Genomic DNA, 72,089 nt, shown 5'->3' with positions numbered 1-72,089 from the left:
TGTGGAGACAGAAGGCTATAAAGAAAAGAAACGGTAAGTAGCCAACAGACATTCTCAAATTCTTGTCATTGGTTATTGAGTAGCCAAAGAATAAACTATGATGGTAAATGGGTGATTGAATTCCCAAAATGTATCACCGTTCTGGAGAAAAGATGGAAAATAATTTGATCAACCATAAATGAACAAGAAACCCATCATCATGGATTAATACATGCCCTAAATCCTGGTCATCCATATTTCATCACATTACCATGTGCATTGAATGTGCGTTACACTAGACATCAGATTTGCATGGTTCTATGGCCTTCCTTTGCTGGCATGTCAATTTAAACAGTCTTAGGTTCAATAACTACAAATGGATTCTCTTATTGCATCTATACCCAAATATCTGCCAGACTCTGTGGATGCACAACGTTGTCAGACCAATAAGGGAAACCTGGGCAGCAACCCCTTTAAGGTCCTTCGTGGTATACCAAGGACATAGGTCTGTTATTGGCGTTAAATTACACAATGATTCACTAAATTTGTATGAAATGTAGTAACTCTCACATACAGATAAATTTTATGATAATGATTATATTATTTAATTTTTTCAAAAATCATAAAAAACATTTAGATAGTAGTACAAGGTAGTGCAACCTTAAATATCCATCTTAGGTGCACCTTCAAGAACTAGATAGTGGTTATGTGCAAATACCCAGGTAGGTGCTTGGATGGCCGCACTAGCTAGCATCCATGTATGCAACAAGTGCCAAAGGTACCTAGGTGCTCAGGTGGCCACCTAAACAATGGGGACCATGCTAGGTTTCATGTAATGATCAAACAAGATAACTGGTTGTTTATTATTTATTTATTTAGTAAAATAATACTTTGAAAAACCAATGTAGTCTATGTAAGTGAGGAATAAATCACCTATAAAACATGCTATATTTATCAGCAACATTGTTGGGCAATGATATTCATATCCAGAATGCCCTGTGAATTCTTCTACTATTTCCTTCACATTCTTTCATTAAATATTTCTTTGTGCACACTGCAGAGGTTTTTTCATCTTGCTTATTCTTTTGCTAATAGGGGAAAACATCAATGATATTACAAGGAAAAGTTCTCTGCTATTTGATTTGCCTACAATCAAAGAAGCCACTAATAATTTCTCCAGTGCAAATAAGCTTGGAGAGGGTGGTTTTGGCACAGTTTATAAGGTAGTAATGGATTAGTATAAGCTACTGGCTGTTTAGACAAAGATTCATTAATTTCAATAATAAACAGCGTATGGTGCTATCTTCTAATTTTCTGTTACAAATTGATAAAATACCTAGTTCTCTTATGCTTTCTAACAGGGAACATTATCAGATGGACAGGACATAGCTGTAAAGAGGCTTTCAAAAAGTTCAGGGCAAGGACTAGAACAATTAAGAAATGAAGTGGACTTTGTTGCTCAGCTTCACCATAAGAATCTTGTAAGAGTGTTGGGTTATTGCTTGGAAATGCAAGAGCAGTTGCTTGTCTATGAATACATCCAGAATAAGAGCCTTGACACATTTATATTTGGTACTTTTTCCATTGCTTAGATATCTCCAAGTCCCTAACAAACCTTGCTTGCAAAGTCTGCTGAAACATACTTAGTAATTTAAGGTTTAATTTTTCATATGAGAAATGACTTCATCATTTCAGACTGCTTGGCTTGGATATGGACCAATGACATTATAAGATTCCTAAATACGTGACCCAAACTAGATGGGATAAGTCTTCTTGTTTATGCTTACAAATGGTTACAATTGTTAACTTTATAATGAACCATATACCAAAATTAGACCCAAAATATAGTACAGAACATGACAAAAACTGAAACTTTGAACAGTGAGGGAAGAAGAATAGATGGAGGAAGACTTCCTTTATTTCTTCACAGAAAAAATTCTTTGATTACATCATGAACACATCTATTTATAAGTAAGTCTGAAACTAACTTAACTAGTACAACTGGAATCAACTGAATTCAGTTATCAGTTGAACTGATCAACTGAATATGGTTAGTGGTTAAGCTTCCTCCTCAGCTCCAGCTCAGCTCCATCTCTTCACACCAATCCTCATCAGCATGTGAGTCAGCGTATCAGTGGCGTATCAGGCAGCATATCAGTGAAGCTTTGGTGGAGCCCAGGTTGAGTTCAGCAGCTGTAACAGAGGCGTATCAGCAGCATATCAGGAGCTTTGTTTCAAGACTCCCCCTCAAGATGAGCAGTAAATATTGTGAATACTCATCTTGGACAAAAGGAGAATAAACTGAGAAGAGTTGAGTGCTTTAGTGAGAATGTCTGCTAATTGATATTGAGAGCGGACATGCAATATGTGAATGATCCCCAACTGAACTTTCTCTCGAATCAAATGACAATCCAATTCAATATGCTTAGTTCTTCCATGATAAACCGGATTAGTGGCTAAGGATAAGGCTGCTTTATTGTCACAAAATAGTAAAGCAGGCTTGGAGTGTGGAACCATAAGATCAGTCAGAATGTACTTAATCCACGTTATCTCACAAGCGGTATCAGCCATTGCTCGATATTCTGCCTCAGCCGAGGATCGTGACACAGTCAACTGTTTTTTTTGATTTCCATGAAATCAAGGAGTCATCGAGGAATACACAGTAACCTGTAAGAGACCTCTGTGTTTCTGGGCAACCAGCCCAATCTGAATCAGAGTAAGCCTTGATACTTAATTCAGAGGAAGATGGGAAGAATAGACCCTGTCCAGGAGTAGCCTTAAGATATCGCAGCACACGATGGGCTGCAGTGAGATGAGAATGATGAGGCTTGTCCATGAATTGGCTTAGAACTTGCAAACAGTATGATAGATCATGTCTAGTGATGGTGAGATATAGAAGTTTCCCAATGAGTCGCCTATATTCAGTAGGATTAGCAAGAGGCAAGCCTTCATCCTTAGTCAGTTTTAAATTCTGCTCAATGGGGGTTTTAGATGGTTTAGCACCAAGAAAACCCGTGTCTGAAAGTAGATCAAGGGTGAATTTGCGCTGACAGACTGAAATTCCATCTGTAGACCTTGCAACTTCAAGTCCCAAAAAATATTTGAGCTCACCCAAATCTTTGATTTTGAATTTCTGATCAATTGCAACCTTAAAACCAGTAGCTAAGAGAAATTCAGAAAGTTTGAAGAACCATTGCCTAGAAGCTTGTTTCAAACCATAAAGGGATTTATTTAGTTTGCAAACTTTATGCTCGCCCTCTCTAGTAAAACCAGGAGGTATTTTTATATAGATTTCTTCATGCAGATCACCATGTAGGAAAGCATTATTGATATCAAGCTGATGAAGATACCAATTGTTCACAGCTGCAACAGCTAAAAGAATTCGGATGGTAGTTAGCTTTGCCACTGGGGAGAAGGTTTCAAAATAATCAAATCCCTCTCGTTGAGTGAATCCTTTGGCCACTAATCGAGCCTTTTTGCGCTCCACAGTTCCATCTGATTTGAACTTAGTTTTGTAACACCATTTGCAGTCAATCGCTTCTTTACCCTGTGGCAGATCTGTGATGGTCCAAGTATTGTTTTGTTCTAGAGCATCAATTTCTTTGGCCATGGCTTCCCTCCATTCAGGACATTGAACAGCTTGCTTGTATGAGGTGGGTTCAATCTCTTTGCTAATGGTAAGAACAAATGACTTATAGGTGGGAGAGAGTTTATTATAGCCAAGGAAGGAGAATATGTCATACTGTTTACCTAAAGAAGTAGTAGAACCTGCCATCATGGATGGAAAAGCAGAAGAACAAGTGGCTGATTGACAATGATACTGCTGCAGATAGGAAGGTGGTCTTCTATTTCGAGTAGATCTCCTCACAGGTTGAACTCTTAGTTCAGCGTTGGACTGTGGTTGTGAGGACTGGTTCAGTTTGATTCAAGGAAGGTTCGAATGAAGTATGTCGAAGGTAAGGCTCTGAAGGAACAGGTGAAGGAAGATTATGCAATAGAGGGTTGTCGGGTATGGAATTTGGTATAATACAGTGTGAATCAGCATACTCTGAAAGTAAAGAAGGAAATTGTTTAAATGGGAAGACGTGTTCATGAAAAACTACATTCCGAGTGATGGAAAAAGACTTGGTTTGTAAATTGTAAACCTTATAGCCTTTTATTCCATATGGATAGCCAAGGAAAACTGAAGGCTCAGCCCGAGAATCAAATTTGGTTCTGTTCCGAGTGAGTGTTGACATATAACACAAACAGCCAAATGTTCTAAGATGATCATAAGTTGGCTTTGAAGAGAATAACATTTCATAGGGAGACCTATTGGCAAGCAAATGGGATGATGTTCTGTTAATAAGGTATGCCGCTGTCAATATACAGTCATTCCAAAATTTGAGAGGGATATTAGATTGAAATCTAAGTGCTCTGGCTATGTTTAGAAGATGCTGATGCTTCCTCTCTACGATACCGTTTTGTTGAGGAGTTTCAACACATGAATGTTGATGAATGACTCCTTTCGAACTGAAAAACTCATGAAGACTGAATTCAGAGCCGTTATCAGTACGTACTGATTTGATCTTGGCACGAAATTGAGTCTCCACCAACTCAAAAAATGACTGTATGAGGGATTGTGTCTGTGACTTTGAGTTCATTAAGAAAACCCAAGTGCAACGACTGTAATCATCAACTATGGTTAAAAAATAACAAGAACCATCATATGCCTGAACACTAAAAGGTCCCCATACATCACAATGAACAAGCTCAAAAAGGAATTGGGTTTTATTCAATGAAACAGGGAAAGGTAGTTTGTGCTGTTTTGCTAAAGGACAAATGGTGCAGTATTGTAGCTTTGTGTTTGCAATATTAGGAATACAATTGTGTAGAGAATGCATTCTAGATGAAGAGGGGTGACCTAATCTAAAATGCCACAAGTCTGCAGTGACAGTATTAGCAGATGGTTTACAAACATTGTTAACCTCAGCAATATGATCTTGGATCATATAGTATAAGCCACCTTGTTCTTTAGCCAAACCAATCGTTGTCCAAGTGCACAGGTCCTGGATGAATAGGCAGTTAGACAAGAGGATTAGGCAGCATGACATTTGCTTTAATAGAGAGCTGACAGAAATCAAATTGAAAGAGAATGAAGGGACCACCAAAACGTTTGTGAGGGTGATATGTTTTGAAATCTTGACAGTGCCAATATGTGTAACCGGCACAGAAATTCCATTTGGGAGTTTGACTGATGTAAAAATCTCAGAAGTAATGGTTGTCAGCATGGAAAGAGAGTGCACCATATGGTCAGTTGCACCCGTGTCAAGTATCCAGTGTCTTGGGGATGAAGAAAAAGCAGAGGCCAAGAAATGTGAAGGGGGTATACCTGCCATGTTTACTGCTAGATTCTCACTTTTAGAACCTGATGAAGATGCCCCAGGAGTCAAGAAGACAGAGGATTGAGTGACTTTAGAATCACCATTTGCAGTAGGATTGATCAATGCAAGTAATTGTTGACATTGTTCTGCTGTAAATGGTAACTTCTGGGAAGTTGCTTGATTCACAGAAACTTGAGATTCAGTATTTTGGGTCCTCTAGTTTTGGGCTTGTATCCTTGAGGATATCCATGCAACTTATAGCATTTGTCCTTTGTATGCCCCATCATACCACAGTAACTGCACATGGGGCGATCCTTTTTTTGAAAATGGCTAACTCCTGATTTAGTAGCAGATCTGCTCAAGAATGCTATATTATTCACATTCGGATTAGCATCAGAAGTGACCTCCCTCTGTTTCTCTTCTTGTAATACTAATGAAAAAACTTTATTTATTGAGGGAAGAGGATCGATCAAGAGGATCTGACCTCGTATGTGTGAGTAAGTGTCATTTAACCCCATCAAAAATTGCATGGTACACTCCTGATTTTGATATTCTATTAACTGTTTCATTGCACCACAAGAACAGATAGGATTTGGCCTATAATTCCATAATTCCTCCCATAGACCCTTGAGTTTAGTGAAGTAGGAACTAACACTGGATTGATTCTGTGACAAAGAAGCAATGGACTTTTGAATTTGAAATATTCTAGGTCCATTACCTTGTGAAAATCTTTCTCGTAGATCATTCCAAACATCTCTAGCTGAGTTGATATAAAGAACACTCTCAGCTAGCTCTTTTGACAGTGAATTTAGAATCCAAGAAGTCACCATATCATTACATCTAATCCATACTGAAAGCAATGGGTTGGATGGTTCTGGTTTGGGAAGTGATCCATCAACAAAAGCTATCTTGTTCTTTGCACTTAGTGCCATTTCCATTGATCTACACCAACTTGGATAGTTTTCCCCACTAAGCATTTGTGAAACTAGAGTAGTACCTGGATTGTCTCCATGATGCAGGAAATATGGGCTTGATTGATCATCGGCAGAAGAAGAAAAGGAAGAAGAATGCTGTGAATGAGACGCTGCCATGGAGACTTGCTCTGATACCATGACAAAAACTGAAACTTTGAACAGTGAGGGAAGAAGAATAGATGGAGGAAGACTTCCTTTATTTCTTCACAGAAAAAATTCTTTGATTACATCATGAACACATCTATTTATAAGTAAGTCTGAAACTAACTTAACTAGTACAACTGGAATCAACTGAATTCAGTTATCAGTTGAACTGATCAACTGAATATGGTTAGTGGTTAAGCTTCCTCCTCAGCTCCAGCTCAGCTCCATCTCTTCACACCAATCCTCATCAGCATGTGAGTCAGCGTATCAGTGGCGTATCAGGCAGCATATCAGTGAAGCTTTGGTGGAGCCCAGGTTGAGTTCAGCAGCTGTAACAGAGGCGTATCAGCAGCATATCAGGAGCTATGTTTCAAGAGAACATCTATGACTTAAAGAGTACACACATGTAAGTTTGACATTTGAGGTCAAAACTGGTCTGCTAAAATCCCTGCCAATTAATCTAAAGATTAATAGGCTTAGTAAGAAAACTATGAAGCTAACAAAGCAAAAAGAAAATTTCATAATATAAACACATAGCATAAGATTGTGAAGGCACACAATAATGTTTGCTAGATATGAAAACATGACTATATTCTTAACATATGCCAAAATGAGTATATAAAATGAACATGCTCACAAAAGATGCATACAGGTACTCCAAAATACATAGAAAAGACACTCATATTTACAAAACAAGAGGGCCAAAAAAACTTCAAAAATAATAGGAAGTTCTGAACAAAATTCACTCAAAAGAAGTTCCGTAGTAGGTGATACATAATCCCAGAGTTTTGTTTGTTATGGTTTCTCAGGAAGGCTGAGCATGTAGAACTACTCAAGGTCAAATTGGATAGTCAAAAGAAACTGAGGAAGAAGTGAGAAGTAACTGGTACCGTATAAGCATACATTACATACGTTAATAGGTTTGTGCTAACCAACTAAACCAGCAATGCTCTTTCGGTTAGCATACAATTTGATCTCTATAAATTAATAAATTAACCATTTTTGGCAGTGGTACATAACATTAAACATGTTCTATCTGGATTAACTAGATGCAGCCAAAAGTGAACAACTAAACTGGGAACAACGGCACAACATCATTCAAGGGATTGCTAGGGGACTATTGTATCTTCATGAAGATTCTAGAGTACGAATTATTCATCGAGATCTGAAAGCTAGCAACATTTTGTTAGATGCAAGCATGAATCCCAAGATTGCAGACTTTGGATTGGCAAGACTTTTTGGTGGAGACCATACTGAAAGCAAGACAACTAAAGTTGTAGGAACATAGTAAGTTTTTGAAGCCTAAATTTCACTGTGCTTTAAGCCTTAATGGTTCATATTATTCGATTGTTAATGGTTTGCAGTGGATATATGGCACCAGAGTATGCTATACATGGGAGTATTTCCCTTAAGTCAGATGTTTTTAGTTTTGGTGTATTAGTTTTGGAAATTGTCAGCGGAAGAAGGAACAATAGTTTCTATGACCCTGGAAATGTGATGAATCTTCTAAGCTATGTAAGTACTACAAAATTCACATTTACATTTTCTACTATGATATATGTCTAGAGATGACTACGCCATATTCTAACAGACTTTTACCAGGCATGGCAATGTTGGACCAATGAGACAGCACTGAAATTAGTTGATCCAAGCATGGCTGAAAATTATTCAATCCACGAAATCTTGAGATGCATCAACATTGGGTTGTTATCTGTACAGGAAAATCCAAGTGACAGGCCAAACATGTTATCAGTTTTTTTGATGCTCAACCGGTACAAAATGAAACTCCAAACTCCCTCACAGCCTGCATTTTTTTATGCAAATGCCATGACAGAGTCATATGGACTTGTTGAAGATGCCGGTCCATGTAGAGGTAAACATGAGCAGTCTACAAGTACATCGACTCTATTCTCTTCAAATGAGGCATCAATTACCGAACTAAACCCTCGTTAGGGGGAGAAACAACTGTACTAGTAAATGTTTGTATTCCATCAGCCTGCCTTTCAAATCTAGATGGCTGGTTGCTTTTGTAGTTTTGGAATTATATATGGACTTCACAAATTACATATAGATAGTTTGATATGTTTGATGTGTAAGCAAGGTAATCAAAAATACCTTATTATACATGATGAGACAATAATTGTACAATATATTCTTTTCCTTTCCCTATGTTAACTAGATATTTACATCAGAAAGAAAAAGTTTAACCAGATATTGGCCTTCATTATTCCTAAAGAGTTCTATATACATTTCAAATCATAAGTTCCAAGGGACATCTTTCAAAGTTATGATTATTACATATTTTGCTATTTTTTGGGGGCCAAGGCATGAAAGCTAACTCAGAAACTTAGAATTATTATTATGCTACTTCAGAAGGAAGTTATTGAAATGGCCTAGCTGCCAAATAGATATCCACTTGCTATGAAATAATTGCATTTTAATTTCTGCATGACAGCAATATGTTACATTAATCTCATCATATAAGCTTGTCTGTCAAAGTCTAGGAAAGGAAGCATCAGTGATTCGGCATAAAGTTTTAACTTCTTTGACTTTTTAAAATAAGCCACAAGACAACTCATGAAAGTTTTACTTGATAGCTAGCTTTTAAAGGCAGACTCAATGTTTGTACATTATTTATAGTAAAAATTTAAATGCCACAAAAAATACTTGGTAAAATGCGCTGCCAATTGGCAATAAGGCATTGGGTGAAATTACTGGTCAGTGTGACCAAGCATGTTCTTTTACTTTTCAATACTTGTGACGAGATTTTCATGTCTTTAGCTATATGTGATCACTAAATACTTGTGAACTTTGTTTACATCTTTCTATTTTCACATAATAGTTATGATTTAATCAATTAAGAGCTGATCCATGGCATTCAAAATTCCTTCGACCTAAGGCAACCAAAAGCTCATCTGCCTGCCCCTCACCCCCTCCCGAAAAAAAATACAATGTTTTTAGGTCTAAACCTAGCAGGAATGGCCAAACACTAGGGCTTGCAATTTAGTCCACCCCATCAGGCACCCGACCCAACCCAATTTGAATGGAGCATATTTCACCTAACCCGTAATAGATCCGGGGCAGATAAGGATAATGGTAAAACCTACTCCGAACCCGATCTGTATATCTATATATATATATATATCTTCACAAATTTCTCCCTCAAGGCAAATAAATAAATAAATAAATTGATTTATATGTAAGAAAAAAAATTGATTTTGTAACTTTAACTGACTCAACCCATCCAACCTACCTCATTTAATTTTACTTGCCCTACCCCTTTCCTTGACTCTACCTGCCCCGCCCCGCTCTGAGGCAATTACGGGGCAGGAACAGATAATAGCATAGCCGATCTATTTCCGACATGTTGCCATCCCTAACAAATATATAGCCATGGTTATCTAACACCTAAAACTTACTATTTAACCCAGCAAATTTTGTGACCAGCACCTATGTATCCATGTCTCAAATATCTTTTGAGCCCAGTTAGGGCTCTTGCACACCCACACAAACTCCTAGCCACGTAAGTTCCAGATGTAGCACTGAATACTAATTGTGCTGAGGGAATCTTGCAAAATGCAACATTAAGCATTAACCACAATACATGTTGGGCATATCCCCTTGCTACCTAACCGTTAAGAAAATGAATCATTCAATTAACTAGCCAGCGAAAATCCAAAGTTCATGGTCTTTAGTGTTATCCATCTCGTGAAACTTGTCTTCAATCAATACGATTTAATAAACATGAAATCCTAAAATTTTTGTTTGGTAACACAAACAAAAATAAGTCCTAGATGTTAAATAACAACCATGGTGCATTGGAACTCTATGTGGTGAAAATTTTCTTTGCAGCTCCAATATTCCTGAGCATCACTTTAGCCAAAGATGAAATCTCTTCCTGGCTGTTAACATTCACAGTCTCCCCTTAACCCAGGCAACAATCTGAATCAACCAAGCTTGCAACAAGCGCTTCTCGTTGTCAGAAAAGTTTACAGCTTCTGGAATTCGGACAGGATCTCATGAGCGTTCGATTCCGCTGCAGCCAATGGCAACGCATAGAGACAGCGACAAAGACGGAATGAAGCACATCAAGTTATTCACATTTCAAACTACCAATGTATCAATTTAGAGGTGTGACTAGAAAAGATAATTATTTAACAAAGCAAGAGAAATCCTAAAAAAATTGGGATCAAGAATGTACGACCACCCACGGGACCCTAAGAAATTGATCAGGTACAAAGTGAAAGAAAAAAAGGGGAATTTTTTTCTCTTTTCTTTAGAGAAAAAAAAAGCAAGAAGCAGTTGGATCAACAAGAGATCGGAGGGACGAGGTGAGTTTGTCCTCTGGAGATTTAACGGAACCTTCTATGTTGGTTCCCGTCTGGTCCCCTCTGGCATCTGCTTTAAGATTCTTATACTAGCTGATAAGGTGCCTCCTTTGTGTTGTGACTTCTTTCTTCTCTACAAATGGTAGAGCCACAGGTCAGTAGAACAGGACATTAAACGGCCTACACGATGCTTTCTATAGAGTCCACGGAGTACTTTTGTCCCTCTTTTCCGCAAGTTGAATGGAATCTTATTGTTCATACATAGTTTTTTAAGCCCACCTATGTTGACCAACAACCTTTCCTCAGGTCTAACAGACCACTCCTTTCATTTTCTTCCACGAGATGGCGTGTTTTGTACCCAAAAAAAAGAGTGCGTGTTTGTATTTGCTATTTATTTAGCATGGAACTTGACTGGGACAAACGTGAGATTTAGGTTGCAAATTTTACAAACATGAGAACACCTGCCGATCTTATGGTGGGCATTCCAGGGCCCTTGTGGATTGTTTCTGGTTTGAGTAGGCAAAATCATGAATGCCGAGATACAAATGCAATTTGGCAAGGCCATAGCATCTGGTCTTTAACACCTATTGATCGAATCCATGTAGCCATGCCACTGGACTGAACCCTAATTCGCCATAATCTAAGTGGTCATTTTGGGCCAACGCTGCCTCACAGTCGCATCCTCGTAGGCATGGTAAATCGCAAAATAAAAACGACGACCAAGTCGACCGCTGCTGCTCTTAGTCGTTTCTCCTTCCCAAGGCATTTCCAGCTTCCTTCGAACGCGTCGCCTCACAGTTTCCTCTAGCTCGCACCCTGTTTCCACAGCCAGCCATACTTAACAACTTTGCTCTGTCGTGCTCAGAAGCACTGTGTGTTCCCGCTGTAACCGTAGTCCATGGTATCATTTCGCCATGTTTCCTTCCCTTTCTTCCTATGCCTTCTCTTCCTCATATTCCTTTCCCCTCCCACTGCCGGCGATCCCATCTACACACACTGTGGCAGCAACGGCAACTACGCCGCCAACAGCACTTATGATACCAACCTCAAACCTCCTCCTCCGTTCCCTCGCCTCCAAGACTTCTCTCTCCGGTGGCTTCCTCAACGCCACCGTCGGCCAGATCCCTGACCAAATCTACGGCCTCGCCATGTGCCGCGGCGACACCAATGCCTCGGTCTGCCGCTCCTGCCTCAGCGGCGACGCGATCCAAGACGCCCCCCAGCTCTGCGCGTACAAACAAAGGCGCCATCGATATACTACGAGACTGCCTCCTTCGCTACTCCAACCAGCGCCTTCTTCTCGACCGTCGACTCCTCGGGGGATGATCAAGTGGAACGTCAAAAACGTGACCGACGCCAGCCGGTTCGACAAGATTGTGGACGAGCTTATGAGCGCGATCACCGATTGGGCCGTCTCCAACTCGACGAGGAGGTTCGCCACCGGGCAGATGGTGAATTCCACCAAGGCTCCATTTCCTCAGATATATGGTCTGGTGCAGTGCACACAGGACCTGTCGCCGAGCCAGTGCCAGCAGTGCCTCCAAAATATCCTTGAGCCAAGACCGACACAGCTAGACGGGAAGAAGGGAGGAGGGTGGTCGCAGCAAGCTGCAATTTTAGGTACGAGATATCCAAGTTCTTCAACGGGGCACCGTCGCTAAGACTTGAGGAGCCGCCGGAGAACGCACCGGCGCCGGTAGTGCCTCCACCTACCAAAACACCTGAGGAAGAAGGTAAGGGTAGTAGCCGACCGGTACAGTAAACTAGTTTCAATAGCATCAGTTTATCGACGGCGACTTAATAGGGAATAGATGAGTCCTTCCTAACTCTGTTTGAGATCCAATCATTTCTAATCTGTTTACTAATATCATATCGATTTGAGTTAATGGCTACATTTTCTTTTGTTTTTTTTTGGCTAAACGCATGTCTCTACATAATTTATTGAGAAGTATTAGGTGATTTAAAGTAGATTTTTTTTTTTGGGCATATATACCTTAAATATATAAAATATATGAATATTCTCATAAAATTGTTATTATATGTATGTCCTTATAAAATATTTAATTTTGCATGTATACCCCTTTTTTACTTTTTTTTACATAATACTAACCAACACTTTTAAAAAATAAATGATTTAAAATTGAAATGACTGAAATACCCTTACATGTAGACATGCAAAAAGGAAATTTTATATGGATATAGATGCAAGTAGCAACTTTGAGAGGGTATTCATGCAATTACACATATTTAGAAGGGTATACACTTAAAAAAAATTCATTAAAAAATGATCAAAATCTAGTAAAGATAATTCATTAATTAAAAAAATAACAAAAAATATTAAATCATGTTAATATCAACTCTTATAGAATAAATTATGTTGCTTTTACAAAATTCTTGCCTCAAAAAAAAAACTCAATATTTACAAATCACTAACAAATATTTTACAAATCTAAACATCTATAATTAATTTAAATTCGATATCCTTTAATCTTTTAAAAATAATGAAGAATATGTAGATGTCATAGATTCAATAATAATAATTATATCAAAATCAAATGGTAAATAGCATTACCAAAATGTGACTCGATCTTTTTTTGACTTATCGATCCAATTGAATCATAAAAGACTTGGCAAATTTCAACCGAGTTTTGTTTTTTTAATAGATTATTTAAATATACATCTTTCTAAATATAAGAAATTGCATAAATACCCTCATAAAGTTGCTATTTGTGTGTATACCCTTACAACTTTTTTTTTATATCTACCCATAAGGATATTTCAGTCATTTTATTTTTAAGCCGTTTATTTTTTAAAGACATGAAATGGTATATGTATATATCAAAAAAGAAAAAACAGAAGAATATACATGAAAATAGTAATTTTACGAGAATATTTATATAATTTTGTATATTAGAGGGTATACATACATAACACCCTTTAAAGTAACAATAAAGATCAACTCTTCCTTATTGGCCTCTAGTAAAAAAAAAGAAAAAGAAAGCAATATTATATAAACAACAGAGCGAGGCACTAATGCTTGGTGCCGTAAGATACAAGGGTCATTTCTACAAACCAGCCAAAGTAGAGAACCTTTTCTTTAATTTAAGGGTTTACTAGCTAGCACCAGTATATCTTGTTTGATCAAAAGTAGTTCACACTATTATAATTGCACCAAATTAATACTTCCATAAGATCACATGCTGATTACTAACCTTGGAACATGAAAAGTTTGCACATGGATTCCTTTTAAATGGCAATCCATTTTGAAACCCTAGTTCTGCTTCACATCTAATTCGCTTGAGTCGGGATCCTCTGCAGTGCGTGTTTTGCACCAAAGAGAACTGTACAACCCTTAATCACTGCTGTTGCCCAAGGTGACAAGCCAGAGGGGGGGTGAATTGGTTTCTCTTAATTTTAACTATCTTACTTATGTTAAATGATGAGTTAGTGGAATTAAACAAATCACAATACAAACAACAAGAAGTATAGTGGTTCGGTGCTCTCCTTAGCACCTACGTCCACTCCCCAAGCGACCCCTTGGGAATTCACTATAATCCCGCGGATTACAGTTGGATTGTTTTCCGGGCTCACAATCCAAAAACCTTTACACTTTGGTTTTCCGGGTTCACCAAAAACCTATGTTGGTTTTACGGGCTCACCAACGAACCTATGTTGGTTTTCCGGGCTCACCAACGAACCTTTACAATTGGTTTTACGGGTTCACCAATCAACCTATTCCGTTGGTTTTGCGGGCTTACCAACTAACCTTTACAAGGAGTTTAATAAACAAAGTAAGAAGATTTAAGCTCCTAGATGAGCAAATATAATAATATAATCTACAAAGAAGAGTTTAGAGAATAGTTATCGCTTGATGTGACTTCTCTCTTCTTTGTCAAGGATGCTTCACTCTTCAAGGGTGGATGGAGCTCTTAATGACTCTTGGAATCTGCTCAACCACTTTCTTTTGACTCTTGAATGAAGCACTTGGATGAAGAAGATTAGGGCACTTTGTCTTTCTTGTGTACTCTTTGATATTCTTGCAAAAGGATGTTCTCTCTGATGAATAGTGCCACTTTAAATAGTTTCCTTCATCCATTGGACAAGCCCCAATGGTTAGAATTCAAAAACTAGCCGTTACTCACTGTTGGAAGGACAAAAAGTACTTCTGCAGAACTAGCCGTTATGCTTCTGCCCGTGTTTGGGTCGGCTCAACCTGTCCTTGGGTCGACCCAACTTTCACTTGGGTCGACTCAACCTTTCCTTGGGTCGACCCTCTCAGAACCACAGAAACTTGCAATTCAGCCTTCCTTCACTTGGGTCGACTCAACATTTCTTTGGGTCGACTCAAGGTTCAGTTGGGTCGACTCAACTTCTTCTTGGGTCGACCCTCTCAGGTTTCCAGAGAACCTTTTCTGCATGTTCTGTCTTGCTTGGGTCGACCCTCTCAGGTTTGGGTCGACTCAAGCTTGGGTCGACTCAACTTCATCTTGGGTCGACCCTCTCAGTATTTCCAGAGAACCATTTTCTGAGTTGTTGAGAAGCTTGAGTTTGGGTCGACTCATGCTTTCCTTGGGTCGACCCAACTTACTGTTCATCTGTGCCATTTTTGCAGAAGTGTGCCAATGCTTTCTTGATGTGCCGGGGTCGACCCAATCACCTTGGGGTCGACTCAATCCACACTTTGCTGCAACTCAAGGTTAGATTCATCCAAGTAAACAATGAAATGCATCTTTAACTTGTTATACAAATATACTGAGAGTAACAGACTTATAAATGAAGTATCGAATTAACTTTATAACATACTCTCGATTATTGCTTGTTAATCATCAAAATAACACTATCATCCTCAATCTCCCCTTTTTGATGATTACAAAATATAGAGTATGAGCCTATTGATACTTATCTTAAAATCAGTTTTAAAAGGGCTCAAGTTGCTGAATTTCAGCTTTTCAAATATGAGAGTGAAGTCTCCCCCTATATCATTCAAATGTTTCCAATTTGACTTTTGAATTGCTCCCCCTTTCATTTATATTTCATTAAAGATGAAACTCCAAAAATTTGAGATAAAGCATGAGTTTCAGGTTATGTATCGAGGTGTGAAAGTGCGTGCCAAATTCTGAAATTCTATGTGCCAAATTCTGAAATTAATAGAAATTTTTAGATTTGATCATTTTCATTGTTACAAATTGCTCCCCTTAAATGTATATGCTTTCCATTATAATTTTCAATTTGTTTTACAAGTTATTTCTCTTTTCTTACACAACTTATTTCTCTTTCTTTACTTCTCCCCTTTTTGTTATCATCAAATAGGTGCATGGGAATAGATACAATAATAACAAACATTCAAACTTCATTGATCAAAATAGGAACATTTTAGTACAATAATGCCAAAAACAAAAGCAAATACAATGTTCCTCAATCAAAGTTCAAAATACATGATAAACACAAAATACATATGAGAACTAGATACCTATCCTAGGCTCTAAACAGAAATACTAATATCAGCCTAGGGAGTATCTAATGGCTGGGATCTAGTCCTCATCCTCCTAGTGTACGTGGCGAGGGGAGGTCGAGCCTGATGAGACTGAGTCTGGCGTGGAGCACGAATGAGCTGGATGACTCTGTGCCGGAAATCTTTGACTCACAGCCTGTGCACAGATGGTCCATGAGTCTCTCTCTCTCCTCCGTAGAGCTCCTATCTGCTTCCTCAGATCACTGATCTCAGCAGACATGATGTCTAATCTGCTTGTCACCCATCAGTGATCAGTCCTCGCCTATAGCAGACATAAGCTCTGTCATCCTGCTCCAGAACTCATCTGTACTCCCGCAGGACAATGACGAATGGTCCAGCCTCTGAAGGTGCAGTAGGATGATCCATATGCTTCCTCCATCCTCAAGGATAGGGTCTCCAATATCTGGTGCATCACCTCTGGTTGCATCAACCCTGAATCCCTGCTCTAGTAGTGAACCCACTGCCGTCTCACTTTCTCATAGCCCATGCGAATAAGTGATCGTGCATGTATGTATCAGTATGAAGCAGATGCACTGGATATCCCCCTCGACAGATATGTCGTGCTGTCGGAAGATCAAGGTGAGTATCATACCATAAGGCAGGGATACCTGGAGTTGCAGATCACCTTCCTCATACTGCCTCAGTATCATGGCCGGGAGATTCAGGGGAATACCCTGAATAATATGCTTCCATCACTACTAGATCTCGCTCTGTAATGAGATCGAATCTCCCGCTCTTCGGAAATAGAATCCTATTTATGATGCTGAGCAACAACCTCATTTCTGCAGAAAGAGAGCTCGCTATACCTTCTCCGAAAAGTCGAAGTCTTCATTCTCAAGTATCAACTGCAGGGCTCTCATCTTGTTTTCTGGCTTTTCTGGAGTTGCTCCTTCGCAGGGGAGATGAAGCAACTCACTCAAACTCTCCTCGGAAACTCGAACCCTAACTCCTCGAACTTCCGAAATGAGCCCTCCCATTCCAGTTTTGAGGAAGGCATAGAACTCCCGAACTAGTCGGGTAGATCACCACATCTAGGAGCAAAGATACTCCCAACCTTGCCTTCGGATCCATTCCCCCAAACGGAACCCTTCTGATCAAAGAACTCGGAATGGATCCTTCTCCGTTGTAACCGGTCTCCCCGCAAACTTTGCAAGTTGTACTGAGGGGAGGAGGAGAGGTGGCTCTGCACGTGCCTCACGTTGTGGAGACACTGTAGATGGCTCCGTAGCTTCTCTTTCCTCACGTTGGATCCGTGAGACTCTCTCCGGATCTCTTGGCTACGCTCTTTTGGGTCCATTTCTCCAAGATCTTGAAGTAATCTAGCGTTTGGAGTTGATGGAGGAGTTTGGAGAGTGGGAAATAGAGTTTTCAGAAGAGGACAAGGGCAAACAGTGCCCTAAAAAAGCTCACGGGTCCCCTTTTAACAGTGGGGTCCCGACGTTGGGTCGACTCAAGATTTTCTTGGGTCGACCCTTATTCTGGGTTGGGTCGACCCAAGTTCAGAATTTTTTTCTTTCTCTTCCTTTTTGCTTCTAAAAATTTTTCCTTGCTTCAATCCTTACAAATTCTATCCGGGACAATGATACATGAGTAAGGAATCTATATATGACAATTTTGACCATGTTTCATGAGTTTTTAGAAATGGAGGAATGTATCATGAGACTGCTTGCTCCCTTTTATATCTCTTCAATAGAAAGGATCATATATGCCTAATTCCCTCCTTAGCGTGCAGAATCTATCTTCACTCAAGGGTTTTGTGAATATGTCGGCTAATTATTTTTCAGTGCATATATGCTCAATACATATGTTCCATTTTGCACATGATCCTAATAAAATGATATCTTATTTCTATGTGTTTGGCTTTAGAATGCTGAACCGGATTTTTAGTAAGGTTGATGGCACTAGTATTATCACACTTAATAGGAATATTATCTAGCTTAACTCCATAGTCCTCTAGTTGTTGCTTAAGCCATAGTACTTGAGCACCAACAACTGCCAGCAGCTATATATTCAGCTTCAGCTGTTGACAATGCCACTGAATTCTGCTTTTTGCTAAACCATGATACTAAGTTGTTTCCTAAGAATGACATGTTCCACTAGTGCTCTTCCTATCTAATTTGCATCCAGCAAAATCAGCATCTGAGTATGCAAGCAAATCTAGACAGGAGTCTCTTGAGTACCATAATCCTATATTCGTAGTTCCTCTTAAATATCTAAGGATTCTTTTAACAGCACTTAAATGTGACTCCTTAGGATCTGATTGGTATCTAGCACATATTCCTACACTAAATACGATGTCTGGTCTACTAGCAGTAAGGTAGAGCAAGGATCCAATTAGTCCTCTATAAAGCTTAATATCAATACTCTTTCCTTTTTCATCTTTGTCTAGCTTACTAGTAGATTCATTGGAGTGTCTACTCCCTTATGATTTTCATTCCCAAACTTCTTTAGTATTCCTTTTATACTTAGTTTGATGAATGAAAATACCTTTTTTAGTTTGTTTGATTTGTAATCCTAGAAAGAAACTTAGTTCTCCCATCAAACTCATTTCGAATTCTCCATGCATTTAGATCAGCAAATTCTTTGCAAAGAGTATCATTTGTGGCACCAAAGATTATGTCATCTACATATATTTGTACCACTAATAGATTTTGTCCTTTTCTTTTGGAAAACAGTGTTTTATCTACATTTCCTCTACTAAAGTCATTATTAAGCAGAAATTTGCTTAATCGATCATACCAAGCCCTAGGTGCTTGCTTCAATCCATATAATGCCTTATGTAATCTAAACACATGATTTGGCAATTCATGATTCTCAAAACCAGGAGGTTGCTCTACATATACTTCTTCCTCTATAAAACCATTTAAGAATGCACTTTTTACATCCATTTGATACAATTTGAAATCCATGAAACATGCAAATGCTAGAAGTAATCTAATAGCCTCTAATCTAGCTACAGGAGCAAATGTTTCATCAAAATCTATCCCTTCTTCTTGATTGTATCCCTTAGCTACAAGTCTAGCTTTATTTCTTATAAACTAACCCATTTTCATCTAATTTATTTCTAAAGATCCATTTTGTTCCAATTACAGAGTTATGCTTTGGTCTTTCAGTTAATGTCCATACATTACTTCTTTTGAATTGATTTAATTCTTCTTGCATGGCATTTATCCAATTAGTATCTTTTTCAGCTTCTTCATAAGTCTTAGGTTCTAATGTGAAACAAAAGCAAGATAATCATTTAAATTTCTGAGAGAGGATCAGTTCTTACCCCTTGAGATGGATCACCAATGATTAAGTCTTTAGGGTGTCCAGATGCATACCTCCATTCCTTTGGCAAGTTTTGAGATTGTGTGGCACGCAATCATCTCCTTATCTTGAATTGGCACGTCATCAATATTCAACTTTTCAAAGTTAATAATTCCTGTATCATCATCAAGAATATTTTCTTTCCTAGCAGACTCACTATCAGACTCATCAAATATGATATTAACTGACTCTTCGACTACAGAGTTCTTTTATTGAATACTCTTATGCCCTGCTAGATGTGGAGTATCCTAAGAAGATACCTTCATCTGACTTGGCATCAAATTTACTTAGATCCTCCTTGCCATGTTTAAATGAAACATCTACATCCAAATACTCTAAATATTTAGCAGTTGGTTTCTTATTCTTCCAAAGTTCATAAGGAGTTTTCTTGGTTATTGGTCGTATTAAAACTCGATTTAGAATATGACAAGCGTGCTTATAACTTCAGCCCAAAAGTACTTTGGAAGATTTGACTCACACAAACATCGTGCGTGCCATTTCTGCCAATGTCCTGTTTTTTCTTTCAACAACCCCATTTTGTTGAGGCGTTCTAGGTGCTGAAATTGATGTGAAATACCATTTTTATTACAAAATTCTTCAAAGTGTTGATTTTCAAATTCAGTACCATGATCACTTCGAATTGCTACTAAGGTGAGCTTCTTTTCATTTGTGATATTATTATAAAGTTTCAAGAATTCTGAAAATGCTTCATTCTTATGTGCCAAAAATGAAACCCATGTATATCTTGAAAATCATCTACAATAACTAGTCCATACTTCTTCCCTCCTAGACTCGCAGTTTTAGTGGGTCCAAATAGATCCATGTGTATGAGTTCAAAAGGCCTAGTTGTTGATACTATATTCTTTAATTTGAAGGATGATTTAGTTTGTTTTCCCAATGAGCATGGTCCACAATTTTGTCCTTTTCAAAAATCAACTTTTGGCACATCTTTTATTAATTCCTTATTGACTAGTTTTGATATTAATTCCATACTAGCATGTCCTAGTCTACGATGCCAAAGCCAACTTGTTTCATTTTTTTTTCTTCATTAGTAATTAAGCATAATCCATTTTTCTTGCCTAAATCATGTAGATCTACCATGTAAATATTTCTTTGCCTTTGTCCTACAAGTACAATGCTATTACTTTAGGATTTGTGATTATGCATACTGATGCTTCAAATGTGACTTTAAATCCTTTATCACAAAATTGACTTATGCTAAGTAGGTTATGTTTCAAACCCTTAACTAATAAGACATTTTCTATAAAAATAGATGGAGTAATGAAAATTTTATCCCTTTCCAATGATATACCCTTTACCATTGTCTCCATAGTTACTACTCCACCCTTCTTAGATTCCAAGGTGACAAATTGGTCTACGTCACCGGTCATGTGTCTTGAACAGCCGCTATCTAGATACCATCGTTTTTCCTCTTTATTAGCTGCAAGACACCCCTGCAATAAAGATCAAGAAAGAGCTTTAGGTACCCAAACTATGTTGGGTCCTTTAGGGTTAGTACTTGATGTTCCTTTTGGAACCAAACTTTCTTGAATTTGATCTTATGATTATTACTCAATTTGTTTTGACTGGACTTTCTATAGTTACATTCATATGCTTTATGTCCTGATTTATTGCAGCAATGACAAGTAATATTTTCATTTTAGCTTTAACAAAAATGTTCTTTAAGTATTTTTGTTTCCTATTTGTTTTATACCTAATCCAGCCTTATCATATACAGCTTTTTGACTATCAAGAATCATATTTAATTTGGTTGAACTAAGTGTAAACTTATCTACTAAGGATTTATATTTTTCAGCATCTTCTTTTAACTTGACATTTTCAGCAATTAGATTCTTGGTTTCATTTGTGAGTTTCCTACTTAATGTTTCATAGTTATGAGATAGTTTTAACTTGTCTTTGATAAGAGATTGATTTTCTTCTTTTAGAACTTTATTTTATTGATTAGTTTTTTATGTTCTTCCATGAGTTCTAAAATGCATCATGTAATTCATCAACAGTAAAATCACATTCAAGTTCAGAATCTTACCTCATCGTCATTGGCCATATGACACATTTGGGCCGTCTCTTGATGATCTTCCTCTTCTGAACTTGACTCCTCACTTTCACTCCATTCAGCCATGAAGTTCTTCTTTTTCAGTTTTTCTTGCCATCCATTTCAATTCTGGGCAATCTATTTATAATGCCCGGTTTGTTACACTCATAACAAATAGGAGTTTCTTTTTCCTTTTCTTTGTCCTTACCCTTTTCTTGCTTGAGCTACCTTTGAAGAAGGATTTCTTTTTATGAAATCTATTCTTACCTCTCATAAACTTTCTGAATTTTCTTCCAACATAGCCATTCCTTCTTCATCCAATTCATCATCATCATCTGAATCTTCCGACTCAGTTTGTTGTTTAGGGGTGGTAGACTTTAGGGCAATGGGCTTTCTTCTCTTGACCCTCATCTTCTGAATTTTGCCCTCATGGTCAACTCATGGGTCATGAGTGATCCTAGAAGTTCCTCTAATTGCAGTGTGTTGAGGTCCTAGCTTCCTGAATTGCAGTTACCTTGGCCTCCAAACTCTTGGTAGAGACCTGAGAATTTTTCGCACCAATTCAGAGTTAGTATAAGACTTTCTAAACTCTTAAGCCCATTTATAATTTCAGTAAAACGAGTAAACATATCAGTTATGGACTCAGTGGATTCCATTTTAAACAATTCATACTTGTGTACTAATATGTTTATTTTTGACTCTTAACTTGATTAGTCCCTTCATGAGTGACCTCAAGTTTGTCCCAAATTTCTTTTGCAGAGATGCAAGTAGATATTCTATTAAATTCACTTACATCTAATGAACAGTAAAGTACATTAATTGCTTTTGCATTTAACTGTGCTAATCTTCTATCACTTTCATTCCAATCCATTTCTGGTTTGGGTATGATAGTGCCCTCTATATTAGTGTGGGTGTGTGAGGTCCTCTAGTAATAATGTACCATAATTCATAGTCTAAAGCTTGAATGAATATCCTCATCCTAGCTTTTCAGTATGTGTAGTTTGTGCCATTAAATAGAGGAGGTCTATTTGTGGATTGTCCCTCACTCATAGAACATCCCACTTGGGTTGTCATGATCTTTAACTCTTGATTGTGATATCAATAAGTACTATTGGAGCACCTTGCTCTGATACCACTTGTTGCCTAAGGTGACAAGCCAAGAGGGGGGTGAATTGGTTTCTCTTAATTTTAACTATCTTACTTATGTTAAATGATGAGTTAGTGGAATTAAACAAATCACAATACAAACAACAAGAAGTATAGTGGTTCGGTGCTCTCCTTAGCACCTACGTCCACTCCCCAAGCGACCCTTGGGAATTCACTATAATCCCGCGGATTACAGTTGGATTGTCTTTCGGGTTCACAATCCAAAAATCTTTACACTTTGGTTTTCCGGATCACCAAAAACCTATGTTGGTTTTACGGGCTCACCAACGAACCTATGTTGGTTTTCCGGGCTCACCAACGAACCTTTACAATTGGTTTTACGGGTTCACCAATCAACCTATTCCGTTGGTTTTGCGGGCTTACCAACTAACCTTTACAAGGAGTTTAATAACCAAAGTAAGAAGATTTAAGCTCCTAGATGAGGCAAATATAACAATATAATCTACAAAGAAGAGTTTAGAGAATAGTTATCGCTTGATGTGACTTCTCTCTTCTTTGTCAAGGATGCTTCACTCTTCAAGGGTGGATGGAGCTCTTAATGACTTTTGGAATCTGCTCAACCATTTTTTTGACTCTTGAATGAAGCACTTGGATGAAGAAGATTAGGGCATTTGTCTTTCTTGTGTACTCTTTGATATTCTTGCAAAAGGATGTTCTCTCTGATGAATAGTGCCACTTTAAATAGTTTCCTTCATCCATTGGACAAGCCCCAATGGTTAGAATTCAAAAACTAGCCGTTACTCACTGTTGGAAGGACAAAAAGTACTTCTGCAGAACTAGCCGTTATGCTTCTGCCCGTGTTTGGGTCGGCTCAACCTGTCCTTGGGTCGACCCAACTTTCACTTGGCTCGACTCAACCTTTCCTTGGGTCGACCCTCTCAGAACCACAGAAACTTGCAATTCAGCCTTCCTTCACTTGGGTCGACCCAACATTTCTTTGGGTCGACTCAAGGTTCAGTTGGGTCGACTCAACTTCTTCTTGGGTCGACCCTCTCAGGGTTTCTAGAGAATCTTTTCTGTCATCTGTTCTGTCTTGCCTTTGGGTCGACCCTCTCAGGGTTTGGGTCGACTCAAGCTTGGGTCGACTCAACTTCATCTTGGGTCGACCCTCTCAGTATTTCCAGAGAACCATTTTCTGAGTTGTTGAGAAGCTTGAAGTTTGGGGTCGACTCATGCTTTCCTTGGGTCGACCCAACTTACTGTTCATTCTGTGCCATTTTTGCAGAAGTGTGCCAGATGCTTTCTTGATGTGCCGGGGTCGACCCAATCAACCTTGGGGTCGACTCAATCCACACTTTGCTGCAACTCAAGATTAGATTCATCCAAGTAAACAATGAAATGCATCTTTAACTTGTTATACAAATATACTGAGAGTAACAGACTTATAAATGAAGTATCGAATTAACTTATAACATACTCTCGATTATTGCTTGTTAATCATCAAAATAACACTATCATCCTCAACTGCCATGTCATTCGATCATGGAGACAGACAGCTATCTAGCATTCAATAGTGATGTACAACATTTGGAATGCAACACGATGCCGTATTTGACAGTTGTATGTCTCCACAATCAGATGACGTGGCAATCATCGAGGACTATACAACCTCTATGGTGTAAAACATTCACCACAAAGTATCCAAACTCAATCCACTTATCCGAGACACTCCAGTCAACAAAACTATCAGACAAGAATCATAAGGTTTATAGAGTAAATACTAATAAAAGCTTTCCCACAATATGATCGGCCTCAATTACCATACATGCCGCAAACATTTGTAACACAACAAAGAATACCATTTTTTATTAGGCTGTGCAGCTGGGGATTAATACTAAGGGCTGAGAAATAGTGTCACTAATCGGTCACTAAGTTTACACCACGATGACCAAATTTCTGTTGGTCACTAATCAGTCACAAATAGTGACTGATAACGGTCCGTCACTAATTTTCCGTCACTGTACGCGTATTTTCTGGTAGTGTATGCAAGTGTCATTCTCCACAAAAGAACCATTATTAAAATTTAGGCCAACTCCCACCAGTTTATTCTGAGAATTTTCTACAAATCTCTTTTCTGAGAGAAACTTCCGCCAGTTTATCAGATCAAAGATAGTTCACAATGCTCACCAACAATCGTAGTTGCCTCACATTAGCAAACTTCCATAGAACATGTTCTGACAGCAGGGATCAGAGGATAAAATAATTGCAATCAGATTCTTCTTATATGACAATCTTTCAAGAATTCATGGCCCTGTCTCAAACCCAATCCATTCACTCAAAACACTTCGATTCCTGCCCAACTTAAATGACAAAGATGTGGTTTACAGTGAACATTGAAACAAGTTATTCCGTTTCTCTCAATTTCCACATGTTATCCACCTCTCTGAGTTTTCATATTATGACATAAAGATCCACTACTCACAATATAAGTTCCCTGATGTAATGTGACTCAACTAATGGCTTCATGTTTGACATCATAGATTGTGCAATATATATATATATATTAAATTGCTCATTTATCCATGCAGGAAGCAAGAAGAATGTGACAGGTATGGTTCTTGCAATTGCATACCTGTAGTGAGTGCTCTGGTGCTAATCTCCGCTATATGCATTTGCTTCTGGAGGAGGAAGTCAGCAATAAAATTACCCTGTAAGTAATCCATAAATCAAATGCTTGCTGTTGCTTGAGTGAAATTTATCCTTATATATTTATAAAAATTTCTGATAACGGTTTTTTCAAAATGTTCTCTTTCAGTAGATGGGAGTAACGCAGAAGAGATCGAAAGTATTGAGTCACTATTAATTGATATATCCAAGCTAAGAGTTGCAACAGCAAACTTTTCTGAAGAGAATAAACTTGGAGAAGGTGGCTTCGGTGCAGTTTATAAGGTAACATGATTGCAACAATCGCACATTTTTTCACCTAAAAATAACAGTCATACATCAAAATAAAGATTTATCATCTCTTATTTTTCTTCATTTTAATCGGTTCTGTATAAATATGTTTGTAGTCTTTTGGTTCTATACTTCAAGCCTTATAATTCTGTATAGGGATTATTACCCGATGGACGAGAAATAGCAGTCAAGAGGTTATCAACAAGTTCAACACAAGGACTAGGAGAGCTGAAAAATGAGTTAGTTTTAGTTGCTAGGCTCCAGCACAGGAATCTTGTAAGGCTTTTGGGCGTTTGCTTGAGGAAGAAGAGAAGTTGATTGTCTATGAATATGTGCCTAACAGAAGCCTGGACACCATTCTTTTTGGTACTGCCTTCCACAGAAATCTCACCCTTTTAGAATTTGTGTTATCATAGTTTTTGCAGCCTATTATTACTCTTCTAGACCTTTTGTATTTGTTTAGGTTTAGTGGCTGCTTATATTCTATTGAATCTAGAACTTTCATTTCTAACTTCATCCTTTTTGTCAGCACAGGGGGAAAAAAGGTCTAGTCATCTCTAAATTCCATCCTCTCAACTTATTCTAATACGTGTTACCTTAATTAACTATTTTTGTATGGAACAGATCCTGTAAAAAGAGAACAGCTGAACTGGGCAACCAGATACAAGATCATTGGTGGAATTGCTCGAGGCTTGCTATACCTACATGAAGAGTCTCAGCTAAAAATTGTACATCGGGATTTAAAAGCCAGCAACATTTTATTAGATCGAGACATGAACCCAAAGATTTCAGATTTTGGCATGGCTAGGCTTTTTGGTGGAGACCAAAGTCAAGGCATCACAAACCGAATTGTTGGAACATTGTAAGTGAAAATCTTGATAGATTTACCCATTATTATGGTTGATCCCAATAGGCTATCCAATTTGTTGCAGTGGATATATGGCACCAGAGTATGCCATGCGTGGACAAATTTCAATCAAGTCAGACGTATACAGCTTTGGAGTTCTAGTTTTAGAGATCGTGACAGGCAGGAAGAACATTGGTTCCTCTGATTCTGAATCTTCCAAAGGCCTTCTGACTATGTGAGTTTCAAACTACACCAGCACCTGCAACAGCATCCACCCACTCCCACATGCACACTGTATCTCTATAATAGATTATTTACTTAGTAAATTCGCCTTATGCAGACATGGGAGCAGTGGACAAAAGGAGCAATTTTGGAGATCTTGGACCCATCTCTGGGTAACCATTGCCCAAGAAACGAGGTGTTGAGATGCATTCAGATTGGACTATTGTGTGTTCAGGAAGATCCATCTGACAGGCCTACCATGTCTACAGTCGTTACGATGCTCAGCAGCGACTCTGTGTCTCTTCAAGATCCCTCCCAACCTGCATTTTACATTGGAAAGAGTGGCACGAACTCAGATGTTTATTCAAATGATTTTCATGGAGATACACATGACCGCTCTGCGAACAGGTCGTCACCGATATCGCCAAATGAGGTATCAATAACGGAGCTTGAACCAAGATAGATATAGGTAAGAAGAAGGTTGTGGATGAGTATTTTGAACAACCTGAAGTCTGAATATTGTGGATGTAATACATGTAGTATCCCTCGGGTCCTTTGAAACATTAGCGCATCAACATATGTCTTATGTCTTTCCATTTTTTAATAAGATAACCTAATATCAGATTTCCATTGAGATAATGTTTACTAATTTATTCGAAACCTTATACTTCAAGGCAATTATACAGAAAAAGAGGGCGTATAAACCTACCCTGTAGCAACATCTTCAAAACAGGTAGAGTAAATAATCAACCAATGGAGCAGATGCACAAATGATAAAGGCTTCTCACTCTACCTAGGTTAGAGCGGCTAAAAGTATGTCCGACCTCTAGTACTTCAGCCTAACTCTTTATGGGTTTAGATGGTATGTGCCAAGTACCACTTTTCTGGATCTCGGAATGCTTATATGGAGGAAGATCTGCTTGAATGTTGCTTCTATTCAACATCAAGTTATTTGGATGTTAGTCTCCTCCGGTACTCGGGTAAATGTAACTCATGACCCTTGGATTTCAAATTTAAATGCTTAGCTTACCTTCATCAATATGGAAGTGGATATAGAAAATCGAAAGGTGGTTAATCTTATCACTGCTGAAATATCTTGGAACAAATCCAAATTGTCTTCTATCTTTCCTGCTGAAATGATGGACAATATATGTAAGATTCCTTCATAAAAAGCTGTCTGGTCTGGTCAGCTGTATTGGGGGAAGAACAGGCATGCTAAAGCTCTTGTAGAGGAGATAGATAAGCTACTGTTGCCTTTGCCTTATCAGCACAATGCTTCATCCTTTACCTGGATATGGAAGCTACATACAACAGCGAGGGTAAAAAAAAAAAAAATGGTGGAAATTGGCATGGTTTAGAATTCCTTGTAAATCTATTCTTAACAGAAGAGGGATTCTGAATGCCGGTATGCAATCATGTGACCTATGTGCGGACTGCGAGTCCGACTGTAACCAGGTTTTTGGTACTTTGTAGTTTTGCCAGGCAATGTTAGAAAGGTTAGAAAATATATCGTGTTTGATTTTTGCCGCCTCCTTCGTTGGTCTTGTTTAATCTTCTATCTCTGCCACAGGTAAAGAAAGAGACAAAGTCCATGATTGTTAATGTTGGATAGCTTATTTGGCAAGCAAGTATTGAGAGGCGGTTTCAAAGGAGAAGAGCACACACACACACACAGACACACACACACACACAGACACACACACAGACACACACAGACACACACAGACACACACACAGACACAGACACACACAGACACAGACACTCACTTACTAAGTTACTATGGGTGGTATTAATGTTACTTCCCTACCATTGATGTGCTGAAGGTTAACTTTGATCGATCTCTGAACGACACTGCAGCACGTATTGGGTATGTTGAGAGATCATTTGGATCGTCTGCTCCCCGCCGGAAGAAAACATTGGCTGGACTAAACCATTGTTTATTTTGACACATGATTGCTATCGGATTGACCTGGTTCCCAAGGATGAGCTTCTTGCAATGGTTTCTGATGGTTAAGCAAATCTTACGAGCCATACCACAAATATACACCATCTATGACTTGAATTGGGAGAGGCACAATGGTTTAGTCCAGCCAATTTATCAGCAATCATGTAAAATAATCTATAACAATCATGTCAAATTGGGAGAAGCTCCAATATAGAAGTGAGGAATTATTTTACCAAGTACTTTCCTAAGCTCTGTTGAGCTTTTGCCTAGTGTTTACCCTAGTAAAGAAATGTAAACAATAATAAGGGTCTGTTTCATCGCAAGAATACAACTGGCAATTTTTTTGAAAAAAAAATTATGTTTTCATTATGTAATAATCTAGAATTTTATCCAAAAAAGCTACCAGAAAAATATTATTTAAGTTTCTTGGCCTTATATAAGTATCCAAGATTGATCCAGTGCAACCAATATGGAACTAAATACATATATGTATAAATCTTCATATGCTCTCTCCGTTTAAACTCTAGTATCCTTGCCAAGCTAAGAATTCAAATCCATTCAAATCTATTCATGAGTATCATAAATCCGATCACAAATATTACGATCGGATCATAGTTAGCTCAACGAACTTGTGTTGTAGTATCTCCTAATCCACATGGGTCATGTGCCGAGTCAGCTATGATACCATTTGTAGCAACACAAAATCTCACTAAAAAGAACTAGCTAGAAGATGCTATTTCAGTTCTTAGGTCCGCTATAAGTACTTAAAATCTATCTAGTCCATAGTAGATATAAGAATAAACATATACTCGCACAGATCCTTACATACACCTTTTATTTACGCCCTGGTATCCTCAGCAGCTAAAGGTCCAAATTAATTCAAATCCAATTACATATACTATGACTGATTCAGGGTCAATCAATAAGCCTATGTTGCAATGTCCTCCAGTCCATATAAGTCATGGGTTGGATTTGCTCTGATACCATTTGTAACAACCTACAACTTTATCCAAACAAGTTAGTCAAAAAAACATTATTTAGGTTTCTTGATTTTGTATAAGTATGCAAGATCTGTCCAGTGCATAGTTATATAGGACTAAATACATGCCTGCACAGATCCTCATATGCTCCCCCCAATTAAGCCTTGGCATTATGGCCAGGCTAAGAGTTTAAATCCATTCATAAGTACCATAAGTTCAATTACAAATCCACAATTAGCCCATGATCAACTCATTAGATCCATGCTGTAGTGTTTTCTAGTCCACATAGGCTCTGAACCAGATCTGAAATTATATCATTCATAACAATTCAAGACCTCAACAAAAAAAAAAAAGCTGAAATATGTTACTTGAGTTCCTTGGCCCGATGTAAGTATCTTAAATCTACCCAGTGTATAGTCGATGTGAGACTAAACATGCATCTGTATGGGTCTTACACATTTATTTGCCTCAAAATAGAAAATTAGAAAATTTGAAGAAGCATAAACAGATTCTAATGTGTACACATAAGCCCTCTCACTTAAATATGCTGAACTCACTTACGATATTCTCTTTTTTTTTTTGATGTAAAATGAAAAAGATATTTACAAAGAGAGTAAGAAGATGGTTAAAAATGAGAGAAGGAAGAAAAGAAAGAACAATTATAAATACAAAGGGGCAAGGAGATTAAGGATGGTCCTATGGCTATCTAGGGCCTTGCCCAAGCAAAGGTTGCCTCATATGGAGAACGTGTGGGTGGTCTTTTGCAGGACTGCAGTTGAAGAGTTTTTCTTCCTTCAAAAAATTCTAAACTCCCGTGTCAACTGTGCCAAGAAAGTGCCATAAGCAACTGATCCCACCCCTTCCTCAAAGGGGCTAGAACCTTCTTGCGCCTCCAAGACTAAAGTGAGAGGTAGTTAACAAGTCGACCTTTGATATTAAGGTGAGAGAAAATTGCAACCCAAATGGACCAGGTAACTGGACATCTGATGAAGAAATAGGAGACGGTCTCAGATGTTGGGCCAAAACAAGGATATTGTGAAATAAATTAAGCCAAAACCAAAACCAACTAGAAGCAATATTCACACAAGCCATATATCAAACACCTGGAGAGTAGAAAGAAAATACATCAAATTTACGCGGAAAAAATCCTCAAGTGTAGACGGAAAAAACAATAGGAAAAATCCAATCAATCCACTATAATGAATATAGATTTACTATAATGAATATTCAAGTTTATGCCTAAAACTTGAGCCCTCAACAAATTTGGAAAACTCTAATATCACCTTTCTAAGAGTAACAATGATCTTACCCAAACCACGACAATGTGATGAACCCATGAATGTAATGAGATCCCTAATAATGAATACTACAACTCTCTATAGCATCCAATACAACTCTTAGATAGTGTCAATACCGGGCCAGATGGGCCGCCTTAGACCATAGTCGGCGGCCCATCTGGAAACCCAAACTAGTGTCTTCAGGAGGAAGAAGACGACCGTAATTGCCAACTATTGAGGCGGTTATAACCGCCTAATAGCCACGATCGCACTCCACTCTTTTCTAACTGAGGGCTATAAAAGCCCATGGACTTCCCACAGAGGGGCTTTATCCTCACCTCTCACTGCCTCTCACTCTCTCCTTCCTCCACTCCAAGGAACTGGATCAGGAGCGATGCCATCGGAGTAGGGGGTCTCGAGCCGCGAAGGAAGCAACCGATTACCAGAATAGAGGCTTCTCGGCTCTCCTGTGGCTCTCCTACATAGAGAACTGCCACTGTTTCATTTAAAACATAGCAGTGGTGTCTCATTATTGGCCTTCTTCTGATTCTTTTCCTCTTTTAATTTCTTTTTCAATCATTGTAGTGTTTCTTCATATGACCCTCTTTATTACAGTAGAAGCACTTGATTTTCCTCTTGCACTAAACTGAATTCTGGAAGTACCGCGCCCTTAAAGTCTCTACTCTTACCTCTTTCCTTGTTTTCTATAATAAGAGCATGTGCATTGTCCTTACCCAAGTCTCTTTCTATTAAACAAGCTATCTTTCACCAGAGTAAATTGTAGTATCCATCAGGAGCAGAGTTGCTAAGTGACACTACCAAAGTCTTCCAACTGTCAGACAATGAACTCATCAGCAATAATGCCTGCAACTCATCATCTAGCACTATCTTCATTGTGGTCAACTGATTCACCAAGTTTTAGAACTCACTCAAATGCTCAGAAATAGATCTTCCCTCTTTTAGCTTCAAATTCAAAAGCCTCCTAATTGCAAAGGCTTTGTTCTGGGTTGTCTTCCTCTCATATAGACCCTCTAACTTCATCCAAAGATTGTAGGCATTATTTGTCTCTTGAGATAATGATGGAACCACTAGATCAATCCACTGTCTGATATACCCAATAGTTTTCCTGTGCATCATCTTCCGGTCACTATCACTAATGTCCTTTGGCTTAGCATTAGCACCTTCAATGGGCTTATGTAAATCTTTACAGTAAAGAATATCCTCCATCATAGGCTTCCAAATAAAATAATTAGAAGCACTAAGTTCATCATGGTACCCGAAGAATTCTCCATCTACTCCCACAATATCTCCACACTCACACAACCTCGGCTCTGATACCACTTGTTGGGGCCAAAACAGGGATATTGCAGAATAAACTAAGCCAAAACCAAAACCAACTAGAAGCAATATTCATACAGGCAATATATCAAACACCTGGTGAGCAAAAGAAAACACACCAAATTTGCTTGGAAAAACCATCCAGTATAGAGGGAAAAAACCATCCAGTATAGAAGAAAAAACCACAATGCAAATCCGATCAATCCACTACAATGAATATAGAGTTTACAATACTCAAGTTTATGCCCAAACTTGAGTTCTCAATAAATTGAAAAAACTCCAATATCACCTTCCTAAGAGTAACAATGATCTTACCCAAACTACTATAATGTGATGAACCTAAGAATGTAATGAGATCTCTAGCATGAATATACTACAACTCTATAGCATCCAATACAATTCTTAGATAGAAACTCATTTGTTAAATCACTGTGTGAAAAACCACATCAAAAAATAAGAAAAAAAACCTATTTCTTCCGTATGGCATGCAAAATTGATGCGGCAAGTTGTGTCCTTTTCCTCTCAGTATCACTACACCATTTGTGCCTCTCTATCTCCTTTTTGTTTTTTTTTCTTTCCGCCATGCACTGTTCTCTCTCGTTTCCCTTTTTTTTTTTTCGTTATGTGCCGCCGCACCTCTTGATGTTCATGCACCTCTTCTTTTCTTCACGCGCGCTCTCCTGTGGCTCTGCCAAAGCAAGAGGTAAAGCCCTAGTGGGCTTTTTGGGCCTCCCCAAGTGGGCTGGACCCACTTATATCAGATGGTGCCAATAGAGGGAATTCAACTCCCACTTTTCTTTGCAAGAAGATCACCATGTGAAGTATATCTTTTAGGGCTAGCCGCATGAAAACTTTCACCTTTTTCAGGTACCCGGGCTTTCCAGAGGGCATTCATCTACCGAATAGTCCATTCTTACTAAGCTTCCCAACTGGCACATCAGCATCCTTGGAAGTATGAACAGAAGACATGATGAGGTTCTAAGTTGATCAAACTGTGCTACTTCACTAGAAGATAGAGGGCCAAGTAGATTGATTTTCCACTTCCTAGATCTCCCGTTCCGATGAGAAGCCACTGAAGAGTTCTTCTAATAGTTCCGAGCAGATCTTGAAAAAGATAAGCAAGAGGGGTAGAACCAATCCCACGATCTCCAAAATCTAATCCTCGTCACCAAGTTAAAATCTAGTGCAATTCCAAATGGCATCCACATCGCTTGCAAACGTCATGCAAGTTTAAAAGTCACGCAATCCTCGCACCCATGACTTTCTCAAAAACTTTCCACATGAAAGGAATCTTTCTAATAAGTCACACGAAGCTTCAGATCGTTAGACCCCTTAATATTTCCGATTTATTTCTTCTTATCTCACCTAACCTAGGCGAAAATTATTGTCCACGAGCACACCATTGGAATCAGCAGTTGTGGTTGACTGCATGTACAGCCACATGGTGCATGCAGTGTAGGCGATAGTTTCTCCACCCAGCAAGGACGCACCAAACCGGCAATAATTGCAAAGACTGCAGCTTCACATTTAATTATATTTAATCTGCGATCTGAAATTTATCAGCCCTGAGCCTCCAAGCGTTGCATTTCGCAAGGCATGTGACTGATGCTCCTCTCCAAAGATCCCTCGTTACTCTTGCTTCTTCCTTCTCGTTGTGCTCCATCGTCCAGAACCGGCGGGACTTTATTGATTACAACTGCCAACGCAGGCAACTACACATGAAAGCACGTTCCAGACAAACCTCAATGTTTTGCTCTCTTCTTGTTCCTCCAAGACTCCAATATCCGGTTTCTTCAGCGACACTGAAGGCATGGAACCGGACCAAATTTATGGTCTCGCTCTCTGTCGGGGGCGATGTCAGTCCAAGAATGTTCGGATTGCGTTAATGAAGCATCGCAGAGATCTCATTCAACTATGCCCTACGAGAGAAGTGCAACTGCGTGGGATGATGAATGCCACATGCAAGTACACACAAACATTTCTTCTCCAGAGTGAAAAATTCCTCATCGTTTTGTTGCGGGAGCCGGAGGTGCGCGGAATCAGACGATTTGATCAGCAACTGGGAAAGATGATGGATGCAGTTTACTCAGAGGGCAGCTTACAATTCGTCCGCTCGCATGTTTTGCCACCGGTGAAGTCATGTCACGAGCTCTTTGACGCGTGGGCTGGTTCAGTGCACGAGAGATGTCGGGAGAGATCAATGTATCAGTGCTTAGGGCTCGTTTGGTTCGCAGGAAAAGGAGGGGGGAAAGTGTGTCAACGGAAAAGTAATGAAATGCCTCTTGTTTGGTTGGAGTTTTCAAAGGAGAGAGATGGAAAAGTTGTATTCCCATGGAAATATATTCCACATTTCTGGAAAAGTCTTTCCCATTGAGAAACATGGAAAGTTACTTTCCATGAGGTGGATCATCCTTTTTTATTTTTCCCAAAAGCTTCAGCATTAAAGAGCATTAAGAGGCATTAAAGACCTACTTTTTATTAGGGATAATAGGAATTATACATAACTTTCCTAGGAAAGTGGATGGTCAACCAACATAAGCACTTTGAAAATTTGTCACTTTTCCCATGGTTAACCAAACATGCCAAAGTACTTTCCTAGGTATCCTCTTCCTAGGAATCTGATTCCCAGGAATCATATTCCTAGGAGGGAAAATACTTCCCGCGAACCAAACCAGCTTAGAGACTCCTTGGACCGCCTTCGGATTGCTGACGCTGATTGATAGGATTGCTCTAGGCAGAGATGTTTTGAGGTATGATGCATTCACCAACTCAGCTACAGCTCGGGATACTCGCCGCCTTCATCCACGTGCCATCCTTCGGCCTCCATCAAACTGGGGCAGCTACCAGAGGTAAAAAATCTACTCTTCAACTATGTGATTGCATGCCAATATCTCTTTAACTGACAACAGTATTAGTGTGAAGCACGATCAAGTTAGGAACTTGCCTCCAAATGGTCGAGATTGCTCCCTATTAGCTTTTGATGGAGCATCATAGAGGACCATCAAATTGCTGAGGTAATAAGGGAAATTTATACATTTTCCAATGCATGGCCTGCTTAATTTTTTGAAAACTTAAATAATTAGTAAATTCTTCATAATAGAGACTTCCATCTTTTAGGAGGTCTCCCAAATAATGCCAACAGGTTATCAAGTCGAGAAAGGTAACTCTTACAAAATAATTATTTAAGTTAGTAAATTTTATCTGCCGTAATTCATCCTATAACTAAAAGGGAGTTTTCAAAGTGCCGACCGATAAAATTAAAGATTATGTGGTTAAACATTCGTTTAAAACTTTGGAGGAAATGAAAGGCTTCCATCTAAAAACTTAAACAGTGAGTTTTATGGTTAGTCTCCCGGTGCCATACAAGCTGAGAAACAGAGAATGAGGTGGCTGCATGCAGTTTCTCCTCATGGACCATCAGCATTCACTATTTATCCATTCCGGGTTTCACTAATGACTATTCAATAGCATGGACGGTACTGGGAATCTTGGAACGTCCATGTAAACAGAGTTTATGGTTTGAAGAGGTATAGTTGCAAGATATTAAGCTAGACTACGACTAGTGTTCTGAATGAGGGTCTCTGAAATTTCAGCTCTACATTATTGAGATCTACCAGGTTTTGCAGATTGAGAAGAAGCTGGCAACGTGTGCGTGTGCCAACACCAAAAGACACCTTGTAAAACTTCTAACTCCTTTCCAAGGCATATGGCTGATTGACATGCTAGTAGCAAAATGGAGACCAATCCTTAAGACATAGACTGGTCACCCCCGTTAGCGTACTTCGAGTTTTTGAAGTATACATAGAATCCAAATTGATCCTTGCAGCATCACTTTTACTCGATTTTTATGAGATTTCAGCATTGTTAAGGACAAAGGATGTTGAATTAGTTAGGACAAAATGGCTTCATAAGTTGATATGCACTCAGAATTTGGTTATCACGTTCAGAGATTTGCAGGGGTCTAGGTTAAATCAAGCCTCCTGTGTCAATGGACAAGGAATGAACTATGTAAGTTTTACCAGGTTAAGAAGGCGATAGATATTTAGCAAGATGGGTGGCCACTGACAATAGTATTGAACTTTTCTTGTGTGCTTTAGTAGTTTCTTAAATATATAACTGCCTTTGCAGATGCAAAAAGTATCTTCGTTTCTCACTTCCAGTCTATGCTAAGTATCTCTGTGATGAACTATAGTTTCTGGTACGTTCAAAAGAAGGGGTACCAAATGCAATTGCAAGTATAGTGAATTTCAGATTATTCTGTTTTTGCAAAATAGACAGATGGACTAGAATTTCCAACATACTCTGAAATTGGGTTTATGAATGAAGGTTACAAAGATTCAAGTCTCAGTAGTGGTACCACCTCAGTTTGGTCCAGGTCAGTACAATACGGGGCATTTCTATCCCCAACACTCATAACAAGCTGGCATCAGATTATGCCACTTTTCCTTTGTCCTAAATTTTTTCTTCAATTTTAATTTTATTGTTTTATAAAATATTTAGTGCATTTTACATATTTTTAAATCTCGATAGAATTTTGAAGTCCATAGATAGATTTATGGGGTTTGACTTTTTCCTCTCCTCTCTCTTTTCTCCCTGCTTGTCCTTCCTTTCTTCCTGTATTTCTCTTTTCCCCCTTCTGTGGATGAACAGAGGAGATAAAAGAGAACCCACTTTTTTCAGAAAAGAGAACCCACTTTTTTCAGAAAAAGAGAGGGGATCCACCTATCTGTTGGGTACCAAGGACCCAGATTAGTTCTGTCTGTCCTGACAGTACCAACGAACAGCTGAGCAATCCTGTTTTATGAGCGAGCGTTTCTCAGGGGCATCCAAATACCATTTCTTATTGGAACTATATAATACCAGAGGACACATCATACCATCAGGATATGAATTTTTGAAGGTTAATACATGAGGAAAGAAAAAGATCAAAATTATCGTTTCTCGTGGAACAGGACGGTACTAGAGAATATGTCAATACCATTACATGTTTAGATTGCTCAACTGCATCTTTGGATCTCATTCAGCTGGCCCATCTGCAATTATTGTATGATGATTGTCGCAATATCCCTATCACAAATTTCTGCTCAAAGTTGGACGAGTCTCCAAGAGTTCACAGTGGATACAATCATGTTACAGAGGGAAAAATATTTGATCCGCAACTAGGAAAAATGATGATTGAGATTTCTAAATGGCATCTTTCAATTCTTCTCTCTCTGTTTGCCACGAAACCTTAATGTTACAAGTCTATGAACTATATGGGCTGGTTCATGCACTTGATATCATCTATCAAGCAAACAATGCTCCAATGCCTTAGACACTCTTGTGGCACTCTTCATGATTGCTCTATGCAGCACAGGCAGGATGTCGCGGGCTTCGTATTTCCTCGAGTTCCCATGCGGCACTTAGAAGCTTGCTTGGCTACAATGATTTCTAAGAGCCTATCACTCTAGCACCTTAGCTAGACTTTCAGAAAGAGAGGAGAAGAGCCACGAGAGAGAGAATTTGGGAGATGAGAGTAGTATTTACTAGAGAACTCTCACTCCTCCCTTGGTGGTTTGGCCAGTGAGACTCCCTTCCTTTTATAGGATCTATCCAAGTACATAAATGGTTAGGATTACGTAAAGTGGCATAATTCTAATGGTTAGGATTCTTACAGCAACTTCTTAAGCTTAGAAATATCTGCCTTCTTGCTACATCTGTAGGCTTCTAGAGAATTCCACAGATCTCTAGCTCTTTAGGCTCCTTTCAGTAGGGAAAAGGTTTGCACAATATTTGATGAAATTGCCTGAATGCTTAATCTGTGACAAGCGACACTTCTAGAATAGCTGTATTTTGAAGTACAACTGACCCACTTCTTTGAGCCAGCTCAGTTTGGACACTTTCCATCACCTCCTTAGATCCTTCCACCTCAATACCATCCCTTCTCCTCTATTAATGCATTTACTCAAGTAAGATCTGACTCTAAATGTGTGTTGCACTTAGACACTTTTTTACACAACACTAACCATATCCGTGCCTTCTTATCCTTAATATATAACACTGGCTTTAGTTGAATTAGCAATAAGGTATCTTCATTTTTTCGAAGAAAAGGGTGGATAAACCACCAACTTTTCATGGAGTAGATAAATGTTCAGAAAAAATTTAGCTAAGACAATTAGCCGAATGACAAGAAGGTACCTTAACCTGCAAGTGGGGCAATAGACTTCAAATCCAATACATTGCCTGTAGTCTGAAACTCCAAGCCCTTTTATATGTTGAGGACCTAATTGGAGGTTTTTTCTTCTCAGTAGTGATGTTTCTTTCCTTCCAAAGCACACAAACTGTTATGCAGCAGAGTCAACCTTTCTCATGAATTCCACAATATTTCTTTGACCTCCATTCCAATCATAAGGAATTAAATCTACCTAGCTAGCCACGGATCTTGAAACATGTTGATAAGATAAATAGCATATAAAACAGATATCTCAGACAAGATGGTTAATGATTACAAAGAAGACACTTTGATGTGTACACCAATTCCCCCTCAGGTTTCCTTCTGTTAACTATATGATGTTGATGGGCCCATCACATGGAATTTTGTATTTTTCTGTGATATATCTCCACAGCTGTTTGTGAGAATGCGTTTAACAATTATTGAAGAAGAAAAGCAATTGAAGGACTTCACAGAACAGATTCTAGATGATTTCCCATCTTCATCTTCTACCAACCTTAGAAGTCACTGCTTGAACCTCCAATAGGATTATTTGTGATTATTTGTAGATTTAAGAACTTAACGAATGATTTCTAAATAAAATGCCTTTCTGAGAGCCACTCCCTCTAATCAAAAGAGATTAGGAAATAAGTCTAGTGGAGTGATCTTGTCTAACCAGAAGTCGAGCCAAACTTCTTTACCAACACAGAGAAAATAATCACATATCTGGAAAAGTTCTCCATCTTCAGGGTGTCTTTCCAGAAAAATGAGGCAAGCAAGACAAGTACCAGTCCCCTGAACAAGGACTTCTCCTACAATAATATTGATCTATGTTTTTCCACTCCTTCCTTTCCCAAACCTTTAAATAAAGTGACCACCAACTACTGAGGATAGCCAGATTCATATTCTCAAGTTCTTCAAACCAAAAAAAAAAAGCACCCTTCATTTTATCCCTATAAACAAACTCCATTTTGCTAGACATAATCCACCAAACTTCTCAGCCTTTCCAAAAGAATAATGCTTACGGAGTCAATTCTCTTGATAACCAGCATGAAACAAAGGAGGCTGGCATAAGGTTGGAAAAGAAGAAAGAATAATATTCATCAAACATAAGCCTACCTCTGAAAGAGAGGAGTTTATCTTTCCAGATGTGAGTCTCTGTCAATGTCTCAATGGAGGAACCCAGTCATTCCTGCAGAGAAATGAAAGTTCAACAGCAATGCGAAGACCAAGATAAGTACCAAGAAGCTATCACAACCTGCAATTTAGGTTCAAAAAAAAAAAAGCTCCAGTCCGTGGAAAGAGGTTCTTTTAGACAAAATAAGAAACTCTTATGATTAAGAATCTTAAAACTAAAGAATAGATTATATAACCTATAAAGTATTTCTGTTTGCGCTCACAGGCACATTTGTGTGGACAAACATATTATTTATGTTTCAATCATATTATTTATGTCATCTGAGTCATGCAATCTATTTTACAACATTGAGGAAAGTAGACTTGCACATTCGTGTTTGGTAATTATAGCCTTTAACATCTCTTAACCAAATATTCAAATGATAACCAAAAGGGCAGCTATACATGAAATTTTCACTTGGTGCAGGACATGAAAAGAACGTAGCAAGAAGTCGCATTATTGTTTTCGCCCTTGTGGTAGTCATACTCATAATAGCATGCTTTGCTTGCATTTGCTTGTGGAGACAGAAGGCTATAAAGAAAAGAAACGGTATGTAGCCAACAGACATTCTCAAATTCTTGTCATTGGTTATAGAGTAGCCAAAGAATAAACTATGATGGTAAATGGGTGATTGAATTCCCAAAATGTATCACCATTCTGGAGAAAGATGGAAAATAATTTGATCAACCATAATGAACAAGAAACCCATCATCATGGATTAAAGGTAGAGATAATACATGCCCTAAATCCTGGTCAGCCATATTTCATCACATCACCATGTGAATGTGCTTTACACTAGACATCAGATTTGCATGGTTCTATGGCCTGCCTTTGCTGGCGTGTCAATTTAAACAGTCTTAGGTTCAGCTTATAACTACAAATGGATTCTCTTATTGCATCTATACCCAATAATCTGCCAGACTCTGTGGATGCACAATGTTGTCAGACCAATAAGGGAAACCTGGGCAGCAAGCCCTTTAAGGTCCTTCATGGTATACCAAGGACATAGGTCTGTTATTGGAGTTAAAATACACAATGATTCACTAAATTTGTATGAAATGTAGTAACTCTCACATACAGATAAATTTTGTGATAATGATTATATTATTTAATTTTTTCAAAAATCATAAAAAACATTTAGATATTAGTACAAGGTAGTGCAACCTTAAACATCCATCTTAGGTACACCTTCAAGAACTAGATAGTGTTATGTGCAAATACACAGGTAGGTGCTTGGATGGCTGCACTAGCTAGTATCCATGTATGCAACAAGTGCCAAGGTACCTAGGTGCTCAGGTGGCCACCTAAACAATGGGGACCGTGCTAGGTTTCATGTAATGATCAACAAGATAATTGGTTGTTTATTATTTATTTATTTAGTAAAATAATACTTTGAAAAACCAATGCAGTCTATGTAAGTGAGGAATAAATCACCTATAAACATGCTATATTTATCAGCAACATTGTTGGGCAATGATATTCATATCCAGAATGCCCTGTGAGTTCTCCTACTATTTCCTTCACATTCTTTCATTAAATATTGATTTGTGCACACGGCAGAAGTTTTTTTATCTTGCTCATTCTTTTTCTAATAGGGGAAGACATCAATGATATTACAAGGAAAGTTCTCCGCTATTTGATTTGCCTACAATCAAAGAAGCCACTAATAATTTCTCCAGTGCAATAAGCTTGGAGAGGGTGGTTTTGGCATAGTTTATAAGGTAGTAATGGATTAGTATAAGCTACTGGCTGTTTAGACAAAGATTCATTAATTTCAATAATAAACAGCGTATAGTGCTATCTTGTAATTTTCTTTTACAAATTGATAAAATACTTAGTTCTCTTATGCTTTCTAACAGGGAACATTATCAGATGGACAGGAAATAGCTGTAAGAGGCTTTCAAAAAGTTCAGGGCAAGGACTGGAACAATTAAGAAATGAAGTGGACTTCGTTGCTCAGCTTCACCATAAGAATCTTGTAAGAGTGTTGGGTTATTGCTTGGAAATGCAAGAGCAGTTGCTTGTCTATGAATACATCCAGAATAAGAGCCTCGACATTTATATTTGGTACTTTTTCCATTGCTTAGATATCTCCAAGTCCCTAACAAACCTTGCTTGCAAAGTCTGCTGAAACATATTTAGTAAATTAAGGTTTAATTTTTCATATGAGAAATGACTTCATCATTTCAGACAGCTTGGCTTGGATATGGACCAATGACATTATAAGATTCCAAAATACGTGACCCAAACTAGATGGGATAAGTCTTCTTGTTTATGCTTAAATGGTTATAATTGTTTATAATGAACCATATACCAAAATTAGACCCAAAATATAGTACAGAACATCTATGACTGAAAGAGTATACACATGTAAGTTTGACATTTGAGGTCAAAACTGGTCTGCTAAAATCCCTGCCAATTAATCTAAGATTAATAGGCTTAGTAAGAAATCTATGAAGCTAACCAAGCGAAAAGAAAATTTCATAATATAATCGCATAGCATAAGATTGTGAAGACACACAATAATGTTTGCTAGATATGAAAACATGACTATATTCTTAACATATGCAAAATGAGTATATAAAATGAAAATGCTCACAAAAGATTCATACAGGTACTCCAAGATGCATAGAAAAGAACTCATATTTACAAAACAAGAGGGCCAAAAAACTTAAAAAATAATAGGAAGTTCTGAAAAATTCACTCAAAGAAGTTCCGTAGTAGGTGATACATAAGCCAGAGTTTTGTTTGTTTTGGTTTCTCCGGAAGGCTAGGCATCTAGAACTACTCGAGGTCAAATTGGATAGTCAAAGGAAACTGAGGAAGAAGTGAGAAATAACTGGTACCGTATAAGCATACATCTATATACGTAAATAGGTTTATTCTAACCAACTAACCAGCAATGCTTTTCGGTTAGCATACAATTTGATCTCTATAAATTAATAAATTAACCATTTTTGGCAGTGGTACATAACATTAACACTGCTCTATCTGGATTAACTAGATGCAGCCCAAAAGTGAACAACTAAACTGGGAACAACGACCAACATCATTCGAGGATTGCTAGGGGACTATTGTATCTTCATGAAGATTCTAGAGTACGAATTATTCATCGAGATCTGAAAGCTAGCAACATTTTGTTAGATGCAAGCATGAATCCCAAGATTGCAGACTTTGGATGGCAAGACTTTTGGTGGGACCATACGAAAGCAAGACAACTAAAGTTGTAGGAACATAGTAAGTTTTGAAGCCTAAATTTCACTGTGCTTTAAGCCTTAATGATTCACATTATTTGATTGTTAATGGTTTGCAGTGGATATATGCACCAGAGTATGCTATACATGGGAGTATTTCCCTTAAGTCAGATGTCTTTAGTTTTGGTGTATTAGTTTTGGAAATCGTCAGCGGACGAAGGAACAATAGTTTCTATGACCCTGGAAATGTATGAATCTTCTAAGCTACGTAAGTAACTACAAAATTCACCATTACATTTCTACTATGATATAAGTCTAGAGATGCTACGCCATATTTCTAACAGACCTTTACCAGCATGGCAATGTTGGACCAATGAGACAGCACTGAAATTAGTTGATCCAAGTATGGCTGAAAATTATTCAAGCCACGAAATCTTGAGATGCATCAACATTGGCTGTTATGCGTACAGGAAAATCCAAGTGACAGGCCAAACATGTTATCATTTTTTTTGATGCTCAACAGGTACAAAATGAAACTCCAAACTCCCTCACAGCCTGCATTTTTTTATGCAAATGCCATGACCGAGTCATATGGATTGTTGAAGATGCCGGTCCATCTAGAGGTAAGCATGAGCAGTCTACAAGTACATCGACTCTATTCTCTTCAAATGAGGCGTCAATTACCGAACTAAACCCTCGATAGGGGAGAAACAACTGTACTAATAAATGCTTGTACTCCCATCAGCCTGCCTTTTAAATCTAGATGGCTGGTTGTTTTTGTAATTTTGGAAGTATATGCCGACTTCACAAATTACATATAGATAGTTTAATATGTTTGATGTGTAAGCAAGTAATCAAAAATACCTTATTATATATGACGAGACAGTAATTGTACAATATATTCTTTTTCTTTCCCTATGTTAACTAGATATTTACATCAGAAGAAAAACTTTAACCAGATATTGGCCTTCATTATTCCTAAAGTCCTATATACATCTCAAATCATAAGTTCGAAGGGGCATCTTTCAAGTTATGATTATTACATATTTGCTATTTTTCAGGGGGCAAGGCATGAAAGCTACTCAGAAACTTAGAATTATTATTATGCTACTTCGGAAGGAAGTTATTGAAATGGCCTAGCTGCCAAATAGATATCCACTTGCTATGAAAATAATTTCATTTAATTTCTGCATGACAGCAATTTGTTACATTATCTCATCATATAAGCTTGTCTTTCAAATTCTAGGAAAGGAGCATCAGTGATTCGGCATAAAGTTTTAACTTCTTTGACTTTTTGTAAAACAATAAGCCACAAGACAACTCATGAAAGTTTTACTTTGATAGCTAGCTTTTAAAGGGAGACTCAATGTTTGGACATTATTTATAGTAAAAATTTAAATGCCACAAAAATACTTGGTAAAATTGCGCTGCCAATCGGCAATAAGGCATTGGGTGAAATTACTGGTCAGTGTGACCAAGCATGTTCTTTTACTTTTCAATACTTGTGACGAGATTTCATGTCTTTAGCTATATGTGATCACCAAATACTTGTGAACTTTGTTTACATCTTTCTGTTTTCACATAATAGTTATGATTTAATCAATTAAGAGCTGATCCATGGCATTCAAAATTCCTTCGACCTAAGGCAACCAAGAGCTCATCTGCCTACCCTCACCCCCTCCCCGAAAAAAAAAAAACGTTTTAGGTCTAAACCTAGTAGGAATGCACAAACACTAGGGCTTGCAATTTACTCCGCCCCATCAGACACCCGACCCGACCCAATTTGAATGAGCAGAATTCACCTAACCCGTAATAGATCCGGGCAGATATGGATAATGGTAAAACCCCACTCCGAACCCGATCTGGATATATATATATCTTCACAAATTCTTCCTCAAGGCAAAAAATAAATAAATAAATTGATTCATATGTAATAAAAAAATTGATTTGTCTGACTCAACCCATCCAACCTACCTCATTTAATTTTACTTACCCCACCCCTTTTCTTGACTCTACCTGCCCCGCCCCGCCCTGAGCAAGTACGGGGCAGGTACGGATAATGGCATAGCCGATCTATTCCCGACATGTTGCCATCCCTAACAAATATATAGCCATGGTTATCTAACACCTAAAATTTACTATTTAACCCAGCAAATTTTGTGACTAGCACCTATGTTATCCATGTCTCAAATATTTTTTGAGCCCAGTTAGGGCTCTTGCACACCCACACAAACTCCTAGCCACATAAGTTCCAAATGTAGCACTGAATACTAAGGGGGCGTTTGGTATGTGGAGTGATAACCCCAGGATCAAGGTGATCCGGATGAAAGTGATAAAATCACCGTGTTTGATTACATCTTAGTAATCCCACATGGCGGTGATATCGGATCACCTCCATTTTTTCATTCAGTCCCAGTGATCGAAAACCCATCCTTGAGGACGGGTATCCAACATCACCGGAGCGCAGTGATCTTAGATTAAAATATGCTGACCAAACTATCCTTGCATAGCTGTAGGAGACTCCAGAAAAGAAAAAAAAATCCTTTTTCTTTTCGCCGCGAGTCATTTGGGTACTTGTGCATCATCCTTCACCGGGTGCCCTTCCTTCTTCTCCGAGAATTCTTTGAAACGGGAACGAGGCCTCGGAGCGGAGGCGTCGAGCAGGGCTGTCGTAGTTCATCCCCGAAAGAGGTAAGCCCTCCCGACCACTTGTTTCCAATTTCCCTGCCCTTCCTCCTCCCGATCCACTCGGAGGGTAGATAAATTAAAAAGAATAAAGAAGAGAAGAAAAAAGGGGAAGAAGGGGGTGGTGGACTACACCTCTGTGCAGCCCGTTGCCGTGCCGCGGGGAGCAGCCGCGGACGTCGCAGGAGCCGCCGGCCTCGGCTTGGCCGCGGGCGCAAGCCGCAGGGCTCGGCTGCGGGCGTCGGCCGCAAGCCATGTCCGAGGGAGCCGCCGGCCGTGGCCCGGCCCTCTCGTGCGAGACCCTCTCCTCTTGGCTTCATGTGAGGAGATAAGAAGGTAGCGGAAGGGTTGAGAAGAAGAAAGGATGAGAAGCAAGTCTGAGAGAATTAAGGAAAGAGACGAGAAAAGAGGAAAAGAGAAGGAGAAGTTGGGAGAATAAAGAGAGAGGAGAGGGCTTGGGGGAGCGAGAGAGAATGTGTGAGGGCGAGAGAGGGCGTTAGAGAGTGAAGGAGATGAAGAGGGAAAGAAAGGAACGGGAGAAGTGGGGAAAGGGAGAAGAGAAGGTTCTAGAGAAAGGCGAAGAGAAGAAACGGCGAAGAAATAGAGAAGAAAATAAAAGGGAAAGAAAGAAAAGCAAAGAAAAAAAAGGAAAAGAAAGGAAAGAAAAAGAAAAAATAGAATAAAATACATAAATAAATAGTGAATAAGTGATAGAGAATAAAAAAAAAAGGCTTACTGAAGTAAAAAGGGAACCATAATAGATACTATCATTGATAACTTGGTCACTAAGATTGAAAGATAACAGTGCATGCTGAAGGAAGTAGGGAAGAACTTCAAACGAGAGATTACCAACTTTTTTTGAGAAGAAGGGGCCAAGAGTGATGAGAGGGCGTAATGGCTCTGTTGGGAAATTCATGAAGATTAAAGATTTGAGCAAGGATGATATGTTGATTGCTGGCAAGGCTATACCAAATGATAAGTCCAAAATTTAACTTTTTTTTTACCCCTATCTCAACATTTAGAGAAGATATGTGCTAAAGCAGTTAGAGGCAGTGGCATATAGACCCTCATTTGACTTTGATCCAGTGTGATGCTACCGTTAGACCTCCTTACAGCTATAGTTGGTGGTGGTTTCTTTCATTGACCTTCATGTTTAATTTGCCCTAGTATAAATCTTATGGTTTTTTATTATGGCGTTTGTAGTGAAAAGAATACTTTAGATGTTTGTGGATTTGGGTGGAGTTTTGAAATTTATGGCTTTTAATGATTCGAGTGTTACAATTCTTAGTGTTATCTATTTTATTCATATGTTGGCTACATAGATATTATACATATAAATAATATCCAATAGAACTAGTATAACCAAATTTTTTCACATTTATTCACATAGACATTTTATTCATGTAAAACCTGACCAGCTAGATGAGCATCTAACTTCCATTCTATCTTGAAAAGATCTTGAATTCCTTCCTCTTGAATAGTTCTTAACGACTACAAATTTTTTGAATGGGACCCAAGCATAAAACTAAATTCTTTGGCATATGAGCCGAGTCATGGTAGTCTTATAGAATAATAGAACATGTTAGATATTGTAACAATTTAACTATAATTTAATTTTTTAAACTTGACCGTCATGAAGAGTAATTGTTGATAGAACGAGAATATGGTCTGATTTTCTTGCGATAAGGGTACTAAAAGTAAAATATGTGACAAAATTATGAAGCTATTATAAGGAATTAGCATATTGACTTACATTTTTGATTCATGAGAATTAAAAATATATAAAAATATCCATCTAAGATATATCAGAGGTATTTGCGGTATTATATGGTCGGTGATCTTGGATTCCCGCCACCAATACCAAACAAGTTACTCATGGATATCCGAAAATTTTTAATCACTGGACCATGGCCTAACCAAACATATTGATTTTAGATCACTTAGAGATCAAATCACCTAGCATTCGTATCACTGGAAATCTTAGATCATCGTGGTGATCTTGTTAGGGTTACCAAACGCTCCCTAATTGTGCTGAGGGAATCTAGCAAAATGCAACATTAAGTATTATCCACAATACATGTTGGCATATCCCCTTGCTACCTAACGGTTAAGAAAATGAACCATTCAATTAACTAGGCAGCGAAAATCCAAAGTGCATGGTCTTTAGTGTTATCTATCTCATGAAACTCGTCTTCAATCAATAAGATTTAATAAACATGAAATCTTAAATTTTTGTTTGTTAACACAAACAAAAATAAGTCCTAGATGTTAAATAATAACCATGGTGCATTGGAACTCTATGTCGTGACAATTTTCTTTGCAGCTTCAATGTTCCTGTGCATCACTTTAGCCAAAGATGAAATCTCTTCTTGGCTGTTAACATTCACAGTCTCCCCTTAACCCAGGCAACAATCTGAATCACCCAAGCTTTCAACAAGCGCTTCTCGTTGTCATGAGCGTCCGATTCCGCTGCAGCCCATGGCAACGCGAAGAGGCAGCAACAAAGACGGAATGAAGCACATCAAGTTATTCAGATTTCAGGCTACCAATGTATCAATTTAGAGGTGTTACTACAAAAGATAATTATTTAACAAAGCAAGAGAATCCTAAAACAAATTGGGATCAAGAATGTACGACCACCCACGGGACCCTAAGAAATTGATCAGGTACAAAGTGAAAGAAAAAAGGGGATTTTTTTTCTCTTTTCTTTAAAAAAAAAAAAGAAGCAAGAAGCAGTTGGATCAACGAGATCGGAGGGACGAGGTGAGTTTGTCCTCTGGAGATTTAACGGAACCTTCTATGTTGGTTCCCGTCTGGTCCCCTGTGGCATCTACTTTAAGATTCTTATACTAGCTGATATAGTGCCATATTAAACGACCTACACGATGCTTTCTACAGAGTCCATGTATAAGCTGATATAGTGCCATATTAAACGACCTACACGATGCTTTCTACAGAGTCCAGGGAGTACTTTTGTCCCTCTTTTCCGCAAGTTGAATGGAATCCTGTTGTTCATACATAGTTTTTTAAGCCCACCTATGTTGACCAACAACCTTTCCTCAGGTCTAACAAACCACTCCTTTCATTTATTTTTGCTAGAACCAGTACTCCTTTCATTTTCTTCCACAAAGATTGCGCGTATTGTACCAAAAAAAAAAGAGCGGGTGTTTGTATTTGCTATTTATTTAGCATGGAACTTGACTGGGACAAACATAAGATTTAGATTGCAAATTTTACAAACATGAGAACACCTGCCGATCTTATGGTGGGCATTCCAGCTTCCAGGACCCTCGTGGATTGTTTCTGGTTTGAGTAGGAAAAATCATGAATGCCGAGATACAAATGCAATTTGGCAAGGCAATTGCATCTGGTCTTTAACACCTATTTATTGATCGAATCCATGTAGCCATGCCACTGGACTGAACCCTAATTCGCCATAATCTAACTGGTCATATTGGGCGAACGCTGCCTCACAGTGGCATCCTCGTCGGCATGGTAAATCGCAAAATAAAACGACGACCAGGTCGACCGCTGCTGCTCTTAGTCGTCTCTCGTTCCCAAGGCATTTCCAGCTTCCTCCGAACGCGTCGCCTCCCAGTTCCCTCTAGCTCGCACCCTGTTTCCACAGCCAGGCATACCTAACACCTTTAATTTGCTCTGTCGTGGCCAGAAGCACTGGGTTGCCGCTGTAACCGTAGTCCATGGTATCATTTCGCCAAGTTTCCCTCCCTTTCTTCCTATGCCTTCTCTTCCTCATATTCCTTTCCCCTCCCACTGCCGGCGATCCCGTCGACACACAGTGTGGCAGCACCGGCAAGTACACCGCCAACAACACTTATGAGACCAACCTCAACCTCCTCCTCGGTTCCCTCGCCTCCAACACTTCTCTCTCCGGTGGCTTCCTCAACGCCACCGTCGGCCAGATCCCCGACCAAATCTACGGCCTCGCCATGTGCCGCGGCGACACCAACGCCTCGATCTGCCGCTCCTGCCTCAGCGACGCAATCCAAGACGCCCCCCAGCTCTGCCCGTACAACCAAGGCGCCATCGTATACTACGATGACTGCCTCCTTCGCTACTCCAACCTGCGCTTCTTCTCGACCGTCGACACCTCGGTGCGGGATATCCAGTCGAACGTCGACAACATGACCGACCCCAGCCGGTTCGACAAGATTGTGGACGAGCTTATGAGCGCGATCACCGATTGGGCTGTCTCCAACTCGACGAGGAGGTTCGCCACCGGCTGATGGTGAATTCCACCAAGGCTCCTTTTCCTGAGATATATGGTATGGTGCAGTGCACACAGGACCTGTCGCCAAGCCAGTGCCAGCAGTGCCTCCAAAATATCCTTGACCCAAGACCGACACAGCTAGAGGGGAAGGAGGGAGGGAGGGTGTTCACAGCGAGCTGCAATTTTAGGTACGAAATATACAAGATCTTCGACGGGGCACCGTCGCTAAGACTTGGGGGGGCCGCTGGAGAACGCACCACCTACCAAAACACCAGAGGAAGACGGTAAGGGGAGTAGCCGACCGGTGCTAGTGAACTAGTGAAACTAGTTTATCGACGGTGACTTATTAGGGAATAGATGAGTCCTTCCTACTCTGTTTGACATCCAATCATTTCTAATCTGTTTACTAACATCCTATCAATTTGAGTTTTATGGCTACATTTTCTTTTTGTTTTTTTTGGCTAAATGCATGTTTCTACATAATTTAGTTGAGAAGTGATGGGTGATTTAAAGTAAAACTTTTTTCATGTATATCCTCTAAAATATATAAAAATTCTCATAAAATTGTTATTTATTTGTGTATCCTCATAAAATACATATTTTGTATGTATATTCTTTTTTAACTTTTTTTTATATATGTATCCATACTAGTGAACACCGTTAAAAAATAAACGATTTAAAATTGAAATGGCTGAAATATCTTTACAGGTAGACATGCAAAAAAAAATAAAATAAAAAATTATATGAATATAGATGCAATAACAACTTTAACAGGGTATTCATGCAATTATGCATATTTAGGAGGGTATACACTTATAAAAAATTATTAAAAAATTATCAAAATCTAGTAAAGATAATTCATTAATAAAAAATAATAAAAATTATTAAATCATGTTAATATCAACTCTTATAGAATAAATTATTTTGCTCTTATGAAATTCTTGCCTCAAAAACAAACAATAACTTAATATTTACAAATCACTAAAAAATATTTTACTAATCTAAACATTTTTAATTAATTTAAATTTAATATGTTTTAATCTTTTAAAAATAATGAAGAATATGTAGATGTCATAGATACAATAATAATAATTATTTTCAAAATCAAATGAAGAATAACATTACAAAAATGATCACCTCATATTCCAACTTGACTAAGTCAATATCTTAAAAAAAAAATTGACAATGTGACTCAATCTTTTTTTGACTTGTCCATCCAACTGAATCATAAAAGACTTGGCAAATTTCAACCAAGTTTTAATTTTTTTAATAATTTTTTGAATATATATCCTTCTAAATATGAGAAATTGCATGAATATCCTCATAAAGTTGTTATTTGTGTGCATACCTTACATCTTTCTTTTGCATATCTATCCATAAAGATATTTCAGTCATTTTATTTTTTAGCGACATTAAATGGTTTAGGTATATATGCAAAAAAGAAAAAAAAGAATATATATGCAAATAGTAATTTTATAAGGGTATTTATATAATTTCGTATATTTATGAGGGTATACATACAAAAAACCCTTTAAAGTAACAGTAAAGATCAACTCTTCCTTATTGGCCTCTAGTGAAAAAAAAAGAAAGCAATATTATATAAGCAATAGAGCAAGGCACTAATGCTTGGTGTTGTAATATACAAGGGTTATTTCCACAAACCAGCGAAAGTAAATAACCTTTCTTTAATTTAAGGGTTTGCCAGCTAGCACCAGTATATCATCGTTTGATCAAAGGTAGTTCACACTATCATAATTGCACCAAATTAACACTTCCATAGGATCACATGCTGATTACTAACCTAGGAGCACGAAAAGTTTGCACATGGATTTCTTTTAAATGGCAATCCATTTTGGAACCCTAGTTCTGCTTCACACCTAACTCACTTGAGTTGGGATCCTCTATGGTGCATGTTTTGCACCAGAGAGAACTGTACAACCCTCAATCACTGCCATGACATCCTATCATAGAGACAAATGACTGTTTAGCATCCAATAGTGATGTACAACATTTGGAATGCAACACGATGCCATATTTGATAGTTGTCTATCTCTACAATCAAATGACATGGCAATGATCGAGGACTATTCAACTGTCTATGTTGTAAAACATTCACCACAAAGTATCCAAACTCAATCCACTTATCTGAGACACTCTAGTCAACAAGCCTGCCAGACAAGAATCATAAGGTTTATAGGGCAAATACTAATAAAAGCTTTCCAACAATATGACCGGCCTCAATTGCCATACATGCCACAAACATTTGTAACACACAATAAAGATGCACTAATATGATGTACGTCTTAATCAATGGCTCCATGTCTTGTTATCGTCAATGTGCTATGTTGATATAGGAATGCAGATGAAAGTGGTCATTTATCCATGCAGGAAAGAAGAACAAGGTCATCGGTATGGTCCTTGCTATTGCGATACCTCTAGCAACTGCATTCATGCTTATCTCCATAATTTGCATTTGTTTCTCGACGAGGAGGAAGCCATTGGTAAAGTTACCATGTAAGTAACCCATGAATTAAATGCTTTCTATTGTTTCACAAAATATCCGGTCTTTACATTTTTGTTGGAGAGCTTGAGCAAGTTCTACCAAGAGGGAAAAAGGATGAAATCTTAGGTGAAGTAACTATAGAAGTTATGACCAGAAAGGTTTACTGTAAGCAATAAAAAGTGCGCATTGCTTGATTATTATTTCAATGGCCTTTAATAAGCCTGTAATAACTAGGTCCAGCAGTCCACAAGTCGCTGCCTTTAGAGGCAACGACTTATATATTGGTCTTGATTTAGAGTTGTTTTGGTTTAATTAAGCAACATCATCTTCCAAATTTTTTTTTCTGGTCCAATTATATCATCTTGTTATCATTATTTGTAAGATTCAAAAGCATTTTTTTATAATTGTATCAAAATTCCGTGCACTTTCAGTAGATGGGAGTCACCCGGAGGAAATCGTAAGTGTCGATTCCCTATTACTTGATATATCTACACTACGATTTGCAACAGCTAACTTTTCTGAAGAGAACAAACTTGGAGAAGGTGGCTTTGGTGCAGTTTACAAGGTATCATGGTAGCCTATTGCATCAAATTCTTTATATCTAATCTCAATAGAATTGTACTCCAATATAAAAATTTATCATACGTAATCTTCTTGATCCAAATCAGTTCTATATTTATCTTTAATTTCTTCTGGTTCTATATAATTCCTGTTAACCTTATAATTCTGTATAGGGACTACTATCTGATGGACGAGAAATAGCAGTGAAGAGGTTATCAGCTAGTTCATCACAAGGATTCAGAGAGCTGAGAAATGAGCTAGTTTTAGTTGCAAAACTCCAGCACAGGAATCTTGTAAGGCTTCTGGGTGTTTGCTTGGAAGAACAAGAGAAGTTGATTGTTTATGAATATGTGCCTAACAGAAGTCTGGACAACATTCTTTTTGGTATAATTTCTTCATCCACTCAAAACTGACCATCTTTAGAAACGTATGCAGCGACCATAATATAGTTGAACTATAACTTAATACTGAACCTCCAACTTTGGTGTTTGTTTAAATGTAGGCTCTCCTCTTCCAACTAAATCTAGTTGTGTTTCTAGTGTAACCCTTTTGTTAGTGCAGAAGAAACAAATGTCTGACCATCTTATGTTCAAGCCCTCTTTGGACTTACTCTAATATGTATTGCCTTAATTGATCATTCTTAATTGATTATCAAGTTTGTATGATATAGATCCTGAGAAGCGTGAACAGCTAAACTGGGAGAAAAGGAACAAGATCATTGGCGGGATTGCTCGAGGCCTACAGTACCTGCACGAAGAATCTCAATTAAAAATTATACATCGGGATTTAAAAGCCAGCAATATCTTATTAGATGCAGATTTGAACCCAAAGATTTCAGACTTTGGTTTGGCTAGGCTTTTTGGTGGAGACCAAAGTCAGTGCACCACGAACCAAGTTGTTGGAACATTGTAAGTAGAAATCTTGAATAACCTAAGCATTCTCTATCTGAAAGAATTACCTATGCATTCCAGTGATGGTTGATTAAAGAGTATTTTAAATAATATACTCATTTTATTACAGTGGGTATATGGCACCGGAGTATGTCGTGCATGGGCAGTTTTCTATCAAGTCAGATGTATACAGCTTTGGTGTTCTGGTTTTAGAGATCGTTACAGGCAGAAAAAATAGTGATTGTTCTAATTCTGAATATGTTGAAGATACAGTGAGCTATGTGAGTTTTCAATTGCATAAAAACAACTGTTGTTCTGTCTCAGATGACTGAATAAATTTATTTCATGCAGGTATGGGAGCGGTGGGTCAAAGGAACAATTTTGGAGATATTGGACCCATCTTTAGGCAACCATTGTCCAAGAGGCGAAGTGTTAAGATGTGTTCAGATTGGCTTATTGTGCGTCCAGAAAAATCCATCTGATAGACCCAATATGTTACAAGTTGTTGTGATGCTCAGCAGTATCTCTGTGTCTCTCCCGGCTCCTTCTAGACCAGCATTTTGCATTGGAAAGAGTGGCATTGATTCATATGCTCATTCAAATGAAGTTGATTTATCTAGAGGTACGCATGACAAATCTTCAAGCAAGTTAATACCAGTGTCACCAAATGAGGTGTCGACTACAGAACTTGAACCTAGATAAATGTATGAAGGTAAGCAGAAGAAGGTTGATGAATATCTTGAACAATTATGGTCTTTCTTCAAAATTATAAAGATTTTTCATCATGGATGTAACACCTGCATTTTTTATCAGACCCTCAGAAACAATGGAAATCCAATGTGTGTGCCTTATGTCTGCCCATTCTCTTACAAGACAATCTATTACTTGATTTCCTTTATTTCCATGTTTACTTATCTTCCAGAATTTAAACAAAGTTCAAGAAAATGATGTATAGAGAATGAGGACATAAACCTAATCTCAAGCAAAATTACCAAAGAATGGTAGTGGATACACAATTGCAAATCCAAATAGACAAGAGAAGGAAAGTGCATAAAAGCAAAGATGATCTTTGCTCTAATTTAATTGGGCAATTAAAAGTATGAACTACAGCAACCTAAGAGCCGAGGAAAGAGACCAGAGGAAAATGTCGTTTGTCCTGATAGAACTATTATACTAATCACTAGGCATGATAAGAGGACTTGAAGAAACTCTGATCACTCTGTTTTAGAAGAACTAACAATCCCTCATTATTTTATAGCATTTTGTCACCTTGTTAGCACCAAAAAATAAAGGTACCAAGACAAATTTTACTACCACATAATAAACATCTTAAAAGTTAGTAAATTTAAGAAACTGTAATCTAATGGAAAAACTTATAAACATCATAAGCAATTCAGTCATATTGGCCTAGTCAACAATCAAGTTATGAAGTCAAAGGAGTAATCTGTAAGGTGTACCAGGAAGCAAGCACATTATTTTTGCAAGTTTATGATTTTGTTCTGTATTCCGATGATTCCATTATGAGAAGCTCATCCTTTGACACCATGTCTCTAGGTATGTCATGCTTTAAACCTTAGTTGCCAAAACTGGGAGTAGATGCAGAAATGGATACAAGCAAATGAATTTTAAAAAAATTGAAGGAAATACATAGGAAGTGAGTACCCATTCGAGTTTCTGGGGAATTTATGAAGCAGGGAAGTAACCCTCAGTAGAAATTTCCCATGACCAAGTCTTAGTCTATGTTTACATCACTCAACCTCCTCAAACAAGTGCAATTACCCAATATGCATATTTGCAGCAATCGAAAGCTAGTGGCTACATGTAGACGTGAATTCACCAGCTTCTTCCTAAAGTAAATAAGAAGAAATATTGTTTCATCAACATTACTGTAATGGCTGTGCATCCTCAGACTGGTAATCAAGTTTCAGCAAATGTGAATATAAGGGCTAACCTTTTATGTTATTATTCCAATACTAATTAAGAGGTCTTCTGCTCTAGTCATGAGTATATTGGTAGTCGCACTGCCTGAATTTTCCAAATAACAAAAATGGGTGCCTCCCTTCCCCTGTTAATCACCATCACTGAATTAAATTTTTGACCCACTCTTACAATATCGGAGTCGCTAAGTCTTTTATCTGTCTTCTTCCAAGGATTAGAAAGGCTGTCACATCATTGGTTGTACCCTGTCCAAATAACAAAAATGGGTGCCTCCCCTCCCTTGTTAATCACCATCACTGTATTAAATTTTTGACCCACTCTTGAAATATCGGAGTCGCTAAGTCTTTTATCTTCTTCTTCCAAGGATTAGAAAGGCTGTCACATCATTGGTTGTACCCTGTAAGATATTGAAATCATCAGTAAAAGCAAAGAATTGCAGTTCTAGCAACATTTAGAATCTAATATTCATGACTCGTTGGGTTCCAAGGCAATGTTGCCGATGCTTCTTTCTTGGAAAGTTCTTTCTACTACTTTTTGCTTTTTTCCGTCATTACCACGGTTTATGGCCTTGCGACCATTGCAGAACTTTTCTATTGCAGATGCTAAGGCATAAACTGCTAGACCACCAACAGAACTTCCAAGGTAACCTCGAACCTTTGCTCTCCTCCTAATCCTTCAACAAAACCTAGGTGAAATCCTGGACTGGGCCTATGGCCTTGCTCTCTGTTGAGGCAGTATCGGCCTTCTAGCATGTTCAACATGCCTAAAAACCACATCTCAGGATCCCACATGGAAATGGTGCAATTTATCACGTATGATGATCGCCACCTGTACTACATGATCACAATTTTATTACAAAAATTGGATGATCCCAAATATGTTCGCAAGTGAGGCTGCAGTCAAGCAAAACGATTAGATCAGGAACTGGGAAAGATAATAATTGTGATTTCTTAATAAGCAGTAATTGTTTATGTGTTTCTATTTTGTCAAAATTCCTTCTACCAAAGGCAACAAAGAACTCATCTGGGCAACCCCAGCCTTTTGTAAGTTTGAATATATGCATGAGAGCACAGTGGTGGTCGGTTGGCACCTTAAAATAATTACAAACCCAGCAAATTTCCTGCCCAGAGTATGCTCCACCCATGTTTTGGATTCCAATTACACACATATGCATTTCTGGAACATAGAATTCCGGTTGTAGAGGAGGCCAAGCAACAAACAACACTAAGCATTACCCATGATATATTTTGGGCATATCTCCTTGCTACTTAACAATTCATGAAAAGAACAGTCATGTAATTAACAAGCAAAAAAGAAACATGTCTTCAATGAATGAGAGCCAACGAAAATGAAATCTTGAATCTTTGGCTTCACTAACATGATGAAGAAATAAATTGTACCTGGTAAAGAATAACCGTGCGGTGCAGTGCATTTTCGTGTGGCAAAGATGTTCTTCGCAACTGCATTGCTTCTGAGCATCGCTGTCTCTGAGAACAGGATCTCCTCCTGGCTGTTGACATGCTCCTTCTTCCCTTAACGCAGGCAAAGCTAAGATTTCAAGAGATGCTTTTTATAATCAAAGAAATGCAACTTCTTTAATTCAAAAAGGTCCGGCTGTTGAGATGCCCCTTCTTCCCTTAACGCAGGAAAAGCTAAGATTTCAAGAAACGCTTCCCATAATCAAAGAAATGCAACTTCTCTAATTCAAAAAGGTCTGGATGTTGAGATGCTCCTTCTTCCATTAACGCAGGCAAAGCTAAGATTTCAAGAAACGCCTCCCATTATCAAAGACATGCAACTTATTTAATTCAAAAAGGTCTGGATGTTGATATGCTCCTTCTCCCCTTAACGCAGGCAAAGCTAAGATTTCAAGAAACGCTTCCCATAATCAAAGAAATGCAACTTCTTTAATTCAAAAAGGTCTGGATGTTGACGTGCTCCTTCTTCCCGTAACGCAGGCAAAGCTAAGATTTCACGAAAAGCTTCCCATTATCAAAGAAATGCAACTTCTTTAATTCAAGAAGGTCTGACGCCAAAGACAACGCAAGATATCAGGACTGATGAAGCATATCTATCATGTTCCTCAGACCAACAATATGTCGTACTAAAAGGGGGCTAGAAAAGACAATTGTTTCACAAGCCTAATCCAAATCGGAGAAATACAAAGAGGTTGGATTACCAACAGAAAAAGTAAAATAAAATAAAATAAAATAAAGAAATCCAGGTCAACAGTGTGAAGAAGGAGAACAATAAATCTAAATTTCAAGAAAATAAAAAATCCAGGAAAGAGGGGAAGGTGAAGAGAAAAAGCAGAAGAACAATATAAGAGAAGAAGCAACGGTTGGATCAAGAAGAGGTCAGAGAGATGATGTTTCGCCTACCGTCGCCATCGGGGGTAGGACACCGGAGATCTTCGATTTTAAAGGGTTCGAAGGAAGGAGAATGTTGAGCTCAATCGTTCGAAGTCACGGTAGGTTTTCCTCTTCCTCCACCGACGGTGGGATGTGGGAGAGAGAGAGACCGCGGCGGTAGAGTCCACTCGATATTTTGAAATTTAGGATGCACCGAAAATGCCCCAACCAAGGATACAATTTATAAGTTTGGTTCAAGAACATAAAGTTGTGCGTGTGTGCAGGGGCGGCCCAATACATTTGGGAGTCTAAGGCGAATCCAATAAATGAGGCTTTTTTTTTAATAATAAATTTTTTAATAAATATAAAATACTTAAAAAATGATATAAAAATAGATAGCTATTAAGTACACTATTTCAACGAAGATGCATGAATCTAACAAAAACAGACAAAAAACCTTTTTAATTTAATATAATTCTTCAATGGGAGCACAGAAAAATAATTATCCTAAAAGAAGGGCCATGAAACTGATTAAATAACTGAGATAATGCTTGACAATACTGTTTACCCCGTCGAGCAAGAGCAGAGTAGAAAAAGGTCATCCCATGGCACTTCATGGCCAAGGTAAAAAAAAGAATTTGTCCAGGAAGGGGCCTCCTATAAAAGAAAGTAGGGGCATTATGGGAAATTTACTCCATCTAATTAATAAAAGTCCCATCCCACCATCTCCCCTTCAAGTGAGTACCCAAGCAGCGACTGCAACATCACACAGCAGCCATTGAACCCCCTCCCTCCTTTTCTCTCTGTACCACCCAAGAGGGAAGAGGGAAGAAGAAACCGACAGGAGAAAATTAAAAGAATCTCCACCCTCCAAGAAGTCCATTTCCAATCCCCCTTTCTTCCTGATGGCCCGGCTGGGTCAGGAGTAATGTCAGGGAAGGAAAACCAAGACCAAAACCAAAAAAGAGAAGGGATGAAAGATGAGAGTGGCTTCAGGCGTGTATCAAGCCAACCAAATCCCTTTCTTCCTGATGGCCCACTGCCCAGGCCAGCGCCCAGCTACGACTCTAGCTATTGGAGACGGATGGAAAAGGCAGAATGCTACAGATTAAATAAAAAAAGAAAAACTATGCAGTGGGGACCGTGGGATGGGGGCCTTCCGTGGGTCGGGGGCCTTAGGCGACCGCCTAAGTCGCCTAAGGCCCGAGCCGGCCCTGCGTGTGTGTGTGTGTGTGAGAGAGAGAGAGAGAGATGAAATTTTGGGTTCATTCTAAATTTTCCTCCAGAAAGATATAATAATATATCCAAAACATTAGTTGTTTCTTAAGATTGCTGGGAGTAGAAAATTATGAAAAGATACCCTACTCCCTACGTATGAAAATTATGCAGACAATAAGTGACTATAAATAAACAGGTTCGACATTTTGTATACGTACACATACTGATACACACATATAATGCACATTAAAAATAAATTAATAAAAATTCAAAAAATTGGATGATAAGAAAGATAAAGCTGTTTAAACTTGGCTCAAGTTGGACCTGAGCCTAACTTAAGCTATTCAAGGTCGGCTTGCATATGCTCAAAGCCCTGCTTTTGTTGAAATGAGTTAAGTTTCCCTATTGTTTTTGTAAATAACGCATTTCCAAATTTGACTCATTTATAAGTCAAGCTCCAAATTTTGTTGGAGCTCAGCTAACTTTCTAACTAAGCTAGGTCTGGACTAAGCTAAAAAGATAATCAACATAAACTCAATATGAGCCATTGCATTAGACCAGTGAAAAGTAATATATATGAGCCACTAATATTAATGGCCTAAGAGAAGGTGTTTCCAAGGCCCAATCATTAGTCTTCCACGAAGAAAGGGAAGAAAAAAAGGAAGAGGGAGAAACCAACAATGTAAAAAGAAAAAATGACTCAGCCAAATATTGATGATAAGGGAAAACAAGATACTCAACAGGAGCAATATATATATATATATATATATATATATATATATATATATATATATATATATATATATATATATATATATATATATATATATTCTTGTAAGCTTTTTATTCCATTGTTCAGATCATCCTCGGACTATTGCTTCATGCTGTAGGGCAAGAAAAGAAACTCAAGTTGCAATTCATACATTCAATCTATCATCAACCTCGCTGGAAAAGCTTGTCCTTGTTCTCATCAATGATCAAATATCCAAATATCCATGGAGTTTCTTAACGGGGCTCCATGTCGGTAATTGACATGTTGCATATAGTTAACAAGTCAGATGGAGTGGAATTGGTAGTTACATGTCTTTTGGATTTTTAGTCATGTGGGAGTTACATGTCTTTTGGGTTTTTAGTCATGTGGGAGTTACATAGAGTTATAAGGGATTTATTTAGAGGGAGTTATTTGAGATTTATTTAGGGTTATGAATGGTGTAATGACCAATTCAATTAGAAAGGTTAAAATACCATCTAATGATGCCTATAAATATCCATATACTCTAGTTGTTTTTTGGAATTAAGTGGAATACAAGTTATTCATGTGTGCCTAAAATTTTCTCCATTTTTCTTCCATAGAATAATTTGTGAGTGTGAATCCTCTTGATTTCCAACAAAGTGGTATCAGAGCCAAGACTTTTCTTGTGAGAAAAAGCGATGGCAAATGAAATGCTTCTGTTTCTAATGCCGCGGTTCACCAAGGATAACAATGAAAATTGGTGTGTATGTATGAAGGCAATCTTAGGATCTCAAGATTTGTGGGAGATCATTGACAAAGGCTACACGAAATCGGAGAATGAAGATTCCTTGACTCTAGCTCAAAAGGAGTCCTTACAAGCCACAGGAAAGAAGGATCGGAAGGCCATCATGATCATCCATCAATGTTTGGATGATGGCATGCTACAACGAGTTGCTAATGCAACTTCTTCGAAGCAAACTTGGGAGATTCTCCAAAACTTCTATCAAGGAGTTGACAAAGTCAAGAAGATTTGTCTTCAATCTTTGCGTGGTGAATTTGAAGCCTTACATATGAAAGAATCCAAATCAATCTCGGATTACTCTTCAAGGGTATTGACCTTCGTAAATCAACTGAGAAGGTACCGCAAAAATGTGAGTGATACGAGGGTTATTGAAAAAATCCTTCGTTCATTGGATCCCAAGTTCAATTTTATCGTTGTAGCCATTGAAGAGTCCAAAGATCTAGACTCCATGACAATCGATCAACTCATGGGGTCACTACAAGCTCATGAAGAGAAGGTTGTTAAGAAGCAAGAGACTTTAGAACAAATGTTACAAACAAAAGTCTCTTTGAAAGAAAAAGAAGATCGTAGTTGGAAAGGCGAAAGAGGTCGTGGACGTGGAAATGGACGTGGTAGAGGAAGAGGTGATCGTGGATCATTCAATAAAGAAGAAAAGAAGCAAGAATGGTATCAATCAAGAGGACGTGGAAGAGGAAACAATTCGAGATCAAATGGAGGGAGGTATGATAAATCTCAAATTCGTTGCTATAATTGTCAAATGTCAATCGTCAGCGTGTTGATGATTGAATTTTGTAAATGAATTGACAAATTAATAAAGTGTTATTTGGCATTATTCATCATTTCATCTTCAAATGAACTTTTATATATGATGAAGTCCTTAGGACTTATTTTATAATAAAGGAGGATTTATCTTCAAGTCCTTAAACCTGTTCGCGACCAAATGATATGCTGTTAATAGGACGACAACATTGTCGAGATTAGGTCGTTGTGAGACATATACGTTGGTTGTCCTCTTAACCAAGAAGTGTGGAGACACTGATATGACACATAGGTGAAGTGTAGGAGTACATTTCACTGAACGTGACCAATTTCGGAATGCTCTACTGTCAAGAGATATTCCGAGTGGATATGGATATAAGTATCCCTCAGACTTGAGATCACCACAGTGTAGGAGTGTGGTACCGAACTAGCAGAATTTCTAATTCTGGGACGGAAGGTTACTAGGTGCAGTTAAGTACTTGCGAAATCGGTGCGTGAGTCAAGATGGAATTGACCACTCCTGGAAATAGGAGATAATGCTTTGTGTTTAATTTAGCAAAACCTTGGCCAGGGTAATCCTTGTGATGAGTCACAAGATTTCTAAAGTTGATCACATAGTAATTCTCAACTTTATCTTGTCCTCTTAAAACACTTATAGCCTTTTGGTTGCACAACAAACTATAATGTCTTAGTTAAGTCAAACCCTTCATTTCCATATAGTCATATTTAAATAATATTGCTCTTGTGGTTGCACAACAAAGCAACATATTAAAATATGCCATAAGCATCTCTATGCACCAAGACAGTATAACATCAGTCCATTGCAAGCCTTGTGGTTGCACAAAAAACTAGCATGGATCTTGACATAATAATATCGAGGTATGAAAGAAGGATATCAGTAGCATTTTATCAACATTAAGCTTATCCATAATAGGCAATCAAACAATTGGCCAGGTAAGCAGGTGAGAGGCTCCCCTTACTCAGAGAGTAAGGTCCTAATTAAGTAACCACCTTTAGTGCTTTTCTAGACACCAATTAGATTAATTATTTTAGAATGAGTTAGCTCAAAGTTTTTCAACACTATGACTTAATATAATTTTTATTGAGGGTTTACTAGTCTCAAGTACATTCTATAATTGTAACATATGTGGAGTGATTGGTTATACCCCTATTTGATTTTGATGAGCTCAAAGCATTTGAGTATATTTTAAGTTATACTAATGAATTCAATCTAGAGTTTCAGGCAAATATATGTGAATTTATCTTTAAAAGCATCGAGCTGTTGTTCAAGATTATTCGGCTAAGTGTTGAACACAATTAAGCCAAAGTCTGAAGCTCGAGTCGACTCCGGAAGCTTGCGAGTCGACTCCAAGTGTTTCAGAGATTCTGGCACAAGCTCGAGTCGACTCCGGTACACTACGAGTCGACTCCGACTGAGAACTGACAGAAGGACAGAAAGTTGATTTTCAGACCCTGTCAGCGAGTCGACTCCAGAAGGGTTCGAGGCGACTCCGATGGTTGCCGAGTCGACTCCTAAGGGTAACAGAAGAAAGATAGAACGATGTATTTCAGACCCTGCAACCGAGTCGACTCCAGAAGGTTACGAATCGACTCCGAAGTTTGGCGAGTCGACTCCTAGTTACGTCCGAGTCGACTCTCAGAGGAAAGCAAGACTAAAAGTCAGAGAACCAACTTCGGGCTCTGAGAGCCGAGTCGACTCCAAGACGATCCGAGTCGACTCCGAGGCAGTTCAACTCCAAAGACAGAGGATCAGTTTTCGGGTTCTAAGTGTTGGAAACCCGCCCATGCCGCTGATATTTCAAATAAATTCAGATGGCAGCGGAATAGGCATAAGCGGGATCGACGTTCATCGCATGAACGTTGTTTCATGAACCGTTCGTAGTTAGGAAAGAATTAAAAACTTTTAAATTCATTAGAAGATCAGATCTTCACCTTGTGCGGGTAGATGATCACCGCAAACTGAAGTTCGTGGTCTAGGATGAAGGTTCGCTTGAAGCCGTTCAAGTGTCCGGCCTCTACGGGTATCCACACGAAGCAGTGATCCGATCAAAGCTCTCTTGTCTTCCCGGGGTGCTAGCTCCCTTGCAAAGACTTCTTTTGATGGCTGATTTCCTCCCTTTCAATCAACCCTTGATTGTGCTTGGGAGGAGGAAGAAGAAGGATGAACTCAAGGAAGAAGAACACAGCCTTTCTTTTCCCTGCGTTGGAAGAAGGATTGGAGGAAGAGGAGGCGGACAAGGCTCTCTTCTTTTCTTCTTCTTGTTGGCGGCTGAACCAAGGGAAAGGGAGAGGGTGGCGGCAGCAAGGAGAGGAGAGAGCACTTCTTCTATGCCCTAGGTGCCGCCCACAAGTCCCTTTTTTATAGACATGTGGAGCTCCTAACATTTAGGAGCTCTTGATGTCTTTCCTAAGAGGGGGCGCCGTCTCTTCTCCCTTCTCCACGTGGAAAGGGGAGGGGCTTATCCCCTTCCTCATGGTAAACCCTAATCCATATTAGGTAGGGATTGGAATGCCCTGATGTGATCAAGCCCTAATCCAATTAGGCTTAGCCCAAGGGTGAACCAATTTGGATCCAATTTAGGTAAGTCCTAATCCAATTAGAACTTAAAACAATTTTGACTCAATTGAACTCTTCAATCCTAATCCAATTAGGAGTCTTATTGATTCATTAGATTAATAATTAATTGTGACTTAAGAAACCCTAATCCAAATTAGGACATATTTAATTTTAGTCCTAATCCAATTAGGACTCTATTTGAATCCGAAGTCCTAATCCGATTAGGACTCTAGGAATCCTACTCCAAGTAGGAATCCAATTTTGATTCAAAACTCCTAATCTCATTAGGATTGCAGGAATCCTATTCCAAGTAGGAATCCCAGTCCTACTCCAACTAGGATTTCCAGTCCTAATCCAATTAGGATTCTAGGAATCCTACTCGAAGTAGGATTCATGTTTCAAGTCCAATTAATTAATTCCCTTTCCTTCTTCAACTTCTTATCAATCGAATTGATTACTCGTGATTCATAATCACTTTTCAACCATCGGATCGGTCAATACTTCTAGTGTGTGTGACCCCATAGGTTCTATTCTGACTGGTAGTGAGATATATTGTGATCTCTATCACTATATCATTGAAAACTCCTTTCAATGGGTTGGAACGATTCCAACTCAACTCATTAGGATTTATCGATCATCGAGATAATCCCTGTGAGTCCCACCATCCACCAGTGACACCTAGCAGCATGTAGTGACTACCCAGCAGAATGGAATGATGAACCTCTAGGTGCAGTTAACGTGTGATACAGTCCTACTATCGTGGATCCCTACAGGACGGAGGTCATGGACAACTCGTCAAACCCCATCGTCTGTCATATGTCAAGATTTATTCGACTCGAGTTCGATAGTGAAAAACTCTTTCTCCACTTTATATTACTGCCCTGGCCAAGGTCTTAGAACTCAGTCTAACAAATCACATAGGATCACTCCTCTTCTATCAAGGTCGATAGATTCCTTGTAGGTGCATACCCTACTCCTACAGTGAACCTACTGCAGCCAATCTACACTGCATGGACCCATATGGCTAGAGACCATGTATGTGTGCAGTTAAACTACAATAACCTCACTGTGAGTAGCCGAAGCACCGCAGGTCAAAGGACCAGTCACACTACTGCAACATCAATCAAGTCACTGACGAGTGGATAGACATCCAAGTGACTTCTTGTCTTGGTCACGCTCAGTACCCTTGTTCTCTAACAAGCACCTGCACTATCACTTCAGTGTCCCTACACTGTGGACTCAAGTCTTGTCCATTCAGAAAGAAAGTGATCTGTGCACTGATCGGATCGATCACCGTCCTCGTGATGATCCATTGATCAGGAGCATTTAGAAATTAATCACCAATGATACATGGCTCAAATTCTCAACTCTTTGAGAATATGTATCATCATCTTATTAATTTCTTGGACGATTCAGAGACACATAAATAAAATGAATGAAAAGATGCCTTTTATTTATTCAATAATAAATAGTCAAGTACAAAATTATGTCCCTAGAATTAATAATGTGTCAGCCAGATTGGCTTCTAGGGCATACATCTAACAATCTCCCACTTGCACTAAAGCCAATCAGTCATATATCTAAGCCCCATCTTCTCAAGGTGGGCTTCAGTCTTTTGCTGACTTAGCTGCTTAGTGAATGGGTCTGCCACGTTATCCGCGGAGTCTACTCTCTGCACCTCTACATATTTCTTCTCAACATAGTCGCGTATGAGATGGAAGCGCCGCTCTATATGCTTAGACTTCTGATGAGACCTTGGCTCCTTAGCAAAGGCTATGGCGCCATTATTATCGCAGTAGAGTGTTATGGCATCTGATGTCATCACGTCCAACTCCGCAATGAATTTCTTGAACCAGAAGCCTTCCTTAGCAGCTTCAGAGGCGGCGATGTATTCAGCTTCCATAGTAGAATCAGCAATGATCGGTTGTTTAGAACTCTTCCAATTCACCGTACCACCATTGCACAAGAACACATATCCAGATGTTGACTTCCTGTCATCGACATCAGTCATGAAGTCTGAATCTGTGTACCCTTCTACCTTTAACTCTGATGATCCTCCAAAAACTAGGAATAAATCTTTAGTTCTTCTCAAGTACTTAAGAATATTCTTCACAGCTGTCCAGTGTTCTTCATCTGGATTCGACTGATATCTGCTTGTGACACTCACAGCAAGAGCTATATCAGGTCGTGTACATAGCATGGCATACATGAGGCTTCCTATTGCCGATGCATAGGGAATCTTGCTCATGCGTTGAATCTCTTCAGATGTGTTGGGGCACATCTTCTTGGAGAGATGAATTCCATGCCTAAGGGGTAAGAGACCCCTCTTGGAGTTTTCCATGCTGAACCTCTTCAGCACCTCCTCTATGTACATCTTCTGCGAAAGGCCAAGCATCCTTTTAGATCTATCTCTATAGACCTTTATTCCCAAAATATAGGATGCTTCCCCAAGGTCTTTCATGGAGAATTCTTTTGACAACCAGACCTTGACCGAGGTTAGCATGGGAATATCATTTCCTATCAGTAGGATGTCGTCCACGTACAGTACGAGAAATACGACAGCGCTCCCACTAACCTTTTTGTAAACACACGGTTCCTCTTCGTTTTTGATGAAATCAAACGTTTTGATTGCGTCATCGAAACGAGTGTTCCAACTCCGAGACGCTTGCTTTAGTCCATAGATGGACCTTTGCAGCTTGCAGACCTTGTGATCTCCATCACTGGAAGTGAAACCCAAAGGCTGTTCCATATAGATATCTTCATCAAGATATCCATTCAGGAAAGCAGTTTTCACATCCATCTGCCAGATTTCATAATCATGAAATGCTGCAATAGCAAGCAATGTTCGGATGGATTTTAGCATGGCTACAGGTGAAAAGGTCTCCTGATAGTCAATGCCTTCGCGCTGACTATACCCTTTCGCCACAAGCCTTGCCTTATAGGTCTCTACCTTTCCATCCGAACCTATTTTCCTTTTGTAGATCCATTTGCATCCAATAGGTACAATACCTTCTGGTGGGTCTACTAAGGTCCAGACTTGGTTGGAATGCATGGAGTCTATCTCTGACTTCATAGCTTCCAACCATTTCTCGGAATCGATATCAGATATCGCCTCGTTGTAGGTTTTGGGATCCTGTATGTGATCCCTATCTCCCACTAGGAACATTTCCTCGGTATCCTCTTCTAGTATACCTAAGTATCTATCAGGAGGATGGGAGACCCTACTAGATCTACGAGGTGGTCGAGGGACATCGTGTACTGGCTCTTTATGAATGGGTTCTATAGGATCCATGACTCGTTGCTTTTCAGAGACTTTCTCTTCAAGCTCAATTTTCCTCCCACTGCCTCTATCAAGGATAAACTGATTTTCCAAGAAGATGGCATGACGGCTCACAAACACATTGTGATCCTCTGAGACGTAAAAATTGTATCCTAATGACTCTTTAGGATATCCTATAAAACGAGCACTTATGGTCCTAGCCTCTAGTTTGTCCGCCTGTAGTCTCTTGACGTGGGCCGGACATCCCCAAATCTTGAGATGACCCAGACTTGGTTTCTTACCATGCCATATCTCATACGGTGTGGTAGGAACGGATTTAGAGGGAACTCTATTCAATAAATAAATCGCTGTGAGTAAGGCATCTCCCCAAAGAAACATAGGTAAATCAGTGAAGCTCATCATGGACCTGACCATATCCAATAGGGTTCGATTCCTCCTCTCTGACACCTCGTTGAGTTGAGGTGTACCCGGAGGTGTCCATTGTGAGACTATGCCGTTTTCCTTGAGATAGTCCCGGAATTCCCCACTAAGGTATTCTCCTCCTCGATCTGATCGAAGAGCCTTAAGAGATTTTCCAGTTTGTTTTTCTACTTCATTCTTGAACTCTTTGAACTTTTCAAAAGATTCAGACTTGTGTCTCATAAGATACACATACCCATACCGTGAATAATCATCGGTAAAGGTAATGAAGTAAGAATAACGTCCCCTGGCTAGCACATCGAATGGGCCACATACATCTGTATGTACTAGGGTAAGTATTTTAGTGGTCCTCTCCCCATGTCCTACAAAGGGCAGTCTAGCCATTTTTCCTTGAAGACAGGACTCGCAAACTGGATATGACTCGGAAGTCAATGAGCCTAAAAGCCCATCTTTATCCATTTTGTTCATTCTGTCTTCTCCAAAATGGCCAAGCCTGAGGTGCCACAAATATCTTTGGTTTATCTCATCTTTAGATCTTTTGGATCCTTTGGCACTCACTTCTTGCTCGGTAACATTCACAGATACATCCATATGTAAATGATAGAGACTGTCGATCATGAAACCACGTGCAACTATTTTATTTCTGAAATAAATAGAACAGCAGTCTTTGTCAAAAGTAAAAACATGACCTTCCTGTGCTAGACATGAAACAGAAATCAAATTTCTGCTAGCAGCAGGTACATAATAGCAGTCTCTGAGTAATAAACTAAATCCAGACGGTAGTCGCAGATGGTAGGTGCCCACAGCCACAGCAGCAACTTTTGCCCCGTTGCCAACCCGAAGGGTTACCGCACCTTCCGCCAGCCTTCTACTTTCCTTTAGACCCTGCATGGTAGTGCACAAATGAGCACTAGAACCAGAATCTATAACCCAACTAGAAGTAGAAGAAACCGTTAGATTAGTTTCAATTATGAGCAAGTCTATACCTTCTGAAGGTGTGTCACCTTTCTTGTTCTTCAGGCTCTCGAGGTATGAAGGACAGTTTCTCTTCCAGTGGCCATCGACATTGCAGTGGAAACATTTTCCTTTGTCGTTAGCCTTTTTCTTTTGAACTTCCTTCTTTGGCTTCTTGTCTTTCTTCTGCCTCTTAGCAGGCTTCTTTTTCTTCCAAGTAGACTTTCTCTTTGAACCAGAAGTCAACTCAGCAGCAAGGACATTGCCCCTTGAACCTTTCAAGGCTCCCTCAGCAGTTACCAACATGTTTATCAGTTCAGTCTTAGTGCATTCAATCTTATTCATGTGGTAGTTTACTATAAACTGACCAAATGAATCAGGAAGGGATTGAAGGATCAGATCTACTTGCAATTCCTTGTGCATGTCCATACCGAGCTTCTCAAGCTCCTCTAGGTCCTTGATCATGGTCAGACCGTGATCATGGACAGACTGCCCTTCGCGCATCTTTGTCTTGAAGAGCCTCTTGGACACTTCAAAACGAGCTGTGCGACTCTGCTCACCATACAACTCTTGCAGGTGTGCCAGTATGTCCCTAGCAGTCTTCATATTTTCATGCTGGCATTGGAGTTCATTTGACATGGATGCCATCATATAGCATTTTACTCTAATGTCATCATCCAACCACTTTTTATGCATCTCACGCTGAACATCAGTAGGACGTGTTGGTAGTGTGGGGATATCTGAATCGAGTATGTAGCCTATTTTCTCACAGTCCAAAACAATTTTGAGGTTTCTAAGCCAGTCTTTGTAATTGGTTCCGGTCAGTCGGTTGGTCTCAAGAATACGGGTCAAAGGGTTTGAAGCTGACATTGTATCTGCAGAGAGTAAAGATTCTAGTTAGACTTTTGTACTTGATCCTTAATCTGTTCTAAGATCTTTTAGAACAAATGTAACTCCCACTATTTTCTCGAATTCCTCACACTCCCCTGGTAGGAAAACGGAAATCCTACGCGACTAGGGTTTCTAGTAGGTACTGCGGTCCCATCAATTTACATACCACCTCACCTAACAGTTATTGGTGACACATAGATGGATGAGTGTACAACTCTTGTACAATGCTTCTCAAGCATGTTACAGTGCAACTTGGTCTCTAAGCCATGAAGACCTCACCTAACAGTTATTGGTCCCATTTCTTAGTTAAGTCAGACCCACCGTATAACCGTAGGAATAAAGTCGTCATTGGGTCCTCACCTAACAGTTATTGGTGCCCAACCCCACCTTTACCCTACAACATCTCATGTCTATAGAGAGGTCCAGCCCCCCGATGCAACTTGACCACTGTGTCCAGTCGAGACAAATCAACATCAGAAAGGCCTTAGCAGCTCTACTACAGTGGAAGACCTATTGACTTAATATTGGTTAATCAGGTCTTAGTGTTTGCAACTTGAGCCCTTCATAAGAGGTAATTGAACAATTGGCCAGGTAAGCAGGTGGGAGGCTCCCCTTACTCAGAGAGTAAGGTCCTAATTAAGTAACCACCTTTCATGCTTTCCTAGACACCAATTAGATCAATTAATCTAATATGACTTGCTCATGTCGGTTCACTCTCGACTTGATTGAGGAGGTTTTGATTTAGGTCTCAATTGGGTTTGCTACATCACATGTAAACCTATCTACCCGACTCTCATTCACATCACATGCAAACGGCACATTGCAGGCAGTTGTAATCGTAGCATTAATTAAAGCTAAACTTTAAATAGGTGATGATCATGGATTCTAGTTAGGTCGTATTACAAGCACATGCACGTCAATCGATCAACTAGTCTTCAACTCTTGAATTGGTTCCAAGCCTCCTTGATTCGATCCTTGATCAACTCTTGATCCAATCGCCATCAACCGCTTAGACCCCTGTTCATCTCATGCCTTGTCTTCAACTTGATCGTTGACGTACATCACATCACACAAATACAACCAGATGTAAAATAAAAATAAAAATAAATTACATCTCCTTTTAGGAGGCACGCAGGCCTCTCAAAACATCAAATAAGATGCATGCAAGCATCTGAAAAATTACATGACATTGCAGATCACATCGCAGGTCATTACATTTGATACCAAAAGGGTTTGAATCCTATGATCATCACCATATGCAACAATTATAATTTTCAGATCTGAAAACTAACTGATTATATCATGACATAGGTTGCTGATCATGCTAATCATGATTCTAAACTTTGTAATCCCATTAACAATGCAATTAGAATCATCTTTTTATCACATAAAAATCAGCATGCAAAAATCAGCACCTCTGAAAAATCTGCATGCAGAAATTTTCAGCATGCATGATCATTCAATTTTCAGATCTAATAAGCCTTTAGATAATTAATTCTTACCTTAATCTACGAAGCCTAGGCTCTGATACCACTGTTGGGTACCCGCCCATGCCGCTGATATTTCAAATAAATTCAGATGGCAGCGGAATCGGCATAAGCGGGATCGACGTTCATCGCATGAACGTTGTTCCATGAACCGTTCGTAGTTAGGAAAGAATTAAAAACTTTTAAATTCATTAGAAGATCAGATCTTCACCTTGTGCGGGTAGATGATCACCGCAAACTGAAGTTCGTGGTCTAGGATGAAGGTTCGCTTGAAGCCGTTCAAGTGTCCGGCCTCTACGGGTATCCACACGAAGCAGTGATCCGATCAAAGCTCTCTTGTCTTCCCGGGGTGCTAGCTCCCTTGCAAAGACTTCTTTTGATGGCTGATTTTCTCCCTTTCAATCAACCCTTGATTGTGCTTGGGAGGAGGAAGAAGAAGGATGAACTCAAGGAAGAAGAACACAGCCTTTCTTTTCCCTACGTTGGAAGAAGGATTGGAGGAAGAGGAGGCGGACAAGGCTCTCTTCTTTTCTTCTTCTTGTTGGCGGCTGAACCAAGGGAAAGGGAGAGGGTGGCGGCAGCAAGGAGAGGAGAGAGCACTTCTTCTATGCCCTAGGTGCCGCCCACAAGTCCCTTTTTTATAGACATGTGGAGCTCCTAACATTTAGGAGCTCTTGATGTCTTTCCTAAGAGGGGGCGCCGTCTCTTCTCCCTTCTCCACGTGGAAAGGGGAGGGGCTTATCCCCTTCCTCATGGTAAACCCTAATCCATATTAGGTAGGGATTGGAATGCCCTAATGTGATCAAGCCCTAATCCAATTAGGCTTAGCCCAAGGGTGAACCAATTTGGATCCAATTTAGGTAAGTCCTAATCCAATTAGAACTTAAATCAATTTTGACTCAATTGAACTCTT

General features: G+C 38.9%; 1 protein-coding gene, 2 long non-coding RNA genes and 2 pseudogenes across 3 annotated transcripts; 3 read left to right on the top strand and 2 right to left on the bottom strand.

The window, feature by feature from the left end:
* The first annotated feature begins 788 nt into the window (after nt 1-788).
* Nucleotides 789-8,787, top strand: LOC120110673 (cysteine-rich receptor-like protein kinase 10). Its single transcript, XM_039126256.1, is given in 5 exon segments — nt 789-811; nt 1,040-1,202; nt 1,341-1,551; nt 7,510-7,747; nt 7,825-8,787. Coding segments are annotated over 5 exon segments (1,224 nt in total). The 3' UTR covers nt 8,414-8,787.
* Nucleotides 8,788-11,540: 2,753 nt separating this feature from the next.
* Nucleotides 11,541-28,131, top strand: LOC103698692 (annotated as a pseudogene).
* A 134-nt stretch (nt 28,132-28,265) lies between these two features.
* Nucleotides 28,266-41,976, bottom strand: LOC120110576. Its single transcript, XR_005511698.1, has 2 exons — nt 39,644-41,976; nt 28,266-28,354 (listed from the first exon to the last, which is right to left on the bottom strand). It is a non-coding gene; the product is annotated as an uncharacterized LOC120110576 (long non-coding RNA).
* A 7,034-nt stretch (nt 41,977-49,010) lies between these two features.
* Nucleotides 49,011-54,554, top strand: LOC113461220 (annotated as a pseudogene).
* A 696-nt stretch (nt 54,555-55,250) lies between these two features.
* LOC120110575 lies at nt 55,251-58,246 on the bottom strand. Its single transcript, XR_005511697.1, has 2 exons — nt 55,717-58,246; nt 55,251-55,612 (listed from the first exon to the last, which is right to left on the bottom strand). It is a non-coding gene; the product is annotated as an uncharacterized LOC120110575 (long non-coding RNA).
* Between the last annotated feature and the right edge of the window lie 13,843 nt (nt 58,247-72,089).

The sequence above is a fragment of the Phoenix dactylifera genome, chromosome 4 (assembly GCF_009389715.1).
Source record: "Phoenix dactylifera cultivar Barhee BC4 chromosome 4, palm_55x_up_171113_PBpolish2nd_filt_p, whole genome shotgun sequence".
NCBI lineage: Eukaryota > Viridiplantae > Streptophyta > Magnoliopsida > Arecales > Arecaceae > Phoenix > Phoenix dactylifera.
The sequence above is the reverse complement of the archived record's forward strand: the minus strand, read 5'-3'. Positions and strand labels throughout refer to the sequence as shown.